General features: G+C 53.5%; 1 protein-coding gene across 1 annotated transcript; it reads right to left on the bottom strand.

The window, feature by feature from the left end:
- Positions 1-20,449: 20,449 nt before the first annotated feature.
- Positions 20,450-41,355, bottom strand: LOC142004943 (uncharacterized). Its single transcript, XM_074982621.1, has 4 exons — positions 41,307-41,355; positions 38,011-38,105; positions 29,125-30,057; positions 20,450-21,382 (listed from the first exon to the last, which is right to left on the bottom strand). Exons 1-4 carry the CDS (start codon positions 41,353-41,355, stop codon positions 20,450-20,452), a joined length of 2,010 nt encoding a protein of 669 aa, XP_074838722.1.
- Between the last annotated feature and the right edge of the window lie 29,407 nt (positions 41,356-70,762).

The following is a 70,762-nucleotide window of genomic DNA, read 5'->3' on the forward strand; positions in this document are numbered from 1 at the left end:
AGTCGTCCTACCTCCTGAAACAGAGAAAATAAATTTAGGGTGATATAAGTCAGCAAAAATAAATCTGAGGTATCCATTATCTGGGGGACTCAAAAGGCAGAACTCTGACAATCACAGACTGCTGGGACCTCCAAGGTGTGAAATCTAGGTGAGAAACCCATGTAGGCAAACACTAACTTGCTGAAATTAAATGTTTACTATTTCAAAGCATATTCTTACTTTTTATTCCTTGTATGTGGCATCACTTATATCTAAGAATTTTGTTGAATAAACTTGTTTTACATTTAGTAAAAACAATTCCGTGCTGTGATTGAAATAAAAGTGCTTCTCTAGCCCCAGTTGAGTTGATGAGCTGTAGTATATAGTTTCCTAAAAGGAAACACAAATAATAATTTCAGTGAATGACCCAGGAGAGGGCTGCATAATGCAAGGACACATGAGAATTCAGATGTTGGGGTTCATGGCTACCTCCTAGACAAGAATCACAGAGATAGCCATGTTCGTCTGTATCTTCGAGAACAACAAGAAGTCCTTTGGCACCTTATAGAGGAACAGATATTTTGGAGCATAAGCTTGAAGCAGGTCTTTGCCCACAAAAGCTCATGCTCCAAAATATCTGTGAGTATATAAGGTGCCACAGGACTTCTTGAGAGTTTGTCTGGCAGATTCCTGAAGTGTTTGCCTTCAAGAAAGACAAGCTAATGTGCTGGGGTCTTCCACACAGTTCAGCAGGAGCTAATCTCTTCCTTGCAGTGGCTGAAAGAGACATCACAGTAACTCACAACTCTGGGATACCCAGCAAATTTTTGCCTTGGCCAACAGTGTGGGGAAATTCTTAACTGGGAAGATGTCTCTCTGTCACTGGGTTAGGATGTTCACTGTCTTCTCCTGTCCATCTGAAGGTGAGTTTCCTGGAGTTCTTCATTTTCATCTGACGGAAGAGCCGCTTGTCTCTGTGTCTCCGTTTCCAGTCCATGTTGTCTGTTCGTTGCATTTCCAACAGCTCTCGATTGGGCCGTTCTGTGTGAATGGGATGGAGCTGGACCTGACGGTGGTCTTTTTTCTATAGGCATTTTGTTAAAAAGTCCCTCAGTGAATGTGGCGCTGTGTAAGTTGTGTCACTTCCAGTGGGAAAGTGCATTTCCTGCTCTGCGTCTCTGCTGTCTCGCTGGTCTGAAAGGCATGGTGAGAAGGAATGGTGTGGTAGGTTTAGCCCATGGTTGCGGTTCAGCCTGGCACAGCCCAGGGAAGAAGGTAATGGCTGTTTGTTTGAGGTACTCTTGTATGGGCACCCCTGGCCCTTGGGGGGCTCCCCATGGGCTGTGTAAGATATGCTAGTGGGGGTGGAGGCAGGTGGCTGAAGGCTGGGGGCGAGGGAGTGTTGGGGCTTGGGACAGTGGAGGGGTAGGGGTGGGTGGTGGAGGAGGTGGAGCAGAAGATGGAAGGGTTGGGGGACCAGGGCAGGGGGCAGAGGGTGCTGCAGTGAGGACAGGGGCCTGTGGGGGAGGCCTTATTGCATGTGGTGGTTAAGGGCAGGGTTTGGGGGTGCAGAAGACAGGGAGTTGGGGGGACCAGGGCAGGGGGTGGGAAGTGCCGGGTGGTTGTACACCAGGGAGATGATTATCGACAGGGAAGGGAGGGGTCAGGGCAGAGGGTTTGGGAGGTGGAAGGGTCAGGGGTGAGGGCAGAAGCTGAAGGTGCAGATGTCACACCAGGGTTTGGTGTTGGGGGTCTCAGGGCAAAGGTGGAGGAGGATGGAGTGAGGGGAGGGGGCTCAGGACAGAGGGTTGGGGGGGGGTGTTAGGGCAGGTGTTTGGGTGGGAGGGGTCCTTGCCGGGATGTGATGGAGTATGTGCAGGGTCCAGGAGGGTTGTAGCAGCTGAGGGCAGGGGGTGGAGGGTGCCAGACGGAGGGTGCGGTGTGGGGGTCAGTGCAGAGTCTGGGGGTGAAAGTGTCACCGCAGCCGAGTTCCCAAATACGACTTCTCAAACAAGGGCACATTCTCCTCTCACTCGTATGTTAATGATACGAATAATCACACCAGTGCCCGGATTCCCCTGCAGTGACACCTCACACCAGCAAACGGACACTGCGGAGCCTAAACACGCTGGAAACAATGTTAAGACGGAGAAGATATTTAAAACACCCAGAGGATTTAGACTCTTAATCTCCATGAAAATTTTGAAACTCTTGAGCGAAATCTTTCAGCACAATCTTCCCATTATTAACGACATATTGCTTTGGATTCAGTCTTTGGAAAAAATACCTGAATTCAAGGGGTTTTTTATTTTTATTTTTTTTTGGGAACTCTCCAGACACTCCCAGGCATTTTCTCCTGGTTTTAAGTTTGCTCATTGGAAATATAAGAGGGGTGAGGAAAGAAAGGGGAGAAAAATGAAGGAGAAGTTGAGAAAATAATTTTAATTTTTAAGTTTAATTTTATTTCACTTTTTGACTACTTGCAAATGTAAAGATTGAAAATTTTGACCCAAGATTCCATGACAGAAATATTTTGCTTTTAAAATTTCAGATCACTTTTTTAAAAAAATGACCAAAGACAGATCTTGTCATCCACAATTTGTTCACAGAATTATGTACTTGCATAGTCAACTGTTTCTGTAGAAAAATGTTAACTCCAGAGGAGAGGGTGAAGTTGCTGTGAAAAACTCAGGAGAATGGTTTTGTGGGAAAGCCACTGACCTTGGGCTGCAGAGACCAAGATACAGTTTTTGTCCCACCAGAGACAACTTGGCTACGTCAACACTAGAATCCTCTGTTGACAGCAGTTACTGCTGGAAGAGGTGTCCTGACAAAACTTCTACCCACAGATTGTGTCTGCACATAAAAGCAGGTCGATCGTTCAATCCGATCTGTCAACAAACCACCCCCCTCCCCCACCGCCCAGAGCATCTACAAGGCTTTTTAACACATTTTGTACGTAGACACTTCACAGGGTTTGTCAACGACACCCAACAAAACCCCAGTTTTGTCTACACAACTGTAGTGTAGATGGAGCCTTTTGTGCCCATAAAGAATTCACACCCCCTCCTGGTGTGCGCTCTTCCAAGGAGAATAATGGAGGTAGATGACCGATTCCCCTTGATCCTCTCACTCCTGACCTCTCCAGGGCCCTTTAACAACCACGGACTGCGACTCACTTTCCCTTTGTGAAACAGGGCGATGCTGCAGCTCCCTGCCTTGCTAGGAAGGCTCTGAGGGCCAGTCCCCTGACGACTGTGGAGCACTCAGGTACAAGGGCGAGGAGGTGGATCTCCTTGGCACAAAGGCAGTGAAAGCGGACAGGACATTGCTCACCACTTTCCTGTCAAACTCAGAGGCTGCCGAACTCACTGCAGCTTCTAAGGAGTGGAGGCTGAAGCCACGCCCAAGGAATCAGCTCCAGACAGCTGGATGTAAAAGCCTGAGCACCTCTGGGCTGAGCTAAGCATCCACAGCTGTTGGGTCAGCTGCTGGAGGAGACCCCTAAAGCTCCATCCAGGTGCCAGCCTATGAGCAGGAGAGAGACACTCACAGGGATAGTACAGGATGCTCCCCAGTCCTTGTCGGACAGGTGGCTTTTGGACACTGGGGGCTGGCAGGTCCCAGCAGACAAAGGGTGTTCAGTGTCCAGCTCCCACTGAAATTCTGGGGCTTTGCAATTCCAGAGTAAAGCTACGAGACAGCTACAGACGGGTAAACTTCTCGACAAGCAAGCAGCCGCCCTGGCAATCTCACTCTGGTTTTATCTGCAGCCCCAGATACCTCCCTTGGCTCTTTCTCGGTTTCATTCACACCACCACCTTGCCCCGGCATCTCTTAGCTGAGTCCTGCAGACCTGGTGTGGGACACCCAGAGGCACAAAGACCTTGGACCATCCTGGGAGCAAAGCATCTGTGGTTTGTCCTTCCCCTATCTGCTGAGACTGCTCTGGGAAGTCCAGGTAACATCTGGAGATCCCTTTGGAGGAGCACTCGCTCCGTGAGTGCCAGATGCTACCTCCCCGGCTAAGGCTGTTCTTTCCTGAGCAGTGCAGCCCTGAGCAGCTCTCATCTTAATGCTAATAACCAGTCCCCACCGTCGCACCGCACACTGTGTGAAGGAAAAGTCCGTACCTGCTGCGACTGGCCGTGGCTGTGACCTCAGAGCCGGCTGCCTCCCAAACATCGAGGGCGTCCTGGGGCGTCCGAGCTGATCATTGCCGTCCTGGCCAGCAGACGAAGACAACCCAGTTCCAAAGAGGTGAGAGCCTCTTAAATCTCCCCGTTAAGTGTTCACTAAGCCTGGTGCTGGGCGTGACGAGACGCTGAAATCCCCTGGAGCTTTTCGAGGAACGATCACAAAAGTTGTTGTTCTGGAGCTCTGGGGATTTGCCCACAAGAGGCGTCGTTAGTAACTTTAGGAACTTTCCGCAGGCTGACTTTGTGCCATGTGAAGAAACACTTCTTTGGGTTGTTGTAAATCTGCTCCGTGCTGATGTCATTTGGTCACCAGCTAGTTCTTGTGCCATGGGAAGAAGTAAATAACTCTTCTCTATTCTGTTTCTCCATTGAGTAGAGGATTGTGATTTGCTTCGCCGACAGCAATTTCTCCTTTAGTCTTCCAGGTGGAGAAAGTTAAAATGTTCCAGCCTTGGAAGTGTTTATTCTGAGCAATTGGCTGGAGCAGAAAACGTTCAGTCTCCCCAGGGAAAACTTGCTTTGCAACCAGAACAAACCCAGGGTGGGACAGGAAGTGTTTAGAAGGAACAAAACCATTGATCTGAATTTCATTCTGGTTGTACAGAGCAGGACTGTGGCTGCTCCCTTCACTCTGGGGACTGAACTGCCCTGACAGCAGGTCCTGCCATAGGAACGGGAAGCAGGTGAGTCCCCAGGCCCGCAGGCGGAGCGACCCCACTGCACAGCACCAGCAGCGGGTGTATTGTGGGAATCCCACTGAGAGGGGCAGTAATATGGCCGTTCCTGATCAAGGGCAGGACGTCCAGCCCTGGACTGAGACTCAGCAGGTCTGGGCCCACCAGTTTCCAGCTTGGTGACTTTAGGCAAGGCCCCGCCCCTGTCTGTGCCTCAGTTTCTCCACCTGTAGAATGAGGATAATGGACCTTCTCTCCTGTGGAAAGTAGGTTGTGTGCTGCTGAAGAGATGACCTCAGAGTCAGTCCTAACTGTGTGACAGAGCCTTGAGCAGGCCGTGGTTCCAGCTGAGGACGTACAATACACTCTAGCAAGAGAAGGGGACTTAATAGCAGCGCCCTTGTGTCCATGCCAGGGCTCAGACCAGTGTCTGGTTAACACCTCCCCGGTTACACTGGCCTGTCTGCCAAGGACTGATGAGTTGGGTGGGGCCAAGGGAGCAGCCCCTGGGACGTTACTGCCCAGCCCGCTCTGCCCCAGACCCAGCTGCCATTCAGTGGGGCTCCAGGGGATCCCCTCCAACCTCCAGAGGGGCCGGCCAGGGCCAGGACACCAGCCTTGCGGGGGAGGGGTGGGGGTAGCAGTGACATCACAAAGGCCTGTGGCAGGACCTCAGCCTATTGGAGGACAGGGATGACCTCACAGAGAGACCCTGACAACAGCCAATCAGGACAGAGGCGCGAGGCGGGGACGAGCTCAGAGATTCCCGCGGCTTGGCAGCAGCCGGCGCCTCCCCAGGGTCTCTGCGGGGGCCGGAGGGAGAACTGGGACCGACGGGCGGGGCAGGAGGAGCCTCGTGGGCGTTTTCTCCTTCCCTGCGGCCGGTGGGGCTGGGCCCGGGGAGAAGGTGGGAGCCTCCGAGGGGTTTGGAGCCTGCTCGGTCTGGTTCCCCTTCGCCCCTTTCCCTCCCTCTGGCTGCCCCCTCCTGCCTCCGCCCCCTTTCCCGGCCCCCCGCCAAGCAGGGTGGGTGGGGGCTGGGGTGGGGCGGGAGGCCTCCCACGGAGCTGGGGCTGGCAGAGCGCTGGGAGCCGGCGGTGACCTGGGCCGGCCTTTTGCATGTTTTCAGGAGTGTCTTGAGGAGGAGGGAAAAACGTTGCTCTCCTGGGCCTCTGAGGGCAGGACAAGGAGCAATGGGCTGAACCTGCCCCCAGGGAGGTTGAGGTCGGACGTGAGGAAAACTCCCCACCTGGCCGGGTGGTCGAACACTGGAATAAATCGCCCAGGGGCTGTGGAATCTCCATCCCTGGAGACGTCTCAGGGCAGGTTGGACACACACCTGTCAGGGAGGCTCCAGCCGGTGCTGGGTCCTGGCGCGAGCGCAGGGGACTGGACTCGACGTTCTCTCGAGGTCCCTTCCAGGTCTCCTGTTGTGGGATTCACAGCCCAGACCGACCAGTCCCAGGCCAGCAGGGGCTGGGGGGTCGAGCTGCTTCTCTGCAGTTCCTGCCTTGGCGCAGTCCCCGAGTCTCTCTGGGGCTGTGTCTGCACTGCTGCCCTCCTGGGGAAGAGGAAATGCAAATGAAGTGCTCATTAGCATATGTCACTGTGATGGGGTTCTGGGGTCCCCCAAGCTCTGCACCCCGGCAGTAGGCAGGAGAGTCTCTCACTTAGCAGGAGAACAGCGGGTTTATTAGCCGACAGGACACAGCATCGTACAGAGGAGTCAGTGCAGCTGGCAGAGACAGCCAGTCCAATCCATGTTGGGGAGAGGAGGCCCCGAGGGGCCCCCAGAGCTGGGGCCTTGCCCCCTCCTTTGTCTTTCTCTCCCTCAGCCCACACTAACTGCTTCCCAACTCCCAGTTCCAATTCAAACCCCTCAGGCTCCACCTCCTCCTTTGTCTGCAGTACAAAGGTGTTACCTGGTCATCAAGGTTACCCTCAGCAGGAGCCCCACACCCTCTGTGAGCCACTCACACACACACAGGTATCCCCCACTCCATCACATCTCTCCCCCCTTCCAGACCGAACTGAGCAGGGTCACTCAACTGGTGACCTGGGGAAGTTCGGGGCTCTCCCCTCGTGACAGGGCATCGGCTGTACCCTCAGTGCTCCCCTTGATGTGCACCACCTCCACATTATAGTCCTGCTGGGGGAGGCTCCAACTCAGGAGCTTGGTATTGGCCCTTTTCATGTGATGCAGCCGGGCAAGTCCCTTTAGTTCCCTTGGGTTGGTTGGTCTCGCTGCTTCGGCCCTGGTCCGTCAGCCACGTTCTCAAGTCGGGCAGGCAGAGCCCATACAGATGCTGCAGCACCAACAGATCAAACAGGTCTTTTGTGGTCTGGGTCCTGCCCCATCTGACCACCAGTCCATACAGCTGCTCCAGCCAATGTCTGGAATTCAGTTACAGTCCAGTAACGGAAGGTACAAATGCTTCCATCCTTGGCATTTTGCCAGACCACCACAATGGCTGTGTGCCTCAGTTTCCCCTTCCATGCCACACAATAGGTTTGGAATGTTCCTTCTCATGTCAGAGGTTGCAAGACTAGTTACAGGGAACAATGGTGACATTTCAGAGTTACAGACTCCTTCAACATACAATTCATGCTTCTACATCAATGTCCTCATGTCACATGGCTCTTTTCAAACATTCAGTGCATGGTACAATTCTACAGCTTTTGGTAGCAGCACCCCTTGGTTACAGCAGTCAGTGTGAGTAACAGAACAAACCCATTGCAACTGTACATTTACGTTGCTCTTTGGTAGACCACAACTTTTGTGTAACCCCCTTGAGAATCTGGTATTTTGGGGATAAATGGCTGAGGCCTTTCTTAGCACCATCAAGTTCTAATCTTCTCCCTTGCCCCCTGGGGTGGAAATCTGATCTCTCTGGGTGTGCCCTCCCTTCTAACAAGAGCTGGGCCATTGATGATCTCAGGGAGACGGCCCCCTTCCTGCCAGTCTGGAAATTTGCAAACCAAACTGCTTTCTGAGAGTTGTTTTGTGAGTCCCAGATGCAGAATCCACATGGAGGAATCCCTGTTTATCCCTTACTGGCCCACCAGGCCCACAGCTCCTTCATCCTTCCACCTCCAACTACTGCCTCCCCATGGAATCAGAAGTCGAATCCAGTATGAGAATATAAGTGTTTCCACCATCTGGAGATGGGGAATTGCTGGCGCTCTCCTGCATCCTACAGAGATTGGCTGTGCAGCTGTTTTACTTGGTTCTCACAGGGCTGCTCACGTTCCCTGATAGTTTTTACTTTACTTGCACCAGCTTCCAATTCCTGAGAAACTTTTACACTGCCTGCTTTGGACCCTTCCAGAGCACAGCCAGTGGTTTCACACTCAGGCAGGTCCTGGCCATCAGGAGCGGAAACAAACTTCTCCCCAGGCAAAGGGTTGCTCTGGCTCTTACAGACATGCACCTTTCCTGTTCACTCTCCTTCACCTCACTCCCATTTTCTGCAGTCCCCACAGACGGGTCAGGAAAAGTTTCAGGGAAATTCTCTTCCTCAAGAGCTCCGCCAAACAATAACTCACCCCTGTCTGGCTCCACAGGGGCACTGCTCCCTTGAGCCACAACCAGCTCCTGGGTTTCACCTACACCCAGGATCACTTCTGGCCCATTAGGCAGATTCCCACGTAATCCCCCTCCAGGCAGACAGCCAGTACCACCGGACAGAAGGTTAGGATCCCTTTCCTCCCTTCTGCTACCAGCTCCTTTATCTTCATCAGTCAGCGTAACTCCATTGCCCGTCTGTTCTTGTGTCCTGGCGAGAGGATGACTCTGGTAGGACAGAGTCCTCTCACCCCCTCCCAGTAACACCTCAGCATCAGGCAAAGAACAAGTACCAGAATCGTCTGGTCTCTGGGGTTCCCTGATGATACTAACTGGATCAGACCGAGTTAAAGCATCATCCCCCCTGAGAGACACAGAGGTAGGCCCACTTCCCATCTGGGCTTCAGCTGCCCTCAGATCCAGCTCTGGGATCTTGGCTCCATCTCGAGCCCCCACAGGCTCAGGCAAAGGATTCACTTCCCCAGAAGCAGAAGCACTTTTCTTGCACCAAGGACCAGTGTCATTAGCAGGGACACCACTGCCCATCCCAGAGCCATTCCCTCTGCTCCAGTCCCCATGGCTGGATTCAGAGACACACCTGGAATGCCCTTTCCTGGTGGTTCCTTCTCCAGCCACCCTAGGCTGGTGAATCTTCCTCAGACAATGGGCTAGTTTCCTCATTGGCACCTTTTCCAAACGCAGGCTCTGCTCTCTCCCCAGGCTGCTGCTGCTGTTCAACACAGACAGACAATGGGAGACACTCTCTCCTTTGTCCCAGCCCCCCGGCTGGTCTCCACACACACACAGAAGGTGGAGCAGCTTCTCTCACAGACAACTTGCCATTCCCAGTGGACAAGCTGCTTTCCTGCACAGACACACAGGCACCTTCCTCGGCCCAGGCCTGGAAAACTCTCCGCAGGTCTGTCTTGGCCACTAGTAGATGATGGGTTGGAATCTCTCCTTCCCTCCTTGAGCTGTGGCAGGCCACTCGGTTCAGAGCTCCATGCAGTCCAGGGTTCCCTGCCCCGATCCGGGCTCACCTCTGCAGGATTTTCCTTAACCCTCAGCTCTGCCACTGCACATCCACGCTGCCTTGTCCAGCTTCTTTAATCTCGATTTCAGTTTCCAGGTGCTGCCACTTCACAGCGGAGTTGCTCAGCGTGGTTGCAGGCTCTCAGGCTGATGCCCTCTGCACCCCACGATTCCTGGAAGAATCCCTTCAGTGTGCCAGGCTTCTTGCGGGTCACAAGCTGCCCGGGGTTAGGCCGTAGGCCCCTCTGCCCTCTGGGACCGACTCCAACAGACTCCCAGCGGAACCCCTTCTTCAGTGTGACACCCGCTGTCAGGGACCATGAGCACCCTGTCTTGGGAAGGACTCATTCAGCGTCAGCCTCCTCAGGGGTCACTTGTTCCTGGGGGTTGGGCTCTCGGCCCCTCCACCTTCTGGGACCGACTCCAACAGATTCCCAGGAGTAACCCCTCCTCGGGTGTGACACCCCCTCTCGAGAACCACGACCACAGTTGCTTGGGTTCGGCCGCAGGCCCCTCCGGCTTGGGGAACTGCACCTCACTGCCCTTCAGCACACCTGGGTCTCGCAGGCCCCACTTCTTCCGGGGCCCGGTCACTTACTGCTGGATGCTCCATCCTCGGGGTGCAGAACATCCCACTTCTGACACCAGTGTGATGGGGTTCTGGGGTCCCCCAAGCTCTGCACCCCGGCCGTAGGCAGGAGAGTCTCTCACTTAGCAGGAGAACAGCGGGTTTATTAGCCGACAGGACACAGCATCGTACAGAGGAGTCAGTGCAGCTGGCAGAGACAGCCAGTCCAATCCATGTTGGGGAGAGGAGGCCCCGAGGGGCCCCCAGAGCTGGGGCCTTGCCCCCTCCTTTGTCTTTCTCTCCCTCAGCCCACACTAACTGCTTCCCAACTCCCAGTTCCAATTCAAACCCCTCAGGCTCCACCTCCTCCTTTGTCTGCAGTACAAAGGTGTTACCTGGTCATCAAGGTTACCCTCAGCAGGAGCCCCACACCCTCTGTGAGCCACTCACACACACACAGGTATCCCCCACTCCATCACAGTCACACGCTCATTTGCATGTCCCCTTCAAACACTTTTTGCAAAAGAGGCTTTTTTGCCAAAAAAACCGCACTGGACACGCGGCCATTTTGTGCAAAAATCATGTAAACCTGGGACCCCCCATCCCCACCTCCCCTGCAGGCTCTGCAGGGCCTGGTCTGGCCTCGGGCCGGCCCTGCGGGGGACCTGCGGCAGAGCCCCAGAGGGCAGCAGGACAGCTGGGAGGGGAGCGTGGGGGTGGGGGTGGGGGTGCAGTTTCCCTGGGGGAGCGGCAGAGCCCGGCTGTAACTCACCCCCCACCCGCACTGCCCGCGAGTGACCTCTGAGCCGGCTCCCGGACCCCGGCGTGGGCAGGCGGCTCCCACAGGCCGCAGGGCGGCAGCTGCAGGGCTGCACCTGGGAGTGACCCTGGGGCAGAGTCAGAGCCGGGCCTGAGCCAGACGTGGGCCCAGCTCATCTGCTCCTGGCTCAGGGAGCCCCTGGCACTTTAAGGGCCCATGTTCCAGCCCCGGCTCTGGCCAGGTTCCTGCCCGGCCCTGGGTCCCTCCTCGCCCCCTGAAGCCGCTGGGGGGAGTCCGCACGGAGGGCCCTGCCCAGCGCCCTTTGCCCAGGAGCTGGGGGTCTCGTCCGGCCCCTCTCCCCAGTGGCTCAGCAGAGGGACGTGGGGAGGGAGCTCCTGCGGGGGGGCTGGGGGCTGGGGGCAGGACGCTGATGGGCCCCGTCTCCTCCCTTCCAGCACAGCTCAGCACAGTCCCCAAGTAGGGAGCTGGGGGCCCAGCCGGGACCGTCCCTCAGGGCCCAGCCGAGGACACCGGGCGGCCGGCCAGGGAGGTGCCGGACCCCTCTCCCCACTGCTGCTGCGCCAGAGGTAAGGGACCCGCTGGGCACCGGCCCCTGGAGCAGTGACACCGCCAGGCGCCAGGCCGGGGCCCTGCGGAAATGCCCCCCAGCCTGTCCCCCCACCGGGAAATGGGAGCCCGGTCGCAACGCGCCAGAGCCCCTGGGACCGGCCCGCGGGAGGGGGCGTCTGTCTGCCCCCCACCCCCACCCCCGCTCCACGTGGGCCCAGCCCCTCCCCAGCACCAAGGCGCCGGCTCTTCTGTGGGGCCAGGGCTGCAGCCCCCTGGGAACCCAGCCCCAGCCAGGCCCTGGGGCAGCCGCACGCTGCAGGGAACAGAACAGCTGGGGGGCGGGACGGGGGCGGGGGCAGCAGCTCCTGCGCCCATAGGTGGGAGGGGTCTGGCCCTGGGGGCACTAGAGAGGTGCTGTGTCCATCCCAGGGCCCGGCTCCCCCTGAGCCCTGGTTCCCGGGGCCCCGCGTCCGACAGGCCCTTGCTCTCTTGGGACAGGAGCAGCCGGGCCACGGGGACGCGCCAGCTCCCCCGGCTCAGCCTGGCGCCAGGTGCCCGCGGCTCGGCAGGGGCTGGGCCAGGGCAGGCGCCGGCTGCTGGGGAGGGAGGGAGCCGCCGGCGGGAGTCAGCACCTCGGTCGCAGCTTTTCCCGCTCACGCCGGGCCGGGAGCCACAGCACCACCTGCAGCCTGGACCGGGCTCCCGTGGAGAGGGAGGGGCTGCCCCCCGCGGGGGATGGAACCGCCCCCGTCTCCTGTCCCGCACAGGGACCTGCCCAGCGTTGTGCGCCACGGCCAGGTTATGGTCTGTAGCCATTGGGCCGCACTGCCCTGAGAAAAGGGGCAAGGGACCGACTCTGGCCATTGGGCCGCACTGCCCTGAGAAAAGGGGCAAGGGACCGACTCTGGCCATTGGGCCGCACTGCCCTGAGAAAAGGGGCAAGGGACCGGCTCTGGCCATTGGGCCGCACTGCCCTGAGAAAAGGGGCAAGGGACCGACTCTGGCCATTGGGCCGCATTGCCCTGAGAAAAGAGACGGGTTATGGACTCCGCTCACTAGGCTGCGCTGCCCCAAGGCAGTTCTGCCAGAGGGGAGCTCGGATCCCACAGGCTTTGTGGCGGGAGAAGCTGCCGTCCCCTCAGAGCCAGGCGCGGGCTGGACCCAGGGGCCCGACTGTGAGAATTCCAGCCCAGGGACGGGGCTGGTCGCTGCGCAGATTGGAGGCTGAACAGCCGGCCCAGCGGCCAGGGCCCTGCGAGGTCACACACGGGACAAGGGCAGCGGAGGAGAAACCTGCCAGCCAGGGCAGAGAAGCAGACGGGGGCTGCACCACGGGGACCTGCTGAAGAGTTCAACACACCAAGGGGCCTCCCCGTCGCACCGCGTCCCCCAGACCCCGAGCTCGGGCTGCGGCGCCCGTCAGCCACGGCGCTGGGCGGAGAAGCCACAGAAATACGGCGCGTCGCAGCCCTGCCCTGGGCGCTCATGGCCTGGCCAGACCCTTCCCAGGGAGACTCCCATCCAGTGCACAGCGCTGTGGCAGCGGTGGGGAACCTCAGGGGCGGGGGGCCGGATGCAGCCCCTGGCTTGTGGGGATGCAGCTGCTGAAGCTCAGTGCTCCCCCCCTGCACTGGGGAGCCCACGCTGGGAGGGGTGGGGGTTCCCTCTCAGTTGTGTGCAGCCCCCAAGTGATTTATCTGTGGGTCAGTGGCCCTGACCCAACACAGGTTCCCCACCCCTGCTCTTGGGGGGAGGAAGGTCCCTGAGAACCTGACTAGGGCCCCACCCATTTCACAGCCAGGAGATGTGTGACGGGGGTGGAATCTGATCTCCCCACACGGCGCGGAGCCTGGGGGGCCCAGCTGCTAGCCTGGCCAGGCTGGGATGGGGCAGGAGTTGTCCTTCCCCGACACGGCCACGCCTGGTGGGGAGATCAGCGCCACCCTGACAGGCAGGAGAAATGAGGGTGGAACTGCTCTGGCCGTGCCCCGCAGGCTGCTTGGGAGTGAAAGTGTCATTCTTGATACGTCCCCCACCCCCACCACACACACCCTATTTCGGTCCAGGACACGCACAGTCAGAGCGCTGTGAAATTCCCCACGAGAACAGCCGAGAGGGGGAACCGGAGCAGCGTGGGAACTCCCTGGCTGTGAAATGGGCGAGGGGGCAGGAGAACGCGATGGGGCCCTAGTTACGGCGTGTTCCATGGAAGTGGTGGGAAAGGGTCTGCCAGAAACTCTTGGCCCTGTTGGATCTCAGGGTCATTGGGGAATCCCCTAGTGCAGCGTTTCTCCAGCTGGGGCTCCCAACCCACAAGGGGGTCACAGGGCAGGGTAGGGGGCTCATGAGCAGGGTCACTGGCCATCCGCGTGTTCCCAGCCATGACCTCCTCTTTGGTCCTCAACTCTTCCCCTGGGCGGATGTTTGGAAATATTAAAAATGACGGATTTCTCCCGGCTTTCCCAGCTGAGTAGCTGGAGAGCAGCGGCTACTGTCTGGGCGCCCGGTTCGGACGGCAGCGCCACTGCCAGCAGCAGCACAGGGGGAAGGGAGGCCTGGTGCGGTATCACCACCCCTCCTGCTGCACCGCTGCTGGCGTGGGGCTGCCTTTCGATCTGCGCCGCATCAGAGCAGTAGCTGCTGGCAGGTCACCCATCTCTGAAGTCAGCGCCTCCCCCAGCCGCAGCACAGAGGGAAGGGGGCCGGATATGTTCCTGCCACCTTCCCTTCTGCACTGCGGCTGAGTGCGAGCTGCCTTCTGAGCTGGGTGGTGGCAGAGCAGTGGCTGCTGGCCAGGGGCCCAGCTCAGACGACAGAGTCCCTGCCAGCAGCAGCGCAGAAGGAGGGGTGGCATCGTGTGGTATTGTCACTCCTACGTCTGTGCCACTGCTGGCGGTGGCCCTGCCTTCCGAGCTGGGCAACTTACCAGCAGCCACGACTCTCTGGCCGCCCCGCTGGGCAGTCAGTGCTGCTGCTAACAGCGGTGCAGCAGGATGTGAAGGGGGGTTGGGGTGGGATTGCAGCACTTCCTTCTGCCCCACGGCTGGGGGCAGCCCTGACTCCCAAACGGGGGGACCAGAGAGCGGGTGCCACTGGCCAGGGGCTACTACAGAGGGCAGCCGGCGCCAGCAGCAGCACAAACTGGGGGTGTCAACGTGTGTCTTTGACGACAAGATTAAACAATACGCCTGGGCCGCTTGGTTAATCCTGTCGGCTGCACACCCCTCCCCCGGCGGCCGCAGTATCAGGGGCAGGAAGGGGAGGGGAGGTGGGAGCTGGTGCCTGTGGGGAGCCGGTTTTCAAGCAGCCGCCCCATGAGCCCCAGATCCCACAGAGCTGCCTGGTCTCCTGCCCCCGCACTGCTGCCTGGGACAGAGATGCAGCGATGGGGAGGGTCGGGGAGCAGGCGGGAGCCGGTGCACATGGAAAGTGGGTTCCCACCCAGCTCTCCCGCCCCCAGGAGCTGTGGAATAACTGTGGAGTTGCTGCGGTTTGAGGCGGTGACACCGTTATTCAATGACTTCCTGTCTGACGTCCCTAGCGCAGAAGGGAGGGCGGCCCTGCATGGTGCTGCCCTTCTTCCTTCTCTGTCATCGCCGCCGGCGGCACCACTGTTCCCGCCAGGCAGCCGGACAGTCAGTGCTGTCGGCGGGAGCCGTGCGGAAGGCAGGTGGCCTGGGGCAGCTTTGCCTCCCTCCCTTCTCTGCCGCCGCCACCGTCGCTGCTGCTGCTGCAGACTAAGGACGTCACAGAGATTCGTTTCCTAGTGGATTCCCCTCCCCCGGCAAAGTGGTGAAAATCAAGTGGCCCGCGATGGAGCTGTGTGGAAATTGCTCCACCCAGCATTACAATGCAGCCACCTCTGGGGTGGAACACGACGGCTGCCTGACAGCGCACTGCAGTGCTGGCCCTGAGTCACTTCCCCAGTGCTGAACTGCAGCCACTTCTGGGGTGGGGCAGAGGCGCTATATAACAGCACCCAGCAACGCCGCCGTGCGCTGCAGCATGGGGGTGAGAAAGACTCCATGGCTGGTGAATGGCAGGGTGGGGCCATTGCCTGAGGACAAGGGCTGAACCTCACCCCTGCTTTCCTCTCTCCGGATGGCATCTCCCAGCCGTAACCTCCCGGGGAGACAGATGGGGAAACAGGCCCAGACCTGGGGCAGAACCTCAGCCAAGGTCGCCCAGCGAGTCACGGCAGGGCAGGGCTGGGCTGGAAGCCGCTGTCCTGTCACTCAGCCGCAGCCCTTACCCACAGTACGATCCATCGCACACAGGTCTGTGCTGGGCCGAGTTCCCAGGGCAGCCGGCAGGGTCTGGCCCCTCTGCGTTCCCCACACCGGCAGCACGTAGCTCTCCCCCGCCCAGAGTCCCCGGCCGGCTCCGCTTTCTTGGGGCGAAGGGGCCGAGGGAGGGGAGGACGATCCGGGCGCAGGAGAGCAGCAGCCCCTGGGAGCAGCCCGAGGGACAGAGGTGTTAGCCACGGTCTCCTGGCCTCCGCTGGCTGAGGTCGCAGCTGAGCCTGCCCCTCTGACAGCACCCCCCAGCTGTGCTCCCCCAGCTATGTTCTCCTAGCCCCCCAGCTGTGCTCCCCCAGCCCTGCACCCCTCGTCCCCAGCCCTGGCCCCCCTGTCTTGGCCCCCCAGCTGTCTGTCTGCACCCACCGGTCTCTCCTGGCTGGTTTGGTTCCCGACGAGTCGCCCCACACGCGCGCTGAGCAGACCCCGGTCCCAGCCTGAGCCGACAAGGCGGCTGTTCCCAGGGAGGGACGCAGGGGCCAGGCAAGGACGGTCCCAGGCTGGGGCAGGGCCTGGCAGTGCAGTTCCTCTCGGCTGGGGAGGATGGGGACCGCAGACGGGGCGCAGGAAAGTGGGAGCAGGCCCGTGAGCCCGGCCCCACCGGAGGAATCAGGCTGCCTCCCCTCGCGCCTGTGCTCGCACCGCTGCTGTGCCCTGCGCGGTGTCTGACAAGCAATAACCCTTCTCCTCCCCCGGCCGGCTGGGCGCCACATCTGGCTGCGGAGGGGGGAGCCGGGCCGGGGGCTCCCTGATGCCGTCACACCCTCCAGATCCCTGGGGCGCAGGGTGAGGTGTGTGCAGGGGGCAGGTGGGCTCGCCCTGCCCCTGGGATCGTCCCACCCGCTGGGAGGACACTGGGGCCGACCCTTCGGGGGCAGGGCGGGGGGCAGCCTGTGGGTGGGGGGCACCCTGGGGTGTTGTGCTGATCCCACTGCAGCAGCAGCAGCTGAGACAGGCCCATGGGCACTGCCAGGAGCTGGTACTGACGGAGGGTGAGAAGGGGCTGCAGGCCAACGAGGGGTCACGCTGCCACCCAGCTGCCCCCACCGAGGGAAGGAGAGGCCCAGGGACAGGATCCCCCTGTGGCACCGTTACAGGGACACCTTCTCCTCCCTGTGTGTGGGGAGCCAGCCGGGCAGGCGCGGAGGGGGTGGGGGCAGGGAGGGCACATGGGGCGGCGTCCCCTCTGCGTCTGGCCTGATGTTGGCGCATGGCCGTACCCTGTGCTGTGAGGGCCCAATCCAGGCCTGGCGCAGGCCAAGGCAGCTCCACCCGTTCCAGAGGTGCAGGGGGACCCACTTCCCCAGGGCTGAACTGGACCCTGGGAGGGGCTGGGGCAGTGGGGGAGCCTGGCTGGGGTGAGGGGGAGCGAATGGTCCTTTCTCCTTCCCACAGGCACTGGCGGCTCAGAGTCACCCGACCCCGGTGAGCCGCTGTGGGAAACTGCCCTCGGTGGCTGGTTTCCCCAGCACGGCCCAGTCCAGTCACATGGCAGCTGGGATGGACGTCTGGGCGTCCGATTTCAACCCCATTGCTCAGCCCAGGCCACCTGACCCCTTGGGCTGGTGTGGACGACAAGTCCCACTTCCCTGAGATGTGTATTCGATGTCTGAGCCTGGTGTCTAGCCCAGCAGCCTGGTTCTTTGTGTGTGTGTGTGTGTGTGTGTGTGTGTGTGTGTGTGTGTCACACCCCCTCGTGTGACTCTCACCACTCAGACATTTCTAACACAGCTACAGAGCCAATGTGTGTAACTTCTCACACGACCACGGCACCGACACACAAGTCACACACAGCTTCAGGGCATCTCCAGCTTTCATCAGACCCCTCACTTGGCCCCCCAGCCCCAGGGTCGGTGCCGCTCTACACACCGGTGACAGAAATGGTTTCCACAGCAAGGGCACAGCTCCAGTCCTGGCACAGAGGTGCCCCTGCCCGGCTGGGCTGGCGTGGCCCTTCTCCCCACGGCGGGCGGGGACTGCTCGGGCACCGACCTCAGGGCCCCGGCGGCAGAACGCCCCGGCTGCGATGTCGGCCCTGGGGCACAGAGACTCTGTGGGGACGGGAACCTGCTCCAGGGCCGGGTGAGTTCCACCAGCCCTGCCCCACAGATCCCTCTGCCCCCTAAACCGAGCTCCTCTCTGCCCCTGACCCGAGTTCCTCTCTCAGCTCTGCCTTCCCATCCCCATCCTGCCCCATGTCCCAGCCCTGCTGCCTGAGGGGGCGGGGGAGGGGTGCAGGCGGCCCCCAGAGGGGCACACGAGGACCCCCCCCGTTTAGCAATTGAAGTGCTGGCAGGAGCCCAAGGGGCAGTGCCCGTCCCGAGTGCTGCTGAGCACCACCTCTGGCTCTGCCCCTCCCCCAGCCCCTCTCTGCCCTCCCCCAGGTCCTGCCCCCCCAATCCCTCGGGCTCCCGAGTCCCCCCAGGACGTCCCTGAGTGGCCCCCAGCCAGGAGCTGCACCCACCAGTGCTGCCCTGGCAGACGTGGCACTTGGGAGTCTGGTCCCTGCTCCCACTGGGTGGGGGTGGGGCACTGGCTGCCTGCCCCAGAGACCGAGGGGCTGCGCAATGGGCACCCACAGCCCCACAGAGCCCAGGAGCCTCTGGCAGCCCTGGGAGTGAAAGCTGCACCCAGCCCCACCAGAGATGCTCAGCCCCCGCCTCAGCCCCAGGGCAGGATCAGGTCCCGTCTTTGTCATCAGGACACCCAGAGCCTGCGGGACTCCCTGCTACAGGAGGGGCTGGGTGGGGAGAGGGGGGCAGTGGGGAGTGGGAGGGGCTGGGGGCTGGCTGGGGGGCACCACAATTATCCCTCTTCCTTGCAGCTCTCTGCTTGAGACCCGCTCCCCTGGCCCCTGGGAGCTTTCTCTTTTCTGAGCGAAAGGAGCCCAGGTCTGTCCGGCTCCCCCACAGCTCATGTTCTCTGCACCTTCCACCAGCCTTGGGCTCTTCTCCGCACCTGCTCCCCCTTCTCCACAGCCTTCTGCAAATGTGGGGCCAGCCCTGGGCACGAGCCCCACGGAGGCTGCTCAGCGCAGAGCGGGGGGAAGGAATTGCTGCTCCTGGCTGGCTCCCAACACCCGGCAGTGCCGCCCACAAGCAGGTTGGCGCTTGTGGCAACAGTCTCACCCTGTTGACTCCTCTGGAGCTTGTGCTCCGCTCTGAGCCCAGATCCCTTTCTGCAGGACCCCTCCCTCGACAGCCACTTCCCCGGCTGGGTGTGACACGGATTGGGCCTTCCTCAGGGGAGCACTTTGCACTTGTCCTCACTCAGCTTCACCCTATTGACCTCAGGCCGTTTCTCCAGTGTGCCCAGATTATTCTGAATTACGACCCTGTTCTCCCTCCCAGCTTGGTATCACCTACAGACGTAAGCAGCGCCCTCTCCACGCCCAGATCCACATCGCCGAACATACTGAACAGAGCCTGTCCCCAAACAGACCCCTGCAGAGCCCCCCTTGTTCTGCCCTTCCACCAGGGCTGTGACCCATAAATAACGACTCTCTGAGAACGGCTGTACAGCCAGTTATGCACCCACCTTACAGCAGCCCCATCTCAGTTGTATTTACCGAGTATATTGATTAGAAGATCATGCGAGACCATGTCAAATGCCTTCCTAAAACACAGGTACACCACATCCTCCCCTTCTCCCTTGTCCACAAGTCTTGTTATCCTGTCACAGAAAGAGAACCGATTGGTTGGACATGACTTGTACTTTACAGATCTGTGCTGGCTGTTACCCAGCCCCTGATTGTCTTCCAGATGTTTTCAGGTAAATTCCTTACTTACTTAAAAGACCCAATTCCTCAGCTGCTGGTGCTGCACGATGTGGGTCTTTGCACATGAAATCTCATACGCATACATTTCTGTTAGTCTATAAGGTGACACAGGACCCCTCGTTGCTTTTGCAGATCCAGATTAACACGACTTCCAGGACTTTTCAAAGACGATATCGAAGGGCTCAGATATCTCCTCTTTCAGCTCCGCCAGTATTCTAGGAGGCATTTCATCAGGTCCTTGTGACTTGCAGACATCGAAAATTTCCAGGTCATTTTTAACTTGTTCTTTCTTTATTTTATCTTCCATACCTACCCCCTCCCCGCTGGGACTCCCCATGTTCCCCATTTCTCCAGCAGACTCCTTGGTAACGACTGAAACAAAGAGGTCATTAAGCAGCTCTGCCACTTTCAATTTTTGTTGGTAGTATTCCTCCCTCCTCACTGTGCAAGGAGCCTGCCCTGTCCTTGGCCTTGCTCTTGCTTCTAATACACTGCTGGTGGGTCTGGAGGTACAACCAACCCCTTCGCACCTCCTTCTGCAGTATCAGGACGGCCCCCAACCCTCTCCCTGTCAGCATCCCACATGGTATCGTCAGGAGCAAGGGGTAGTAAAGAAAAGAGCTTCACATAGTCTGAGCTGGGAAGGACGTGGCTGGCGGAGGTGGAACTGGAATGAAACATCTCTCCTTGGAGCTCTGTTTTCCTTTGACATTTCCAGTTTTGAAAATTGAAAATCAGGACTGTACTTTGACTAAACCTTTTCCTTTGAGGGGAGCGGGTGGGGGTAGGGGTCCCAATGAATTGTAAATCTGAGGAAACCGTTCTGCCTTTCGAATTTCAAAAAAGAGAGACATTTTAAATAGTGGGGTAAATTGGCCACAAAAGTTTCTCTTCCATTTTCCAGACAGCATAAAGTCTTTCAAAAGAACAAAGAAGTTGAGAGTTGTGAGAAATTCAGTAAAATATTTACTAATTTCCCTTCACCAGGACCCCCACCACCCAATTTTGACTCACTCGACTTCTCAGTCTCTAGTTTCTCCAGTGGTGAGAAAAGCTGCTTTTCTGTACACTTTTTCTCAAGGCTCCTTTCACCTCTTTGTTCCTCAGAGTGTAAATTATGGGGTTCAACGCAGGTGAGATGATTGTGTTCAATAGGGAAATCAATAGGTCACTCTCTGTAGTGGAGCCAGAGCTGGGCACCAGGTAGGTCATAAAGGCCGTTCCATAGAACACAGTCACCACGGTGAGGTGGGAGGAGCAGGTGGAGAAGGCTTTACGCCTTCCCTCTGCTGATGGCAGCTTGAAGATGGTGGAGATAATGCGGACGTAGGACAGGAGTATCAACAGGAAAGGGCACACGGTGAACAGAACTATCACCATACGGCCTACAGCCTTAATCATTGATGTGTCAGTGCATGCCATTTTCAACACTGGTGGAGCATCGCAGAAGAAGTGAAGGATGCGGTTGGAGCCACACAAGGGCAGGCTGAAAAGCCACGTGTTCAGAGGAACTCCCACTGAGGTGCCAGCAGCCCATGAAGCCCCCGTGAGCAGAGCACACACCTGGCCGCTCATGATGGTTGTGTAGCGCAGGGGGTGACATATGGCCACGTAGCGGTCGTAGGCCATGGCTGCGAGGAGGCAGCAGTCCGTGAGGCCCATGATGGCTAAAACGTACATCCCCGCTGCACAAGCTCCAGTGGAGATGGTCTTTTCCTCCACCAGCAGGTGAGCCAGCAGCTGAGGGACCACACTGCTGGTGAGGCAGATTTCCGATGCAGACAGGTTCACCAGGAAGAAATACATGGGGGTGTGGAGGGAGGGGTTCAGCTTTATCAGCAGGATAACCAGCAGGTTCCCCATCAGGGTGAGCAGGTAGATGACCAGAAGCACCACAAACAGAAGGATTTGCAGTTCGTTAATGTACGAGAACCCCACCAGGACAAACACATTGAAGATGGTCTGGTTCCCTCCAGGGTCACTCTTGGAAGAGGTCATCTGTAGGTGGAAAAAGAGACCAGGTCTGAGGCCATCAGAAATGTGACTGCAAATTAAAACATTTGTCCTGGTTTTCTTCCTGTTGGGACCCTTCTGACTAACACCTGCTGAAATTTCTCTGTAAATAACAGCGACAGACCCGGCCTTGCTCAGGCTTTAAGCAGAGTCAGGGACATTTGGTTTGTGCATTTTGTTTGGGCTCCTCACTGTCACTAGGTTGAGATGTTCACTGTCTTCTCCTGTCCATATGAAGGTGAGTTTCCCGGAGTTCTTCATTTTCATCTGATGGAACAGCCGCTTGTCTCTGTCTCTGTGTTTTCAGTCCATGTTGTCTGTTTTTTAAGACGGAGAAGATATTTAAAACACCCAGAGGATGCAGACACTTAATCTCCATGAAAATTGTGAAACTGTTGAGCAAAATCTGTCACCTGGATTCAGTCTTTGGAAAAAAGACCTGAATTCAAGGGGTTTTTTATTTTTATTTTTTTAGATACTCTCCAGACACTCCCAGGCATTTTCTCCTGGTTTTAAGTTTGCTCATTCGAAAAATAAGAGGGGTGAGGAAAGAAAGGGGAGAAAAATGAATAAGAAGTTGAGAAAATAATTTTAATTTTTAAGTTTAATGTTATTTCACTTTTTGACTACTTGAAAATGTAAAGATTGAAAATTTTGACCCAGGATTCCATGACAGAAATATTTTGCTTTTAAAATTTCAGATCACTTTTTTAAAAAAATGACTAAGGATAGATCTTGTCATCCACAATTTGTTGACAGAATTATGTACTTGCAGAGTCAATTGTTTCTGTAGAAAAATGTCAACTCCAGAGGAGAGGGTGAAGTTGCTGTGAGAAACTCAGGAGAATGGTTTTGTGGGAAAGCCACTGACCTTGGGCTGCAGAGACCAAGATACAGTTTTTGTCCCACCAGACACAACTTGGCTACGTTGACACTAGAATCCTCTGTTGACAGCAGTTACTGCTGGAAGAGGTGTCCTTCCAAAACTTCTACCCACAGATTGTGTCTGCACATGAAAGCAGCTCGATCTTTCAATCCGATCTGTCAACAAACTGCCCCCCCTCTCCCGCCGCCCAGAGCATCTACAAGGCTTTTTAACACATTTTGTACGTAGCTGCTTCACAGGGTTTGTCAACGACACCCAACAAAACCCCAGTTTTGTCTACACAACTGTAGGGTAGCTGGAGCCCTTTTGTGCCCATAAACAATTCATGCCCCCTCCTGGTGTGCGCTCTTCCAAGGAGAATAATGGAGGTAGATGAGCAATTCCCCTCGATCCTCTCACTCCTGACCTCTCCAGGGCCCTTTAAAAACCACGGACTGCGACTCACTTTCCCTTTGTGAAACAGGGCGATGCTGCAGCTCCCTGCCTTGCTAGGAAGGCTCTGAGGGCCATTCCCCTGACGACCGTGAAGCACTCAGGCACAAGGGCGAGGAGGTGGATCTCCTGGGGACAAAGGCAGTGAAAGTGGACGGGACATTGCTCACCACTTTCCTGTCAGCCTCAGAGGCTGCCGAACTCACTGCAGCTGCTCAGGAGTGGAGGCTGAAGACACGCCCAAGGACTCAGCTCCAGACAGCTGGATGTAAAAGCCTGAGCACCTCTGGGCTGAGCTAAGCACCCACAGCTGTTGGGTCAGCTGCTGGAGGAGACCCCTAAAGCTCCATCCAGGTGCCAGCCTATGAGCAGGAGAGAGACGCTCACAGGGATAGTACGGGATGCTCCTCAGCCCTTGTTGGACAGGTGGCTTTTGGACGCTGGAGGCTGGCAGGTCCCAGGAGACGAAGGGCGGTCGGTGTCCGGCTCCCACTGAAATTCTGGGGCTTTGGAATTTCAGAGTAAAGCTACGAGACAGCTACAGAGGGGTAAACTTCTCTACAAGCAAGCAGCCGCCCTGGCAATCTCACTCTGGTTTCATCTGCAGCCCCAGATACCTCCCTTGGCTCCTTCTCGGTTTCATTCACACCACCACCTTGCCCCGGCATCTCTTAGCTGAGTCCTGCAGACCTGGTGTGGGAGAGCCAGAGGCACAAAAACCTCAGACCATCCTGGGAGCAAAGCAGCTGTGGTTTGTCCTTCCCCTATCTGCTGAGACTGCTCTGGGAACTCCAGGTAACATCTGGAGATCCCTTTGGAGGAGCACTCGCTCTGTGAGTGCCAGATGCTATCTCCCCGGCTAAGGCTGTTCTTTCCTGAGCAGTGCAGCCCTGAGCAGCTCTCATCTTAATGCTAATAACCCGCCCCACCGTCGCACCGCACACTGTGTGAAGGAAAAGTCCGTACCTGCTGCGACTGGCCGTGGCTGTGACCTCAGAGCCGGCTGCCTCCCAAACATCGAGGGCGTCCTGGGGCGTCCAAGCTGATCATTGCCGTCCTGGCCAGCAGACGAAGACAACCCAGTTCCAAAGAGGTGAGAGCCTCATAAATCTCCCCGTTAAGTGTTCACTAAGCCTGGTGCTGGGCGTGACGAGATGCTGAAATCCCCTGGAGCTTTACTAGGAACGATCATGAAAGTTGTTGCTCTGGAGCTCTGGGGATTCGCCCACAAGAGGCGTCGTTAGTAACTTTAGGAACTTTCTGCAGGCTGACTTTGTGCCATGTGAAGAAACACTTCTTTGGGTTGTTGTAAATCTGCTTCGTGCTGATGTCATTTGGTCACCGGCTAGTTCTTGTGCCACGGGAAGAAGTAAATAACTCTTCTGTATTCTGTTGCTCCATTGAGTAGAGGATTGTGATTTGCTTCGCTGACAGCAATTTCTCCTTTAGTCTTCCAGGTGGAGAAAGTTAAAATGTTCCAGCCTTGGAAGTGTTTATTCTGAGCAATTGGCTGGAGCAGAAAACGTTCCGTTTCCCCAGGGAAAACTTGCTTTGCAACCAGAACAAACCCAGTGTGGGACAGGAAGTGTTGAGAAGGAACAAAACCATTGATCTGAATTTCATTCTGGTTGTACAGAGCAGGACTGTGGCTGCTCCCTTCACTCTGGGGACTGAACTGCCCTGACAGCAGGTCCTGCCATAGGAACGGGAAGCAGGTGAGTCCCCAGGCCCGCAGGCGGAGCGACCCCACTGCACAGCACCAGCAGCGGGTGTATTGTGGGAATCCCACTGAGAGGGGCAGTAATATGGCCGTTCCTGATCAAGGGGAGGACGTCCAGCCCTGGACTGAGACTCAGCAGGTCTGGGCCCACCAGTTTCCAGCTTGGTGACTTTAGGCAAGGCCCCGCCCCTGTCTGTGCCTCAGTTTCTCCATCTGTAGAATGGGGATAATGGACCTTCTCTCCTCTGGAAAGTAGGTTGTGTGCTGCTGCAGAGATGACCTCAGAGTCAGTCCTAACTGTGTGACAGAGCCTCCAGCAGGCCGTGGTTCCAGCTGAGGACGTACAATACACTCTAGCAAGAGAAGGGGACTTAATAGCAGCGCCCTTGTGTCCACGCCAGGGCTCAGACCAGTGTCTGGTTAACACATCCCCGGTTACACTGGCCTGTCTGCCAAGGACTGAGAATCTGGGTGGGGCCGAGGGAGCAGCCCCTGGGACGTTACTGCCCAGCCCGCTCCGCCCCAGACCCAGCTGCCATTCAGTGGGTCTCCAAGGGAACCCCTCCAACCTCCAGAGGGGCTGGCCAGGGACCAGATCGTGATGCCAGCCCCCCCCCCTTCCCCTGCAGGCTCTGCACAGCCTGGTCTGGCCTCGGGCCGGCCCTGCGGGGGACCTGCGGGCAGAGCCCCAGAGGGCACCAGGACAGCTGGGAGGGGAGCGTGGGGGTGGGGGTGGGGGGGCAGTTTCCCTGGGGGAGCAGCAGAGCCCGGCTGTAACTCACCCCCCACCCGCACTGCCCGCGAGTGACCTCTGAGCCGGCTCCCGGACCCCGGCGTGGGCAGGCGGCTCCCACAGGCCGCAGGGCGGCAGCTGCAGGGCTGCACCTGGGAGTGACCCTGGGGCAGCGTCAGAGCCGGGCTGAGCCAGACGTGGGCCCAGCTCATCTGCTCCTGGCTCAGGGAGCCCCTGGCACTTTAAGGGCCCATGTTCCAGCCCCGGCTCCAGCCAGGCTCCTGCCCGGCCCTGGGTCCCCCCTCGCCCCCTGGAGCCGCTGGGGGGAGTCCCCATGGAGGGCCCTGCCCAGCGCCCTTTGCCCCAGGAGCTGGGGGTCTCGTCCAGCCCCTCTCCCCAGTGGCTCCAGCAGACGGACGTGGGGAGGGGGCTCCTGGGGGGGGCTGGGGGCTGGCAGCAGGACGCTGATGGGCCCCGTCTCCTCCCTTCCAGCACAGCTCAGCACAGTCCCCAAGTAGGGAGCTGGGGGCCCAGCCGGGACCGTCCCTCGGGGCCCAGCCGAGGACACCGGGCGGCCGGCCAGGGAGGTGCCGGACCCCTCTCCCCACTGCTGCTGCGCCAGAGGTAAGGGACCCGCTGGGCACCGGCCCCTGGAGCAGTGACACCGCCAGGCGCCAGGCCGGGGCCCTGCGGAAATGCCCCCCAGCCTGTCCCGCCCCCGGGAAATGGGAGCCCGGTCGCAATGCACCAGAGCCCCTGGGACCGGCCCGCGGGAGGGGGCGTCTGTCTGCCCCCCACCCCCACCCCCGCTCCATGAGGGACCAGCCCCTCCCCAGCACCAAGGCGCCGGCTCTTCTGTGGGGCCAGGGCTGCAGCCCCCTGGGAACCCAGCCCCAGCCAGGCCCTGGGGCAGCCGCACGCTGCAGGGAACAGAACAGCTGGGGGGCGGGACGGGGGCGGGAGCAGCAGCTCCTGCGCCCATAGGTGGGAGGGGTCTGGCCCTGGGGGCACTAGAGAGGTGCTGTGTCCATCCCAGGGCCCGGCTCCCCCTGAGCCCTGGTTCCCGGGGCCCCGCGTCCGACAGGCCGTTGCTCTCTTGGGACAGGAGCAGCCCGGCCACGGGGACGCGCCAGCTCCCCCGGCTCAGCCTGGCGCCAGGTGCCCGCGGCTCGGCAGGGGCTGGGCCAGGGCAGGCGCCGGCTGCTGGGGAGGGAGGGAGCCGCCGGCGGGAGTCAGCGCCTCGGTCGCAGCTTTTCCCGCTCACGCCGGGCCGGGAGCCACAGCACCACCTGCAGCCTGGACCGGGCTCCCGTGGAGAGGGAGCGGCTGCCCCCCGCGGGGGATGGAACCGCCCCCGTCTCCTGTCCCGCACAGGGACCTGCCCGGCCCTGTGCGCCACGGCCAGGTTATGGTCTGTAGCCATTGGGCCGCACTGCCCTGTGAAAAGGGGCAAGGGACCGACTCTGGCCATTGGACCGCACTGCCCTGAGAAAAGGGGCACGGGACTGACTCTGGCCATTGGGCCGCACTGCCCTGAGAAAAGGGGCACGGGACCGACTCTGGCCATTGGGCCGCACTGCCCTGAGAAAAGGGGCAAGGGACCGGCTCTGGCCATTGGGCTGCACTGCCCTGAGAAAAGAGGCGGGTTATGGACTCTGCTCACTAGGCTGCCCTGCCCCAAGGCAGTTCTGCCAGAGGGGAGCTCGGATCCCACAGGCTTTGTGGCGGGAGAAGCTGCCGTCCCCTCAGAGCCAGGCGCGGGCTGGACCCAGAGCCCCGGCTGTGAGAATTCCAGCCCAGGGACGGGGCTGGTCGCTGCGCAGGTTGGAGGCTGAACAGCCGGCCCAGTGGCCTGGGCCCTGCGAGGTCACACACGGGACAAGGGCAGCGGAGGAGAAACCTGCCGGCCAGGGCAGAGAAGCAGACGGGGGCTGCACCACAGGGACCTGCTGAAGAGTTCAACACACCAAGGGGCCTCCCCGTCGCACCTCGTCCCCCAGGCCCCGAGCTCGGGCTGCGGCGCCCGTCAGCCACGGCGCTGGGCGGAGAAGCCACAGAAATACGGCGCATCGCAGCCCTGTCCTGAGCGCTCGTGGCCTGGCCAGGCCCTTCCCTTCCCGTCAGCCAGACCCCGGACCCTGACAAGTCCCACATCCCTGAGACGTGTATTTGACATCTGAGCCTGGTGTCCAGCCCAGCAACCTGGTTCTCTCTCTCTCTCTCTCTCTCTCTCTCTCTCTCTGTGTCACACCTCCTAGTGTGACTCGCAGCACTCAGACATTTCTAACACAGCTACAGAGCCAATGTGTGTAACTTCTCACACGACCACGGCACCGACACACAAGTCACACACGGCTTCAGGGCATCTCCAGCTTTCATCAGACCCCTCACTTGGCCCCCCAGCCCCAGGGTCGGTGCCGCTCTACACACCGGTGACAGAAATGGCTTCCACAGCCAGGGCACAGCTCCAGTCCCGGCACAGAGGTGCCCCTGCCCGGCTGGGCTGGCGTGGCCCTTCTCCCCACGGCGGGCGCAGACTGCTCAAGCACAGAGCCTCTCTGTGGACAGGAACCATTCATAACGACTCTCTGAGAACGGCTGTACAGCCAGTTATGCACCCACCTTACAGCAGCCCCATCTAAGTCGTATTTGCCGAGTATATTGATAAGAAGACATTCCAGACCATATCAAATGCCTTCCTGAACCACAGGTGCACCACATCCTCCCCTTCTCCCTTGTCCACAAGTCTTATTATCCTATCACAGAAAGTGATCCGATTGGTTGGCCATGATTTCTTCTCTCTAAATCCATGCTGGCTGTTACCCAGACCCTTATTTTCTTCCAGGTGTTTCCAGATGAATTCCTTAATGACTTGCTCCATTACCTTTCCTGGCACAGAAATTAAACTAACTGGTTTCTCACTTCCTGGGTTTTCCTTATTTCCCTTTTTTGAGACAGGCACTTTTTTTGCCTCTTCCAGTCTTCTGGAATCTCTCTCGACTTCCAGGACTTTTCAAAGACGATAGCTAAAGGCTCCGATATCTGTCCTTTAAGCTCCACCAGTATTCTTGGAGGCATTTCATCAGGTCCTGGTGACTTCCAAACAGAGAACATTTCTTGGTCATTTTTACCTTTTTTTTTTTTTATTTTCTCTTCTAAACCTGCCCCCTCCCAACGAGCTTTCACCACATCAGGAATTTCTCCATCAGACTTGTTGGTGAAGACCAGAACAAAGAGGTCATTAAGCAGCTCTGCCATTTCCAGTTTTCCTGATGTTGTTCCTCGCTCCTCACTGCACAACAGGCCTACCCTGTGCTTGGCCTTTCTCTTGCTTCTAATCTATTGCTGGAAGGCCTGGCAGTGCAACCACCCCCTTTTCATCTCCTTCTGCCGCACACGACCTCAGTATCAGGACGCCCTCACACCTCTCCCTTTCAGCATCCCACATGGTAGCGTCAGGAGCAAGGAGTAGTAAGGAAAACTGCTTCTCATAGTCTGACCTGGGAAGGACACAGTTGGCAGGGGTGAACCTTGAATGAAACATCTCTCTGTGGACGCTCTGTTTTCCTTTCACATTCAAGTTTGAAAATCAGGACAGGACTTTGGCCAAACTAAACCAAGTCCTTTGTTTGTTTGGTTTTTTCCAATGAATTATAAATCAGGGGAAACTGTTCCGCCTTTCATACTTCAAAAAAACAGAGCAATTTAAAATTTTGGGGTCATTTGGCAACAAGAGTTTAACTTCCCATTTTCCAGACAGGACAAAACCTTTCAAAGGAACAAAAAAATTCAGAGTCGTTGTGAGAAATTCAATGAAATGTTTATGAATTTCCCTTCACTAGTGCCTCCCCCCCGCAATTTTGACTAATTTGACTGCTCAGTCTCTAGTTTCTCCAGTGGTGAGAAAAGCTGCTCTTCTGTACAGTTTTTCTCAAGGCTCCTTTCACCTCTTTGTTCTTCAGAGTGTAAATTATGGGGTTCAACACTGGAGAGACAATTGTGTTCAATAGGGAAATCAATAGGTCACTCTCTGTAGTGGAGCCAGGCTTGGGCACCAGGTAGGTGATGAGGGACGTTCCATAGAACACAGTCACCACTGTGAGGTGGGAGGAGCAGGTGGAGAAGGCTTTTCGTCTTCCCTCTGCCGATGGCAGCTTGAGGATGGTGGAGATAATGCGGACGTAGGACAGGAGGATCAACAGGAAAGGGCACAGGGTGAACACACCTGTCACCATGGAACCTACAGCCTCAATCTGCGACGTGTCGGCACATGCCATATTCACTACTGGTGGGAAGTCACAGAAGAAGTGGGGGATGCGGTTGGAGCCACAGAAGGGCAGGCTGAAGATCCACATGGCCAGAGGAACTTCCACGGAGATGCCAACAGCCCATGAAGCCCCCGCGAGCAGAGCACAACTCCGGCCACTCATGATAGTTGTGTAGTGCAGGGGGTGACATATGGCCACGTAGCGGTCGTAGGCCATGGCTGTGAGGAGGCAGCATTGTGTGAGGCCCATGATGGCATTGACGTACACTCCCGCTGCACAAGCTGCAATGGAGATGGTCTTTTCCTCCACCAGGAGGTGAGCCAGCAGCTGAGGGACCACACTGCTCGTGAAGCAGATTTCCGAGGCAGACAGGTTCACCAGGAAGAAATACATGGGGGTGTGGAGGGAGGGGCTCAGCTTTATCAGCAGGATAACGAGCAGGTTCCCCATCAGGGTGAGCAGGTAGATGACCAGAACAACCACAAACAGAAGGATTTGCAGCTCATTAAGGTACGAGAACCCCACCAGAACGAACACATCGAAGATGGTCTGGTTCCCTCCAGGGTCACCCTCGGAAGAGGTCATCTGTAGGGGACAAAGAGACTGGGTCTGAGGCACATCAGAAATGTGACTGCAGATAAAACATTGGTCCTGGTTTCCTTCCTGTTGGGACCCTTCTGACTAACACCTGCTGAAATTTCTCTATAAATAACACTGACAGACCCCGCCTTGCTTAGGGCTTGAAACAGAGTCAGGGACATTTGGTTCGTGTGCTCAAGGGGTTGACTGTCTTCTTCTGTCTCTTTGAAGTCAGGTTTCTCTGGGCTCCTCATTGTCATTGGAACTAGCTCTTCATTATTCACTTCTGTCTGATGGAAGAGCCGCTTGTCTCTGTCTCTCTGTTTCCAGTCCATGTTGTCTGTTTGTTGCATTTCCAACAGCTCTCGATTGGGCCGTTCTGTGTGAATGGGATGGAGCTGGACCTGACGGGGGTCTAATTCCCTCAGTGAATGTGGCGCTGTGTAAGTTGTGTCACTTCCAGTGGGAAAGTGCATTTCCTGCTCTGCGTCTCTGCTGTCTCGCTGGTCTGAAAGGCGTGGTGAGAAGGAATGGTGTGGTAGGTTTACCTCATTGTTGTAGATCAGCCTGGTGAAGCCCAGGGGTGAAGGTTTGTGTTTGAGGTACTCTTGTATGGCCACCCCCGGCCCTTGGGGGGCTCCCCATGGGCTGTGTAAGATATGCCAGTGTGGGTGGAGGCGGGTGTCTGAAGGCTGGCAGGGAGGGAACGTTGGGGCACAGGAGGCGGGAGGGGAAGAGGTGGGTGGTGGAGGCGGGGGGACATGAAGCTGGGAGGGTTCGGGACCAGGGCAGGGGGCAGAGGGTGCTGCAGTGAGGGCAAGGGGCCATGGGGGAGGTCTTGTTGTGTGGGGTGGTTAAGGGCAGGGGATGGAGTACAGAAGTCAGAGGAGTTGGGGGCACTCAGGGCAGGGGATGGGAAGTGCTGGGTAGTTGTACACCAGGGAGATGATTATCGACAGGGAAGGGCGTGTGAGGACAGGGATGGGTCAGGCAGAGGGTTTGGGGCGTGGGAGGGTCGGGGTTGAGGGCAAGAGCTGGAGGTGCAGATGTCACAGCAGAGTTTGGTGTGGGGGGTCTCAGGCCAAAGGTGGAGGGGGATGGAGTGAGGGGAGGGGGCTCAGGACAGAGGACTGGGGGGCATTAGGGCAGGTGTTTGGGTGGCGGGGGTCCTTGCCAGGGTGTGATGGAGTATGTGCAGGGTCTGGGAGGGTTGGGGCAGCTCAGGACAGGGGGTGGAGGGAGCCAGATGGAGGGTGCGGTGTGGAGGTCAGTGCAGAGTTTGGGGGTGAAAGGGTCACCTCAGCTGAGTTCCCGAATACGATTTCTCAATCGAGGGCACATTCTCCTCTCACTCGTATGTTAATGATACGAATAATCACACTGGTGCCCGGATTCCCCTGCAGTGACACCTCACACCAGCAAACGGACACTGTGGAGCCTAAACACGCTGGAACCATTTTCCGATGGAGAAGCCCCTTGGAATCTGAAAGCAGTGGGGGACTTTGGCCTTTTTGCTCTCCACAGCGTTATTCTTCCTTCAGTGTTAGTGAACGACCCAAATCATTCCTGCCTCACTCACAGCCAGTTCTGCGATACATTGGTTTGTGTCCACATAAGAGACGAGACCCAGGGCCAGCTCCTTACGTGGTTTAAATTGTAACAACGCCAGGGGTGTAAAAGGAGCTGTACTGAGGACAAGGAGCAATGGGCTTAAACTGCAGCAAGGGAGGTTTAGGTTGGACATTCGGAAAAATTTCCCAGCAGTCAAGGTGGTTAAACGCTGGAATAAATTACCTGGAGGGACTGTGGAATCTCCATCCCTGGGGATGTTTAAGAGCAGGTTAGACAGACATCTATCAGGGACGGTCTGTGCAGTGCAGGGGACTGGATGGAACAACCTCTCGAGGTCCCTCCCAGTTCTAATGTTCTATAATCCTATGAGTCTTCAATTTACACCACTTGTGAAGCTTTCTCCCATGATGGTAACACAAGGAATTGTACAAGAAAGATCCTACGATGTCGGAGACATTTCCTACACGTTTTACTTCAGGCTCATTTGTTGAAAAGGAACTTCATAATCGCAGGTGTGACCGTGAAGTGACAGAGTGGAATTAAAAACGAGACACAACAAGTGGATTTTGCCTGCCCTTAACTTCCTCACGATGGGGCTCTCACAGGACTTCAGCAAATAATAGTGAGCTAGTAGGCGGGAACCAGAGTGACAGAAGAGACACACTGAGTGGGAACGCTCAGAACTGGAGACTGTGTTCTTCTGATTTTCAGTGACACATGCTCTCCAAGAGAACAAAGAGAGAACATGAAATCACAGGAGCAAAGGAAAGGGTGGGGCTGAGCTACGCCCAGTGCACATCACAGAACCTTTTCAAACAGCTGTGAGTGATATTTTCTAAACATACAGAAGCGGTGAGAATTCTTGTGTCTCTCTTAAGTCCTGGCTGGGATGATTTAGTTGGGGTGATACTACTTTAGGCCGGGGGCTGGACTCAATGACTTTGTGGGTTCTCTTCCAGCCCTGGCATTCTACGATTTACTCACCACTGAGAATAAGGTCCGGGGAGATTCCTGTCATTAAAAGCTCAGTGGTAATTTCAGCGCTCTTCAGGTCACCCAGACAGTCCCTTTAGAAACAGGAGACCAAGCAATAAATTAACAAAGCCCCATTGTGTAACGAAAGGGCTCAGATAAATTCAGCTATGAGAGACCACCTCTAAATTAGTGGCCTTCACCTGTGGAGCATGTGCCGTGGGCATGTTCAGGAGTGGATATTCTGATGAGCAGAGATCAGATGGAGCCCACCCAGCTGACTGTGCTCAAATTCATAAACAGCACACAGCTTACGAAACAACAGCTACACTCAGAGTTAGTGGATAATGAGGAGAATGAGGAGGAGGAGGAGGAGGAAGGCTGGGGAGCAGAGTGGAGAAAAGACGAGACCTGTGAGAAGAAAAAACACCAACATCACCACCACAAAAAGAATCAGGCGTGGGGGGGGGGAGGAGGAGGTGTGGGGCTCATCTGTCACTCTGTTGGGCACTGTGGAATGAGGGGACCAGAACTTCACCTCGTGCCTATGACCCCCACGCTCTGAAATCCAGCACTTGCCCTCATCCAAGATAGTGACATTCGGTAAATTCTGAATGACAGATTCACACGGACAGTCACTAAGGTTGTCCACAGACAGGATTGCAGTGGGAGGATGGCTGGGGGCTGAAGGCTCCTTTTACCTACCTTGTTCAGGATGGGCAGTTCCATCTCCCAGCTGCTGCTGGTGCTGGACGTGCTGAAGGAAACAGGTGTGTTTATTACATTCACTGGCTTCTGGGACCAAGTCCCTCAGGCCAAATTTCTTGCCCTATTCCCCAGAGGAAAACAACACTGCCTCAGGCTGCAACAAACAAAAGTCACTGAGAGAATCGGTTTGTAGGAAGTTGTATCATCGTCACCCTCATCTTCACCTGTATTTTCTAAATTAAAATCATTCTGAGATTCGCTCTCCTGGTAAATTATTTGACCTGTTTTGCCTACAAGGAGGACTGATTTGTCCCAGGAAGACACCCCAGATTTGGGGCAGGGACAACCCCCAGGGCTCATGGCTGCAGGTTCCTGATACTCTTGTCTCAGAGCCATGATGAGAGCCCAGGAGCTCTGACTCTCACTCCCGCCTGCTCTAACCATTACACCGCACTCCTCTGCCAGAGATGAGACCAGAACCCAGGAGTCCTCACTCCCAGACCCACTGCCCAGACCACAGGGCCAGATTCCCACTGACCCTGGGGGCTACCATGGCCACCCCTGCTAGGGCCCTGGCTTTGGATGCGGTAGAGCAATGAAGGCCCACGTCCCCCCTGCCAGCACACACCGAAGAGGGAAGGAACCGGTGGCTTTAAGCCCCACAGTGCTCCCCTGAGTCTGGGGAGAGTGACTGAGGCAGAGATTGTCCAAGTGACCTAGGTGGTTTGGGCACCTGTTATTAACAGGAAATGGAAGCGGGTGCTCAAATCCCCTGGGCAGCTCTGAGCTGGCACCTGAGATGTGTGCGGAGCTGCTGCCGCTCTCGGGGCCGGGCGGGGATCTGGGCTCAGATTCTCCTGACTCCTGTGGCTCCATTCACACCCCAAACCGCCTCCTGTCTCCTGCCTTCCACCGGAACTTATGCCTCAATCCGCCCCATCCCCCACCGGAACTCACACCCCAAACCTCCCCCCAACCCCCCACCAGAACTCACGCCCCAAACCACCCCCTGTCCCTCCTCTGGAACTCACACCCCAAACCTCCCCCCAACCCCCCACCAGAACTCACGCCCCAAACCCCCCCACCTTTGCAAAGGGCCCCCACTTATGTAACCCTTCTATTGATGCCAGGTGCCTGCCAGAAGGGCCGGGTTCAGCTCCCAGGGGTTTCCTGTTAAGGCTACAACCAACCAGCTTGAGCCCCCACCCAATGGCCTCGGACAATCTCACCCCACTTGCTGGGTGCCTGTAGGGCAGTTCTCCCCCTGCCTCCTCGCAAGCAGAGAGTCTAAGATAGAAACAGCTCATTTGATAACAATAACCTGCCCCGAGTTCACAGGGACAGATGCCGAATATCTAAGCAAAGAAGAGACAAAGCCCTTTAACAAGGTACCAGCCCCATACACTGTAACACCTCGTCTCTTGCTGGGGTTCTTGGCCTTTCCCCACACACAGTTACAGGGGGCACCTCTCACAGTGCAGTCCCGAACCCAGAGCCCAGGGCAGTACTTGCTGTCCACTTGTCCGCAGCATCCCATCAACTGATACCTGCTGTTCACTTCTCCTACCAGCCACGCACCATTGACCACTGGGGGAATCACCCGAACACAGAACCCTGTGATTTCAGCTCTTCACGTTGGGACTGTAAAAACTTATGAAAACGCTGGGGTCCAACTCTGTCTTTCAACAGATGGGGATGGCCAATCAAACCGGGCTTTGAACTGCACTACCAAGATATAGGAAAGACCACCAAACTCAAAAACCTGCTTCAACTAACAGCAACGAAGGGTCCTGTGGCACCTTATAGACTAACAGAAAAGTTTTGAGCATGAGCTTTCATGAGCAAAGACTCACTTCATCAGATGCTGGTCTTGGAAATCTGCAGGGCCAGGTATAAATAAGCCAGAGCAAGGCTGGGGATAACAAGGTTAGGTCACTCAGGGAGGGTGAGGCTTACTACCAGCAGTTGATCTGGAGGTGTGAAAACCAAGGGAGGGGAAGCTGCTTTTGTATTTAGCCAGCCATTCACAGTCTTTGTTTAAGCCTGAGCTGAGGGTGTCAAATTTGCAGATGAATTGTAGCTCAGCAATTTCTCTTTGGAGTCTGGTCTTGAAATTTCTTTGCTGTAGGATAGCTACTTTTAAGTCTGCTACTGTGTGGCCTGGGAGATTGAAGTGCTCTCCTATGGGTTTTTGTATATTGCCATTTCTGATATCTGATTTGTGTGCGTTCATTCTTTTACAAAGAGATTGTCCAGTTTGTCCAATGTATATAGCAGAGGGGCATTGCTGGCACATGATGGCATAAATTGTATTGGTAGATGTGCAACTGAACGAACCCACAATGATGTGGCTGATCTGGTTAGGTCCTGTAATGGTGTTGCTGGTGTAGATATGTGGGCAGAGCTGGCAACGAGGTTTGTTGCATGGATGGGTCCCTGAGTTAGAGTGACTGCGGTGCAGTGTATAGTTGCTGGTGAGGATTTGCTTCAGGTTGGGAGGTTGTCTGTGGGCGAGGACTGGTCTGCCTCCCAAGGCCTGTGAAAGTGGGGGATCATTGTCCAGGATGGGTTGTAAATCCCTGATGATGCGCTGTAGAGGTTTTAGCTGAGGACTGTCGGTGATGGCTAGTAGTGTTCTGTTGGGTTCTCTCTTGGGCTTGTCCTGTAGCAAAAGGTTTCATAGCTCACATCTGGCTTCCCTGGCCAGGGAAGAAGGGCCACTTTTGGCCTCCTGACCCCTTTGCTGAGGGCGAGGGCCGGCGGCACTTTTTAAAGTCCCTAAGCATCCTACTTCCCCTGGGCAGAGCAGCCTCCCTGGGACCCCGGGGTCGTTTGCTCCAGGAGTCGGTGAAACCTGGGAAGGGCCGTTTCTCGCTGGGATCTGAAACGGTTCCCCCCATTACACAGAAGGGCTGATGCCGGCGGGGCCCCGCGCTCTGGCTCTGTGCTCCAGCAGGGTCCCGGCCCCACGCTCATCAGAAGTCACTGCCCTGTTCTCACCCGTGGTACCCAACGGTTCCCTCTCCTGAGGGCTGAGGAAAGCCATTCAGCTCAGTGTGGGGCACCTGGGTGGATGGTCCTTGGGTGCGAACAGGTCAGCCCAGGTCAGAAATTCCCAGACCCACCACTATTATCTGGGGGCCCAAGGACACCCCGGGTCCCACAGGAGGGCCGAGGTCGGCAGGGGATCCAGCCTGGCCAGACCTGTGCACAGGTGGCCGTGGCGACCAGGACCAGGGTCTCTCCCCATCTCTCCCCCACTGCTGCAGCCGCCACCAGCTGGCAGTTCCCACCTCTGCCAGGGGAGCCAGCATGGACTCTGCAAACTGGGAGATAAAGGCTGATCCTGAGAGTGCTGCCATGTGCTCCAGCCCCACCCCCCAGCCCGGGGGACCCAGGTCCAGCCCTGCACCCCAGCCAGGGGGACCCAGGTCCAGCCCCGCACCCCAGCCCGGGGGACCCAGGTCCAGCCCCGCACCCCAGCCCGGTGGACCCAGGTCCAGCCCCACACTCCAGCCCGGGGGGACCCAGGTCCAGCCCCACCCCCCAGCCCGGGGGGAACCAGGTCCAGCCCCACCCCCCAGCCCGGGGGGACCCAGGTCCAGCCCCACCCCCCAGCCTGGGGGACCCAGGTCCAGCCCCACCCCCCAGCCCGGGGGGAACCAGGCCCAGCCCCACACCCCAGTGTCACACCGCATCACCCCGCCTTCGGGCCGTACCCCTCCCCCACTCCTGGCTCCCCGCCCATCCCCCTCCTCGGGGGGAGCCTCGGGGCGCGTCCCGTGGGTGGGGCAGCCGGCGGGGCCCCGGAGCACGTGGTCAGGCCGCTGCAGGGGGGGGCTGCCCCTGCCCCCCCAGAGGCGCGCGGGGCTGGCGGGGGCGGGGTGGCCCTGGGCATCCCCGCGCTGCGCGTGGGACGAGCTCCCGGCGCGGCTCGCTCGGTGCTGGGCAGGGAGGGGTCCCGCGTGGCCGGCCGCGCCAGAGACCCCGCGACCGGCCCGAGCCGACGGCGCCGCCTCCCCCCGGGGCGGGAGTTCGCAGCCCCGCGGGAGGAACCTGCAGCGCCGGGCGCGAGTCCCTCCGCTCCGCGCCGGCTGCGCACGTGCGGGGGCAGCTCCCGCGCAGGGCCCCGGGGGACGGGGCTGCACATCCCAACCCCGCCGCCCCCTCCTCGCCTGCGGCGCGGCCCTGCACAGACCCCCCCGGTGCTGCGTCCCGCCTCCCTCCCGCCGGCGTCACGCAGCCGCGTGCGATGCCCTGGGGGCTCCCGCCCCGCCCCCGCCCCCGCCCCGCTCCGCGCCGCCCTCCGCAGGGCTGAGTCCGGCCCTGCCCCAAGCCCGCGCTCGGAAACGGCCCGGCACCTGCGCAGCTCAGCGCAGAGCAACACACCGGCCGCAGCCCGGATTTGTTCCCCCCGCACTGCGGGCCAGTGTCCCGCGGAGCACAGAGCCACGGCCGCCCGGGGCTGGCGGGGAGCCGCGTGACGGCCAGCAGCGCAACTGCAGCTGCGGGGAAGCCATCAGAGACGCACAACCGCGCAACACAAAGCCGAGCGGGAAGGGGGGTGTCCCGAGCCAGGGACTGGCCAGCAGCCTGGGCAGGAAGGCGGAGGTGCGGAGCTGTGAGCGGAGCTGGCGGCGAGGTTCGTTGCAGGGATCGGTTCCAGGGTTGGAGTTCTCGTGTTGTGCTGGGGGAGGTGTAACGAACCTCCAGGAAGGAGGACATGGGGGTGTGAAGGTGCTGAGCAGACACGACCAGCGCAATGATGAGGCTGTTCCCAGCCACTGTTGCAATGTAGATGTCTACAAAGAGCAGGAAGAGAAGGGGCTGCAGCTCAGGGCCATTCCCATATCCCAAGAGGATGAATTCCAGGATGACTGTTTGATTTCTTCCTTCTGCTCTCTCCATGGTGCGTAGCTGCAAAAAGAAAACCATGAAGGACTGATGGAGCGCGCACGGTCAGGCTGTGCTGTCAGCTGCACTGGCAGAAACCTCACCTCACAGCTTCTCTCCACTGCAACAACGAAGTTGTCGAGAGTCAAAGGAAGACTCACGTCATTTAGAGCTTCCAATATAGTTGGACCAAGAGCATGGAACCACCTCAGTTTAAACAGCGGGCGCAGGGATAGCTCAGTGCTTTGGGCATTGGCCTGCTAAACCCACTGGCTGTGAGCTCAATCTTTGAGGGGATCTGGGGCAAGTACATTTGAGAAGGAGAAAGAAGAAAAAAAAAGAAAGGAGGAAGGCTGGTCCAGCCAAGAGGGCAAGGGACTGGACTCAACAGCCTCCTGAGGTCCCTTCCAGTTCTATGAAATGTGAACCTCCGTACGTGTGTGTTTATTTTAACTCTCCCGTCTCGCTCCCTCAGCTGCTCCTGCACTTGAAGGACAGGGGTGTGGCTGGGATTCTGACCCATCTTTATCCTGTCTGTGCCACAGTGAGAATTGCAGCAGACAAAACTAAAAAATCGTTGAGTTGGAAAGGAGAGAGATTTAGAGTTCAGACATGGTTATGCAAAGAGGGAATTAGAAAGAGCTTCATCTTATTGCTGTCATATCTCCGAATCTGGCAGTATCAATCAATGGGCAGTGAAAGCTATTTTGAGTTTACTGCCAGCCCTGCAGCCTGGAGGTTAATTTCCCAGCCTGGGCAGATGTACACGCACAAACTCTGATAAACCTAGGGGCGGGAAGAAGGTAGCGCAAGCAGCCAGCAGCCACCTGTGTACATATGTAGGAGCTCATAAAGGGTTGGGCTTGGGTGTATTCCCTGGGCTGCCAAGGACACGCCGCTATTTTTAGCCCAGTGCTCAGTCTATTGTTGGTTCTTCTGGAGCAGGAATTTCATGACCAACATGGAGCACAGGTCAAACCTCTGTAATCCCGAACTGTCCTGTTTGGCAAAATCCATAATCCAGCACGATTTTATTGAGTTGGACGACCTCTGGTCAGGGCTGTGGCCAGGTTTCCTGTAGTCCCATAAGTTTGTTTCCAGCCCCCAGGCCTGGCTGTCAGTTCTCTGTGCTGTTATTTACCTGTAATTTACCCCTACTTGTCTTCTAAGAGCCCAGCAAGCAGAGGAAGTGTTGACAGTGTTGTATTTCTTTTTAGTGACAGGTCCCAGAGGTGCGATACCGCGAGGGATGAAAGACAAAGACGAACATAGACAGCAGGGGGCCAACAGTTCTATAGTCTGAAGGCCCTGAGTTTATTATTCTCACAGCTTTTATAACCAAGTGAGAGCACATTATTATGAGAAAAGCAGTCAGCTGCAATTAGCTACAATAACTGGCTCAGCACTTCTATCTCTAAAAAAGCCACATCAATCCTCCCAGTCCTTGAACATGGACTCTCAAAAACACCTAATCAAAACAACACAGCTCCGGCGGCTTGCCTACACGAAAGCAGGTGTTCCGTCTAGATGCCAAGAGCCCAGCCAGGCCTGGGAAACATGTAGGAGGGAGAAGGCAAAACTCCTTCATCTCCCCCTTTTTGTTTTTCTAGCTACTCTATGCAACATCAGAGAAAAAACAGCAGCTTGCTGCCTACAATTGGAGGATAGGTTTCTGTTTCTCCTCCAAATAACACAAAGCAAGAGCAAAATAATCAAAATCAGGCCTAACAATACTAGCGCTGAGCCCCCTAACAGCTTAATATATTTGAGTGGATTCAGAGAACTCAGGCCATCCACTAGGCCATCCAACAATTTCGATCCAGAGAGTAGTTCTAATTTTTTATCGAAAGTGGTAAAGATTAGGTTCTGCAGATGTTGTATTTCAATTGACAAATTTCCTTGACCCAACAGGTGTTTTTTCACATTTGCCCACGGAAAGTGGGTATCATTATAAGGTAAAGGGGTAACACAATAAGAAGATACATTCCAATCACATTGCATTCTTAGTTGTTTCTGCATGCTAACTATTTGATCGCCAAGCATTATGACAGCCTGTTGGAGGTCAGCCATCTGAGAGGCTAGCTGGCTATCAACTTGGCGTTGAGAAGTCCAAAGTCTATCTGCATTAGCATGCCATTCTTGTACGAACTCGGTGGTTTGAATCGTTTGATGTAGGGCTGCTCCAGCTACTGCTGCTGTGGCGGTGACGGCAATAAGTCCCATAATCACGGCAATCAGCAGACCAACAAATCGTTTGGCTCTTTTAAGAATTCTGCTCAGGGCTTGGTCGATAAGATACATCTCAGGAGATCGCTGCCAAGACCGAGGCATTCGAACGGGGATCCATATTCCGGTCCGTGCTTTTAACAAATACATCCTATCTTTTAAATGATTAAAGGGAACAGAACGGTTAATACATGTATAAAAAGAACAGTTATGACAACTAACAGAAAAATCGCTCTCATTCCATATGGCAGGGCCAATCATTATCAAATATGGCATGCGAACGCAAGCCTGGATATAATGGGTAGAATTGAGATGAAATGTGACGTTTGAAAAGGTATTGTTTTTTCCTTGGGTATACATCCCTCTCCATGCTCGCATAGGTTGTAGGGCTGTGGCTAATTTCCATAATGAGTCATGGATGGGGCCAAAAGGTAAGTGAGGGGCTGGAGGAGACATACCACCTCCATGCCAAACAATACTTCCTGGGGCACTTGTATACACGCTATTATTTGCTTTACGCCATTTGAGATCCACCACGGTGTTCTTTCGCCGAGCCGAGCCAACAGGGCTCCAATCAATGACTCTTCCATAGGAAGTATTAACTAGAACTCGGCCTGTATTCCCACGACAGGGCTCCCAATGAACCCAATCTGATACATACGCTGTTATCCATTGGACGCAGGGAGGCAGATCAGGAGGTGCTTGATTAGTCAGCTCCAAGCTATTAAATGTATGAGCTACAAGAAGATATAAATGGTAATTATCACTTGTGTTTCGGATCATAGCCAACCAGGCTTGGGCGTGGGTTTTTAAACAATGTCCCTCATTTCCAATGCAAATTGGATGCCCTTCAACTCCTACTATATAAGTAGGAATTTGCATACCTTCCTCCGAAGGGGCTAACGGACCTCGGTTATCATAAGGCCCTGGCATCCATCGGGAATCATTGACATAAATAGGCATAGGAGGATCCAACCAATGAATAGCACGGTTAAGGGGAGGGTTAGGCACATATGCCCAATATGTGAAATTTTGTGTTGATGCACTTACGGTTGTGGTCAATACTACCAGCACGGCCAAAAACAGTGAGGGGGAGACGATATCAACCGGGGGCACCATCCTCATTCGCCGGGGGGTTGTCATATCTTGGCTTGATGTATCGAGCCGGAACCCAGCGCGTTTCTCCAAGATCTGTAAAGATACAAGCAAACCCTCTGCCCCAAATCTTAACCGTTCCTGGAACCCACTGTCCTTCATCATTTTTCCAATATATGGGTTGATTCAGGTTTCTTCTTTTGCTAATAGACCAATGTTTTTCTGCAGCGGACACATCATTTATTGTGGAACTGTTTAAGAAATTAAGAGTAAAGAGAGCCATATGTAATTGCTGTCTGGGTGTTATTTTTCCTAAATGTGATGTCCATACTCCCCCTTTTTGTTTTTCTAGCATGTTTTTAAGTGTTCTGTGGGCCCTTTCAATAATTGCTTGACCCTGAGGGTTATAAGGAATACCTGTGGTATGCTGAATGGCCCATTGTGTTAAAAATGCAGCAAACCGTTGTGAGGTGTAAGCCGGTCCATTATCTGTTTTAATGTGTTTGGGGACGCCCAAAATATTGAACGTCTCTAATAAATGCTGAATTACATGATTTGTGGTCTCCCCTGTTAGCGGGGTGGCCCATAAAAATCCAGAATACGTGTCAATGGATGCATGTACAAAGCTTAATTTCCCAAAAGAGGGGATGTGTGTAACATCCATCTGCCACAAGTCATTTGCATTGAGTCCTCGGGGATTTACTCCCGGGGGAAAGGTAGGGGCAGTAATGGGCCCACATGTGGGGCACTGGGCCACTATTTGCTGTGCTTGACTTTTGGTAATTTGAAACTTGCGAGTCAAGCCAGATGTGTTAATGTGAGTTAAGGAATGGTAATCCTTTGCTTGCTGGGTGGTGCCTACCAACAGCCGATCAATACTCTGGTTTCCTGCAGCTATTGGTCCCGGTAGGCCAGAATGAGCACGAACATGTGTAATAAAAATAGGGTGTATACGAGATCTAACAAAAGATTGCAATTGCAAAAACATTTCATGCAATTCAGAACAAGGTAAAATAGTAGCTGTTTCTATCTGTTGGACAGTAAATTCAACATATTGGGAATCAGTGACTATATTAACAGGGTGTAAATAATCAATAAGCAGCTGCATAACAGCAGCAAGTTCAGCCTTTTGTACGGAATTATAAGGGGTCTGCCACACCTTGGTAATTGGGCCGGTATAACCGGCCTTGCCAGGCCCACTAGCATCAGTAAAAAATGTTGCAGCATTAACAAGGGGTTGGTGCCTGACTATGGTAGATAAAATAAACGGGGTCCTTTTAAGAAAGGCAAACAGCTTGGCGTGAGGATAATGATTACCAATTTCTCCCACATAATTAGATAGGCTAATTTGCCATTGCATATTGTTCTCAAAGCTTTGGTTAACCTGATTTGAGGTGAGAGGGACTGTAATTGAATGGGGGTCCCATCCTGTGAGCTGTTTACAACGGGAGCGGCCTCGATAAATTACATCAGCAATCTTATCCAAATAGGTGGATAAGGTTTTTGCCACCTTGTTTGGCAAAAAGATCCATTCTAATATAGCATGTTGCTGGGCCAAAACTCCTGACGGACTGTGAGGAGTGGGAAAAACTAACAGTGTAACCGGCTGCGTTGGCTGCACGCGTTGTAACTGCGCTGAGTGGATTTGTTGTTCCACCCATTTAAGTTCAGCCTCTGCTTCAATAGATAACTTACGTGGACTGTTAAGATCAGGATCTCCCTGGAGTGTGATAAACAGATTTTCCAGGGCATAAGTGGGAATCCCGAGAGAAGGGCGAAGCCAATTAATATCTCCCAGTAATTTCTGAAAATCATTCAGAGAGTTTAAAGAATCCCTACGAATTTGCACCTTCTGTGGAGTCACAATATTTCTCTGTATTATGGTACCAAGATAAGCAAATGGAAAATCCCTTTGTACCTTTTCCTCAGCTATTTGTAATCCAAAATTATCCAAATCCTGCCTTGCTTGTTCAAATACCCTGTCCAGCTCCATTTTACATGGAGAGGAGAGCAGAATGTCATCCATGTAATGAATGATCAGTGCTCGGGGAAACTGTTGTCTGAGTAGCTGTAATGGCTGATTAACATAATATTGACAAAGGGTAGGGCTGTTAAGCATGCCCTGGGGCAAAACCTTCCATTGATATCGGGGAGTAGGCTTATGATGATTGATGACAGGAATGGTAAATGCAAATTTTTCCCTGTCCTGTGGTTGTAGCTGAATGGTAAAAAAGCAGTCTTTCAAATCAATAACAATAATGTGCCAATTGGCAGGTATCATTGCCGGTGAAGGCATCCCGGGCTGTAAAGATCCCATGGGGGCAATAACAGTATTAACTCTACGCAAGTCAGTAAGCATTCTCCACTTCCCTGACTTCTTTTTAATAAGGAAGACAGGAGAATTCCAGGGACTGGTTGATTCTTCAATATGCCCCATTTTCAGTTGTTCCTCGACTAAGATTTGTAAAGCTTCTAGCTTCTCTTGGGACAGAGGCCACTGCTCCACCCAGATTGGGCTGTCAGTCAGCCACTTCAGTGGCAGGGCGAAGCTAGCTCGAGCAGCGGCCGTTACTCTAAATCTGGGAACCCCAACCCATCATGATCAAATTGCTTTAAGGTGTTTGCAGAATTGCATACCATGGCATCTGCCAGTGGCTGAGTTTTTACAGGAGTAGAGGGAATGGTAACATAGGCTCCCCACTGATTTAACAAATCTCTCCCCCAGAGGTTAATAGCTATCTCAGCCACAAAGGGCTGCAAGGTTGCTGCCTGCCCATCGGGCCCTAGGCACTGCAAAATATTGGTGCTCTGGCAGACATCTGTCATGACCCCAACCCCGGTAAAGACAGTTGGGACTTTCTGCAAGGGCCACGCCGAGGGCCAGAACTCTTTTGATATGATGGAGACATCAGCCCCTGTATCCACTAAACCTCTGAATTCTTTACCGCCTAAACTAATGGTAATTTCAGGCCGACGGTCCCCAATGTAGGTTTGCCAATACACACTCCTCCCTGTGCTTCCGAAGCCCCCCTGTCTTTTTATGGGGTGCTTCGACCCTGAAAGGTAGGGCAGCAATAGTAACTGGGCAATTTTATCTCCAGCCTCCAGCTGATATGGAACATCTGCACTCATCATAACTAGAATCTCTCCCTCATAATCACTATCAATAACACCAGTATGTACTGTTACTCCTTTAGACGTTAAGCTACTCCTTCCCAAAAGAAGGCCGACCGACCCAGCCGGGACCGGTCCAAAAACATTAGTTTTTATCTTTTGCACACCCCTAGCCGGCTGCAGCAGGATATTGTCTGGAATGGCTATGTCTAAAGCTGCGCTGCCGTGGGTGGCATGCCTGAGGTCGGAAACTGAAAGCCGGTTTGCATCGGGCCGCTGCTGACCGGAAAAAAGCTGCGGCTGCTGCCCGTATTGTTTACTTGCGGGCCCCGGGTCGGGCCCGCTTGAAAGTTTCCCGACTGAAAAAGAGGGGTGCCATTTCTGTGATATCTAGAGTGGCACTGAGTAGCCCAATGCCGTCCCTTTTGACATCTGGGACAGATCCCCGGGGGATTGTTAGCAGGATCGTTCCCAGTAACTCTCTGATTTCTTCTTAATCGGTCCTGCCCCTGTCGGCAGTTCCTTTTCAGGTGCCCAGGTTTTCCACATTCAAAACACTTCATGTTCTGATTAGACTGATAGGGGCCATCCCCTTTTAACGCAGCAGCTAAAAGACCCATTTTATAGGCATCTGACCCTATATCATTACAAGCCTTAATATACTCATCCAGGGAGGCCCCCCGACATTTCAGCGGTCTTAAAGTCCGCTGACATTCTCCGTTTGCATTATCAAAAGAAAGCATCTGTAACAAGAGCTCTTTAAGCTCGGGCTGGGATACTGTTTTATCTAAAACCCCTTTCAAACGGGCTATGAAATCCACATAAGGCTCTTGTGCACTCTGTTTTACCTTTACAAAAGAGGGGGTACTCTCCCCTGGCTTAGCAATTTTTTCCCAGGCCTTAAGACAACAAAGGCGGACCTGGACAATTGCAACATCATTATACTGTAACTGTGCCTGGATGCCAAACCAGGCACCGGTACCAGTGAGCTGTTCCAAAGTAATAGCTACAGGGGGATTCTGACTAGCATTTCGCCTGGCCGTGAGAGCAGCCTCATCATGCCACCAGGTCTTAAATTGTAAAAATTCCGCCCCATTCAGCACGGTGCGTCCCAGTACTTCCCAATCCCACGGGATCAATCTCTCGGCCTGGCTTAATCCCTGCACCAAGCCAAAGGTGTAGGGAGAGTTAACACCATACTGGACACACGCTTGTTTTAAATCTTTGAGCAATTTAAAGGTTAATGGCTCATGGTGATAATTAATTGCTCCCTGGGGGAATTGCTGATTAGGAGGGACCTGTTGTATTGTAACTGGAAAAGCCGAAAGGGTTAGAGGGGATAAATCAAAGCCTTCATGGGCTCCGACCGCCAGAACCGTCCTCATCAAATTAGTCACAGGCTCTGTAACGGTCTGTCGCGGGGGTTCTGCAAAAAGCTCATCCTTTCCATAACAAGAAAAGGGGGGTGCAGAGGGGCCTTCCTCCTTAGTAGGTGGTGGGAGCGGGGAAGGCGTGGAGGGAGGGAAATCGGGCTCTGGCTGAGCCACACAAACATTAGCAGGGAAAAAGCCCGATGATGTTTCACGGGCAGTATAATTTTTCTGTTGTTCAGAGTTCCCTGTCTTTTCATCTCCTGTAATAGGCTGACCCTCTTGGCCCTCCTCACTGGAATCTCCTGATTCCTCCGATAAGGCCTCATCTCCCTTGGGAACCCTGCGTCTGGCTCCTCTTTCTGCTAAAGAGTCCGGGGGGAGGGAGCAACCCTCTTCAGAGCCAGACTGTAACAGCTCTAAGGCACGGACTACAAGATTACAAAGAGACCAAACGGGGAGTGGGATAATTTCCCCCTTTTGGTGCGCTCGACGCAGGGCTCTCATAATCAATCTCCACTGTTTTAAATCTAGAGCATTTTTCCCACTTGGGGTAAACCAATAACAATGCTTACAAATAAGATCAAATAGTTTCTGAAATGTACTTTGTTTTACTTTTACTCCTGAGCTTTTCAGTAACGTCTGAAGCAATTCAATATAAGAGGAGTAAGAAGATGGGGAATTCCCCATCTTAACCCTGCCCGAATCCCGAAGGTCTGACTTACCCAGTCTAGAAATTCTCTTCGGTCCCTCCGGTATTGATACACCTTCCTCGCCGCATGGACGCTTCTCACCTCCGTGTCCCTGTTCGGGCGCCAGATGTTGTATTTCTTTTTAGTGACAGGTCCCAGAGGTGCGATACCGCGAGGGATGAAAGACAAAGACGAACATAGACAGCAGGGGGCCAACAGTTCTATAGTCTGAAGGCCCTGAGTTTATTATTCTCACAGCTTTTATAACCAAGTGAGAGCACATTATTATGAGAAAAGCAGTCAGCTGCAATTAGCTACAATAACTGGCTCAGCACTTCTATCTCTAAAAAAGCCACATCAATCCTCCCAGTCCTTGAACATGGACTCTCAAAAACACCTAATCAAAACAACACAGCTCCGGCGGCTTGCCTACACGAAAGCAGGTGTTCCGTCTAGATGCCAAGAGCCCAGCCAGGCCTGGGAAACATGTAGGAGGGAGAAGGCAAAACTCCTTCAGACAGTGTGGTGGACAATACTGACTTCTCATGGTCTGGCAAATTCTCTCCTTCAGCGCTGGTCACTCCCCGAGTTGCAAGGTTCAACCTTGCATAGACATCCCCCATACAACATCCACAGAAAGACTCAAGTGCCTGTGGTCTGTATCAGCAACGAAGGGTCCTGTGGCACCTTAGAGACTAACAGAAAAGTTTTGAGCATGAGCTTTCGTGAGCACAGACTCACTTCATCATTCTGTGGTCTGTATGAAAGTCTGACCACCTGTCCTCTCACAGGTGCCAGGAATTTGAGAGATTTTGCCTGTCTCTGAGGGTGTTTGTCTGTCTGTTTGTCTGTGCAGGGGTGCGGCAGTCTTGGTCCCTGCTGTGACGCACTGGCTAGGAAGTCAATCTCATTTGCTTTTCTCTGCCCAGTGACCACTCCTTGCGATTCATGAAGGGAGTGACAAGGAACTGGGCCAGACAGCATGTTCCCAGCAACGATCGACCACAACACAATAACTCTAACCCTGGAACCAATCCCTGCAACAAACCTCGCTGCCAGCTCTGCTCACAGATCTACCCCAGTGACACCATCACAGCACCTGACATCAACCACACCACCAGGGACTCCCTCACCTGCACAGCTACTCATAGAATATCTGCCATCATGTGCCAGCAATGCCCCACTGCCATTTACACTGGCCACACTGGACAGTCTCTCCGTAAAAGAATAGATGGACACAGCTCAGACAGCAGGAAGGGTAATGGACAGAAGCCGGTGGGAGACACTTCCATCTCCCTGGACACTCAGTGACAGATTTAAAAGTAGCAGTCCTAAAACAAAGTCATTTCACAAATCAAATGGAGAGAGAAATCTCTGAGCAAATTTATTTGCAAATTTGACTCCATCAACCAAGGATGAAACAGAGACTGGGAGTGGCCGGCCCCTTCCAAAAGCAGCTTCTGTGCCCTGGGTGTTAATATCTCCCCATTAGACTCTGACAATGGGCCACTTGCCCCTGTCTGATCTGACCTGGTTTTTCCTCTTTTGATACACGCTACTGACAATGGGCCATTTCCACCCTGACTGAATCGAACTTGTCAGCTCCGGCCCTCCCTTTTCCTGGGACCCCACTCTTTAAATCCCCCCCCGGAACCCCCCACCCCACCCCCACTCATGCATCTGAGCATTTGATCCAAAATATCTGTCAGTCTAGAAGGTGCCTGTGGGGGTAGGAACGTCCAACTCCTTGTTTCGATATCAGTGTCACCGTTTATACCAAATAGAGCCACGGTAACAGGTGAGAGAGAGAAGAGCGTCCCATAGGCCAGTGATCTTCTTTCCATACAGGAGAGGGAAGACTTCTCCTCCCCAGGCAGGGGATAACGATGTTGGGTGATCCCCACTCCCCCAACCACACCAGGGTTCGAACCGGCAGGTGACAGGTTAGAAAGGGGGCTGGGTTCTGCCAAGCCCGTCAGCCTTGCAAAATGGGGATTGAACTTTGTTGAAAATATTTCATGATTTGAGTTAAATTCACGAACCACAAATCAACTCTTCTTCCAAAGGAAGCTGCTACCGGACCCCTCAACTAAGAGAAGCAAAGCACAGCCTGGATTGTCAGGGTGGAGGTGAGGGACTGAGCAGGGGAATCTGGAGCATACAGAGGATGGAGAGTACGTTGTTTAGGGTATCATGTTTGGGTTGGACATGCATCCATCAGATTCCCATGGATATCTGGGACGAGCATGAGGTGAGTGGAGCAGGGAGAAAAGGCCTTTGCTTCCCTGCGGCTGATGAGGCTCTAAAGGGAGGGCCTATTCCAACACCCAATGGAACAGGGAACAGAAAAGGTGGATGGGTTAAAAAAGAGGCAAAGTGTTTGGTTTTTACTGAAGGCAAAGGGCAAATAAGCTCGGCTGGTTTAATGAATGAAAGGGATAAACTTCAGTGGCATTGGCCAGCCCCGTTCTCCTCTTGTTTACCAGGCTGTTACCACAGAACATTAGCGTGCAGTGAGTGGTTTGCTTCATGATAATCCTTCTTCAGCACAGAATTGAATCCGAATCGCTGTGCCTGGGACGACCAGAGGCGCCAGAGAACATCAACATGGAACTGAAAACAGCAAAAGTCAGACATGATATTTTTTTGAACACTCTGGCTCAGGCAAAGCCCTGGTGTCACCACATTGACAAGAGGGGGTTACACCAGGGAACAGCTTGGCCCATGGCTCTGAAAACTCCTTGCAATTTTCTGGCAGTATTTCAGGAGTTATGACACAATTAATATTGCTGTTAATTAATACCCAGAGGGCCTAACTGCAAACCGTCCTTCCCCTGGGAAATGAGAAACTTTACAGTCCACTGAAATATTCTTGTGTGATTTTAAATCCCCAGTCCCACAGTTGTTGCAAACAGGTTAGCTAAAGGGGCTGAGAATATGAAGTTGGGCTTTTACTCGTATGAATCCGGGTCCCTTTGCTACTGTCCAAATACTGACAAAACGTGAATGGCAATTTGGTGGCTTTGGCATATTTCCCAATGTACACGATAAGAAAGGCCGTGCATATGGTTCAAGGCCCAGGACCTGTGTGAGGTCAATAGGTGGAGAACTGGTGACTCCCAATGGAGTCCGACCTGTTCCTCATCATTCCTTCGTTTAACACTCAGTCATTTTCGCCTGGGAAGGTATGAATGTATTTCGAGTATTTATGGATATTTAGGTGCAGTGACTCATCAGCTAATTAAAATCACCAAAAAGTAGCACTAATTAAACATTCCAGCACATTCATTAATATCTATACCACATCTCCCATCTTCTTTGAGAAGTTTTCCATAATTCTTTACCCCTGAGATTTTCAGATAAACCAAAGGAAATGACAAGGACAATGGTTTGTATTGTCCTGAGTGAACTTCTCCTAGATTCAAACATTCTCAGGAGAGTAAGAGATTAAAAAGTAATCCCACCTGTAAAATCTCATCTGATTCCTGAATGTAACCCAGCAAGTGGAACAGAAAATGAGGATAATTTTCAGAGAACTAACACATCTCTCATTAGAGAAAATTCACAGATCCCAACGCCAAAAAGGCCCAGTTCAATCATCTGGCTGGATCACCTGTAGAGCGTTGGCCAGTGAACTTCCCCCAAAATAATTCCTTTTGAGTTAGAGCAGAACTTGAAGCAAATCCAATCTTGTTTTGAAACTTGCCAGTGATGGAGAATCCACCATGAGCCACCGGAAACTCTTTCGGTGATTAACTAATCTGTGTGTTTAAATTGTCTTCATGTCTCGACCGCTAATAAGTTGTTGCCTACCCTTTACTTCAATAAGCTAAATACATGTGGCACCTTCCATTTCTGCCATAAGCCACTTATCTAGAGCATGGACAGATCTTCTAGCCTTTTCTGAGACCATTTCAGTGACTCACCCTGGCTTTCAGTGTAAGGTCCCAAGCAAAAAAGGAAAGAAGGACAATCCAGGGAACTATAGACTGGTCAGCCTGACCTCAGTACTGGGGAAAATCATGGAGGGGATCCTCAAGGAATCCATTTTGGGGCACCTGAATGAGGGACAAGCGATCGAAAGTTGTCAACACGGCTTCACCAATGGCAAGTTCTGTCTGACCAATCTGACGATCGTCTATGGCTCTGTGGACATGAGGAAGTCAGATGTACCTTGACTTCAGCAAAGCTTCTGATACCGTCTCCCACACCATTCTTGCTCATAAGTTGAACAGGTATGAATTGGATCCATGGACTATAAGAATGGTAGAAAACGGGCCTGACAGTCAGGCCCAACGGGTAGTAGTCAATGGCTTAATATCTGGATGGTGGTTGGTTTCAAAAGGAGTGTTCCAAGGCCCAGTTCTGGGGCTGGTGTTGTTCATCACCTTTATTAATGACCTGGATGAGGGACGGGATTACACCCTCCGAAAGTCTGTGGATGACACCAAGCTGGGGAGAGAGGTAGGTAAGTAGGAGAGTAGAGACAGGATCCAGAGTGACCTGGATAAAGTGAAGGACTGGGCCAAAAGAAATCTGATGAGGTTCAACAAGGAGAAGTGCAGAGTCCTGCACCTGGGACAGAAGAATCCCAAGCATTGTTACAGGCTGGGGACCAAGTGGCTCAGCAACAGTACAGCAGAACGGGACAGAGGGATTATAATGGATGAAAGGCTGGAAATGAGTAAACAGTGGGCTCTGGTAGCCAAGAAAGCTGATAGAATACTGGGGTGCATAGGAGGAGCATTTCAAGCACATCTAGAGAGGTTGTTGTTCCCCTCTATTCAGAACGGGTGAGGACACATCTGGAGTATTGCATCCAGTGATGGGCCCCCCAGTATACAAAGGATGTGGATGTACTGGAGGGGGTTCAGTGGAGGGCAACTCAAATGATGAAAGGGCTGGAGCACATGATCTAGGAGGGTAGGCTGAGGGATTTGGGTTTATTTAGTTTCCAGAAGAGAAGACTGAGGAGTGATTTAACAGCAGCCTTTAACTTCCTGAAGGGGAGCTCTAAAAGGGATGGAGAGAAATTGTTCTCAGGCGCAACAGTCAGCAGAACAAAGGGTGATGGTCTGAAGTTACAGAAGGAGAGGAGTAAGTTGGATATTAGGAGAAATGATTTCAACAGGAGGGTGTTGAGTCACTGGAATGTGTGACAGAGGGAGCTGTGTTAGTCTGTAGCTTCGAGAACCGCAAGGAGTCTTGTGGCACCGTCTAGCCGAACAGAAAATATAATAAGTAACTAACTAAAAGAACTAACAAAATCTCTGTTCGGCTAGACGGTGTCACAAGACTTCTTGCTGCACTGGAATGTGTGACCTAGAGAGGTGGTGGAATCTCCAGCCCTAGAGAGTGTTTAAGTCCCAGCTTGACAAGTCCTGGCTGGGATGATTTAGTTGGGGGTGATCCTGCGCTGGGCAGAGGGATGGACTCAATGACCTCCTGAGGTCCCTTCCAGCTCTGTGGTTCTATGTGTCTTTGGGTAGAAGGGCTGAGGCCAGCTCCAGTCCCAGACACAACCCCAGGCCTGGTCCGTGTCATAGCCCAGCCAGCTGGAGGACTGATCCCCAGCTTCCCAGTGCTCTGCGGGGGACGGTGGGGGGATAGTTGGGAGCAGTTCCATATCCCGGGGAGTAGGGAGAGCTGTGGGAGTAACGGATGCCATGGGGGACACCCCAACTCACCTCTCAGCTGGGTTCGTGCCCCCCACACGTTGGCTGTTGCCAGGGTTTGCCCCCATTGAACCTCCTCTCCCCCACTAGAGCTGGAGCCAGGGCTAGTCAGCATCCTACCCCCTAACTTCACCACCACCCCAGGGCCAGACCCAGAGAGGTGCCCAGCCCAAGAGCCCACAGCACTTCTCCCACTCAGACCTGGGTTGAGCCCCAGTGGCTCCCTGCCTGAAGCTGTGGCCAGGCTTCCTGGAGCCAGAGCCCAGCCTGCCGCTCAGCAAAGGGCTGGGCCCAGCTCTATGGCCCAGCAATGGTCCCATGTCCCCCACACCCATGGCAGAGCTGGGGCTGGGTCCAGCACCCCTGAAACCGGGTCTCAGGTCATCCCAACCTCTGCAGCCTAGTGCAGGAGACGTCGCAGTTTGGGCTGAAAGCCAGCTGGTTCTCAGCTCAGGCTGCACAGGAGACTCCTTCTTTCTCTGTGTCACTGCTCTAAATGCAGCCCGGCGTGGGACAATGCACCACATCCCCCGTTGTGTGGCTCCATCAGCATCCTGGAGAGGAGGGAGGAGCTGTAGCTGGTCTCCAAGAAGTAAAAGGTCGCGAGTTAGAAGCACATGTGAGTGTGACAGAGCAGATCAGCCACAAGCAGAACTGCACCGAGGCCAGTCCTGCCTGGGGTGACAATGTAGATCTCGGGAAACCAAAGAAGGGGAACAGCAGGTGGCTCTGGGAGTTGTGGCTGCCTGGGGTTTACCAAAAAAACATAAAGCAAACTGGGTGAAGTGTTGAAGACTGAGCCCATATTTCACTGTAACAGCTTTCCTCTCACATGGGATTTCTTAAGGGTGCGGAGTCAGTTACGCACACGTGGAAAGAATAAGGTTATTGACACAAGTCATCCACAGTTGAGATTTTTAAAAATGGCAGAGGATTGAAGAGTTCAAACCCCAAGGAAGATCAGTGAGGTTTGAACATCATATGGCCTGACTGTTAGGGACAAATCCAGCCACTAATTAAAAAAACACAAAAAGGAGTAAGTCACTGACCTGCACAGTATTGCCAGTCTCACATGTCCTAAAATAATGATTTGGGCCTGTAAGTATTCAGGAGATTGTTTAAATAACATTAGTTAAAACATAGGGTGATCGTCTCCTTAAAATTCTCAGTTTGTTTCCAAAACGAAAGGGCTCGTGCCATAAGGTGTCAATAAACTGGAACTGCAGCTGGCAAGGGATGTGAAGGGTAAGAAGAAGGGCTTCTACCAGCATGTTAAAATAAGAGGGTTATCAGGGAAGGTGTGGGGCTGTTAATGGGTGAAAGAGGTAACGTAGTGACAGATGATGTAAGAAAAGCTGAAGTACTCAAAGATTTTTTTTTGCCTCATTCTTCATGGATAAGGACCGCTCCGACCATACAGTGCTCGACAATGCAGAATGGGAAGGTGGAGGGCAGCCATCGGTGGGGAAGGAATGAGTTAAGAGCTACCTGGAAAAATGAAAAGTACAGAAAAACCCCGGGTCTGGATTAAATGCACCCAAGGGTACTGAGAGACTTGGCAGATGTCATTGCCGAGCTACTGGCCATTATCTTTGAAGACTTGGAGATTGGGAGAGAGGCCAGATGAGCGGAAAAAGCAAATGTAATGCCCATCTTTAAAAAAAGGAAAGAAGGACAATCCAGGGAACTTTAGACCGGTCAGCTTGATCTCAATCCCTGGGAAAATAATGGAGGGGATCATCAAGGAATCCATTTTGGAGCACTTGGAAGAGAAGAAGTGATGAAGAGTAGTCAACACAGATTCACCAAGGGCAAGTCATGCCTGACCAACCTGATTAACTTCTACGAGGAGGTAACAGGCTCCGTGGACATGGGAAAGTCAATGAACGTGATATACCTGGACTTCAGTAAAGCTTTTGCGACAGTCTCCCACAACATTCTTGCCCATAAGTTAAGGAAGTATGGATTGGATCCATGGGCAATAAGATGGATAGAAAACTGGCTTGATGGTCTGGCCCAGCGGTTAGTGGTCAGTGGTTCAATATCTGGATGGCAGTCGGTTTCAAGAGGAGTGCCCCAAGGCTTGGTTCTGGGACCGGTGTTGTTCAAGATCTTTATTAATGATCTGGATGAAGGACTGGATTGCACCCTTAGCAAGTCTGCAGACAACACGAAGCTAGGGGAAGAGGTAGATAAGTTGGAGGGGAGAGACCGGATCCAGAGTGACCTGGATAAATTGTAGGATTGGGACAAAAGAAATCTGATGTGATTCAACAAGGAGAAGTGTAGAGTCCTGCACTTGGAATGGAAGAATCCAAAGCATTGTTCTGGGCTAGGGACTGACTGGCTGAGCAGCTGTACAGCGGAGAGGGACCTGGGGGCTATGGTGGATGAAAGGCTGGAGATGAGGAAACAGTGTGCCCTTGTTGCCAAGGAGGCTAACGGCATGTTTGGGTGCGTTAGGAGAAGTATTGCAAGCAGATCTAGATAATTGGTTGTTCCCCTCTTTTTGGCACTGGTGACGCCCAATTTGTGTTGGGTCAACTGGTACAAAAAGGATGTGGAGGGGCTGGAGCAGGTTCAGAGGAGGGCAATAAAAATGATGAATGGGCTGGAGCACAGGACCAATGGGGAAAGGCTGAGGGATTGAGGCTTATTCAGTTTGTACAAGAGAAAACTGCGGGGTGATTTAATAGCAGCCTTAAACTTCCTGAAGGGAAGGTCTAAAGAGGATGGAGAGAAACTGTTCTCAGTAATGACAGATGGCAGAAAAAGGAGCAATGGTCTGAAGTTACAGAAGGAGAGGAGTAGGCTGGATATTAAGAAAAACTACTTCATCAGGAGGGTGGCGAAGTACTGGAATGTGTTACCTAGAGAGGTTGGGAATTCGCCATCTCTAGAGTTTTTTAAGTCCTGGCTTGACAAGGTCCTGGCTGGATGACTTAGTTGGGGTTGATCCTGCTTGAAGCAGGAGACGGGACGAGGTTACCTCCTGAGGTCCCTTCCAGCCTTAGGATTCTGTGATTCCCATTCATTTGAGTTTATTCACTGCTGCTTAAAGGCCCTCCAGGGTGATAGATCCCCTGAACCTGGGAGGTACCTGCCACCCCACATGTGAGAAAAAGCCCATTTTAAAACCCAGGAAGGCAAACCTGGGATGTCTCCCGCTGGGATAACACCAAGCTCTTAACCCCCAATTAAAAGAGAGCATAAAAGAAATCAGCAGCAATCTCATAGGTGACTTTTCAGTGTTTGCCATAATTATATGCAGACTCTTCTTGAGGACACAGGGATCAAATCATTGCCTTAAAAATGATAATTTATTCACAAAACAAAAGACGAAATATACAAACAAAGTGATCACACACACCTGCTAGTTGTTATAAAGCAACTTTAAAAAGGGGGGAGATAAACACAGAGAAAATCACTTCCATGGGATTCTGTTAAAAAGTTACAACGGATGGGGGTGGGGGCACCAACCCACCTGAGAAGTCCCACACCAAGGCCAAAATGAATGACAACCTGACCAAATATTTTCTTTCACCTTTCATATCTGTATCCCCAGATCTCGCTCTGGCCTGGATATTTACTGGGTTCATTAATGCCTGCTCAGGCTTAAACATCTCTATCTTCCTCTCCTGGCCACATGCAAAAACGGAGCCCCCACTGCAGATAACTAATTCAAGTCAAAAGACCCCTCTCTTTTCCCATTGGCTCAGCTGGCAGCTGGCCAACAGACGATTCCCCACTCTGGTTTTGCCCCATTACAGACATTCATTCATGACAATTGGTTTCTGAAAACAACCACTTTACGAATCCCTTTCCGCAGGGACTGTTGGACCTCCTTGTTCCTGAGGCAGTAGATGACAGGGTTGATCAAGGGAGTCAGGACGATGTAGAAGACAGAGAACGTTTTCTGTAGGGCCTTGGGCGTGTTGGCTGTTGGAACCACATAGACACTGATCACGCACACATAGAAAACGGTCAGCACAATGAGGTGAGAGGAGCAGGTGGAAAAGGCCTTTTGCCTCCCGGTGGTGGACGGGATTCTCACGATGGCGGCAATGGTACAACTGTAGAACGCCAGAGTCAGCAGCAAGGGGACAAGTGACCCTATGGCAGCAAAAAAAGATGTCAGCAGTTCCACAGTGCGGGTGTCCTCACAGGACAGCTTTATGATGGGTGCATAATCACAAAAGAAATGGTCAATTTCTTTGGAACCACAGAATGGCATTTCCCACAAGAAAGTGTTTCCTATTGTGGAGAACCCAAAGCCGATTATCCAGGACCCTGCCACTAGCTGGCCACACACCCGGCCGTTCATCATAGCAGGGTAACGCAGGGGATGGCATATCGCTAAATACCGGTCGTAAGACATGACCGCCAGCAGCACAATTTCTACATTGGACAAGCAGCCAAAGAAACACAATTGCACAATACAAGCCTTAACAGGAATGGGTGTGTCCCTAGTCAGGAGACTGGCCAGCAGCCTGGGCAAGAAGGTGGAGGTGTAAACGATCTCCAGGAAGGACAAGTTCCCTATGAAATAGTACATGGGGGTGTGAAGGTGCCGATCACACACGACCAGCGCAATGATGAGGCCATTCCCAGCCACAGTTGCAATGTAGGTCACTAGAAACAGCAGGAAGAGAAGGGGCTGCAGCTCAGGGCCATTCCCGAATCCCAAGAGGATGAATTCCACAATGACTGTTTGATTTCTTCCTTCTGCTTTCTCCATAGTGTGTATCTGCAAAAAGAAAACCATGAAGTACTGATGGAGCGCGCACGGTCAGGCTGTGCTGTCAGCTGTACTGGCAGAAACCTCACCTCACAACTTCTCTCCACTGCAACAACGAAGTTGTCAAGAGTTGAAGGAAGACACATGCTGAGCTTCCAATATGGTCAGAACAAGAGCACAGGAACCCAGTGAATTACACCCGTCTCCCTTCTCTCTCCCTCAACCTCTGCTGCACTTGAAATCCCCCGGTGGGTCTGGGATTCCGACACATCTTTCTGGTATCTGTGCCGCAGTGAGACTTGGAGAGGTCAAAACTCAGAAATCGTTGGCTGGCAAACGAGAGCTATTCCGAGTTCAAACACGGGCATTGGAAATAGGTTCGTCGTGGTCCTGTCATCTCTCCAAACGGAGAAGACGTATGAAAATCCCCCACTGGGCAGTGGAAGCTATTTTGAGTTACCCACTAGCCCTGCAGCCGGGAGGTTAAGTTCCCAGCTTGGGCAGATGAGCGAATGAGGGGTTGACAATAGCAGTGGTGAGAACAGGGCAGCACAAGCGGCAGTGTGGGACGGGCACTGTGTCCCTATCTGAGCTCTCAGATCGGCTTGGGCTTGGGCACGTCGCCTGTGCTGCCAAGGCTACGCTGCTATTTTTAGCCCAGGTGCTCAGTCTGCCTTTGGGTCTACTGGAGGTGGGAATTTCATGGCCCAGGTGAAGTACAAGTCGAACCTCTATCATCCCAAACTCTCTCTGTCGGCAAAATCCATAACCCGGCGTGATTTTATGAAGCTGGACGACCCCTTGTCATGGTTGTAGCCAGGTTTCCTGTGGTCCCATCCATTTCCTTCCAGCCACCAGTCCTGGCTCTCGGTGCTCTGTGCTGTCATTTAGCTGCAGTTTAACCCTACGTGTCTTCTAAGAGCCCCGTAAGCAGAGGAAGTGTTGGTAACGTGCTAGACAACATTGACCTGCCGTGGTCTGGCAAATTCTTTCATTCTGCACCAGACAGTTCCCAAAGGTGCCGGACGAGAAAGATTCAACCTGTATAGACATCCCCCCCTATTACATACACCAAAAGACTCAACAGCCTGTGGTTTGCATGAAAGTCTATCCAGCTGTCCTCCGTCATGTATATACGTTTGTGTTAGTTTGTCTGTCTGTGAGGGTGTCTGTCTGCCTATTTGTCTGTGCGTCTGTGTCAGCTTCTTGCTCCTCTCACTTACAGCAGGATAAGTTGCACGAGCCTCCTCTCATGTACGTGAGCACAAGTGATGTTGACATCTAACCACATACAAAGAAATAAAGTGTGATAAAAATGAAAATTCCTCAAGAGAGAAATAAAATGAAAATAGACCCAGAGAAAACAGGAGGGAGCAATAAAAGGAGATAAAATAGAGAGACAGAGAGTGAGCGAGTGCGTTTGTGTGAGAGAGAGGCTGTTATGTCTCCAAATGCTATGAACAAGAAAATAGATATATGTTTAAAGAGACGTTGCCGAGCCGTGATGTTAATTCAAAGGTATCAGAGCCTGTAAATCTACAGTCTCCTGCTGGTTTTTCCCCTGTATCACTTGTTGATAAGTCCTTATCGCCTGCTATAGTCACTGACTTACAATGCACCTGATCCAGTTATGGCTTCCCCATGAACGGAACAGGATCACTGAGAGAAGTGCAAATAGAAATCTAGAAAACACACGCACACGCACACACACACATACAGAGAAGTAAAACCATGGTGTTGGTGGAACAATTCTACAAGCAATCAAACACGTGGTGAATAATGGAGTGCACACACAGATCGCAAATAAATTGGATTGATTCATGGAGAATGGCTGGGATGGAAATCATTCTTGCCCGGAGCTGGGAATGGGTGAGAGGAAATGGATCACTTGGGTTGTGTCTACATGACAAAAATAACTTCAAAGTTGCTTTCTTTGTAACTTTGTAAGCTACTTTGAAGTAGACCGTCTACACACACCCTACTTTGAAGCTGGAATGGAGTAAAGACTAGAAAGTTGGGCTCCCTACTTCAAAGTTAACTTCGTGTTAACTTTGTGTTACCATTTACACAATGATACCTTAATACAACAACATCTAGTTACAGACCTCTAATTCTTTATCTGTGTACACCAAAAAGGAGACCTTAATGTGGGTGTATCTTACCCTACTTGCATCTCTCAATACCTGCGTAGCCAAGCCAGGATCGGTCACTCAATTCCACAGAAAGACGAATACGAGGTTGGGCGTCCCCAGTTGCGGACCTCGGGAGACAATCACCTGACCCGACCAGCAGGTAACTTTGAAGTCACGGAAAATGTGTGTAGACGCTCTGCTGGCTAGTTCAATGTAATCCCCAACTTCAAAGTTTACTTTGAAGTTAGTTCCTAGTGTAGATGAACCCTTGAAGATCACCTGTTCTATTCATTCCTTCTGGGGCACCGACCATTGGCCACTGTCAGAAGAAAGGACACTGGAGTATATGGAACTTGGGTCTGATCCTCTGTGTTCTAAACTGGAGATCCGTGTGTTCCTCCTTATTCTGCATGGTTTGCTACGAACTACTGAATTTTTCTCTTTCCCCTGGGGCTGGACAAGCAGTGATGTTCTTTCAGACTTGGCACATGCTGGAGCAGGTCTTCATCTTTTCCAAATCTGATTACTTCATTGTCACTGTGCTGTGTTACCTTTTCCATCCATCATCTAGTGCCAGCTGCACCCTCGTCCTCACGCTTCCTTCAGATATTCTGAGCTAAGATTATAACCTTTGCCATCTATTTTCCAGTTATTCCTCCCATTGCTAGTCCTCACTGACCACAGGAAATGGAGCCCTGCGCTCCTACTGCCTGGCTGGGCTTTATTGCTCATCTTGGGTGATGTTGTTGTCGTTCCCTTGCATGGAAAAGAACTGCTTCCACACTAAAAATAACAGAGTCCAAAGAATTCCTGATCCCTAAGACGAAGCAATAGAAGAAAGGGAAAGTCTCATCTGAATGGAAATTAATGCAGAGGGACCTTTTGATCTCAAAGGAAATCGCTGTTCATGGGATAAGTATTGCAGAGGGAGCCGTGTTAGTCTGTAGCTTTGAGAAGAACAACAAGTCAGAGATTTTGGAGCAGAAGCTTTCGTGGGCAAAGACCCATTTCATTACATGCCACAGAACAGGTCTTAGCCCAGGAAAGCTCATGCTCCAAAATCTGTGTTAGTCTATAAGGTGCCACAAGACATCTTGTTGCTGATGGAATGTATGAGCTGAGCAGAGCTCCTGGAACAACAGAAAACAAGGACCACTGGCAGGTCTATTTTACAAAAAGAGGAAAACTGAAATACTCACAAGGCGAAACCAATTGGGAGATAAATCTCCCAGTTCAGTCTGAATTCTTTGGTGCCAAACGGAGGCTAAGAAGACCCCTGAGCTGCCACAGGACCAAAATTCCAGTCCTCTTTTGTGTTCGCTCAGGCAGGGACACGCCCAGCTGCAGTTACACACAGAGTCTCTGAGCAGCTCTGGTGGTAACCAAGAAAGGAAAAGCTCCAGCTCCCTGCCTAGGAACTGCGACTGCCCTGCCCGGCCCTGCTCAAAGCACCGACCCAGAGGAGCTTGTAACCGGCTTTGCCTCTCCCTCTGCGTGCAGAGGATTAGCCCCAGGTGTGTGACCAGCCTGGGCTTCTGCCCTCGATATTCCATGTAGAGACACACGGCTTAGGTTAAACTACACCCACATTCATTTGCTACTGATGGTTGATTGTCTGGCCTAGCAAAGAGATTGAAGCAGGTTAACGGGCAAACCCACCAAGAGGCACAGTGAGCGTAAGGCCCCAATTAGATGGATTATGGATTAGCAGGTTCTCACCCTGGCTGCTGATACCAGGAAACTGGCAGAATGGCCAGGCACGAGCTGCAGCTGACTTGCGGTTTGGGTTTCTCAGGTGCCCACAGACAGGCTGAGATCCCTTTAGTCGGGTTCAGCCCTTCCCCCCAGTTAAGCCTTTTTTCTTAGCTCGTTCTAGGAGTTCTCTTGTGTGGGCCACGAAGAGGAAGTGAGGAGCTGAGTCCCTCCCTTTTATAGCTTCAGTGCAGGGCAGGAACGCTTTGTTTCCAGTCTTGGGTCTCAGACCAGCGGGTGGAAAAACACCGATTTCCTAACATGGCGCCCAGAGTTCTGGGATCTCATCACCTGCCCCTGTAGACTCCCAGCTGCTGTTATTTACAGGCTCTGTGGGGAGTTGCCGGGAAGGCTCACCCGGGGGGTAGGAGCTTCTCCTAATGCCCATCGTGTTCCCTAAAGCTGTGGGGGCTGCCCCAGCATCTGAGTGTGGGTCTGTGGGGTCCAGGGCTGATCTGTACCACTGGGCCCAACATCACTGTGTCCTGAAGACCTCAGGGGCCGGGTCAAGTCCCCATCTGGTCCCAGTCCCAATCCCAGAACCGGCTGTTAGGGGTAGAGGCTGGTGCTGGGCCGGCTCCCCACCACAGCCCCAGATACTGAGGGGGGCTTTGCCCCAGGAGCGATGCACTCAGGGACGGTGGGACTGGGCTCTGGGGAGGGGTGGATGGGTTGAGGCTGGTCCCCTACCGGTTCTGGGGCCATGGTACAATGGCCTGAGCCCCTGCTGTGGGGGGCTCTAGCTGCAGCCTGGCCTGTGGGTGTGGGAGGGGAACAGGATCCCTGTGCCTGTCCCAGGCACATGTGTCAAAGCTACCAAATTAGTCTTCACTTTTTAGCAGGATTTAGATAGGGGGCAAAGACCCACTTTATCAGATGTACTTTGTGGAGATTCCAGAGGTCTAATTATACAGGTTCCTGGAAAAGAGGGAGTCTGGAGCTGATGAGGTGAATTCAGTTATAGGGAGGGTGCGGACCATGTCCAGAAGCTAATGTGGAGGTGTGAACATCAAGAGAGGAGAAGCTGTTTTTGTGGTTGACCAGCCACTCCCCATCTCTCTTCAATTCTTTGTTCACGGTGTCAAATTTGCAGATGAATTGGAGCTCGGCAGTTGCTCTTTGGAGTCTGTTTTGAAGTTTTTTTGTTGTTGGACTGTGACTTCTAAATCTGTGACTGAGTGTTCAGGGAGACTGAATTGTGCTCCGGCAGGTTTGTGTATGTTACTAGTCCTGATGTCTGATCTGTGTCCATTTATTCTTTTATGTCGACACTGGCCAGTTTGGCCAATGGATATGGCAGAGGGGCATTGCTGGCACATAATGGCCTATACTACATGAGTAGATGCACAGATGAATGAGCACCTGACGGTGTGGTTGATGTGTTGGGTCCTGTGATGGTGTCGGGGTTGGAGATATGGAGGCAGAGGTGGCAGCGAGGTTTGTTGCAGGGACTGGTTCCAGATTTAGAGTTCCTGTGGTGTGGTCGATAGTTGCCGGTGAGGATTTGTTCCAGGTTGGCAGGCTGTCGGTAGGCAAGGACTGGCCTGCCACCCAAGCTCTGTGAGAGACAAGGATCATCACTGGTGATGCGCTGGAAAGGTTTTAGCTGGAGTCTGTATGTGATGGCCAGTGATATTCTGTTATTTTCCTCTGCAAAAAAATAAAATAAAATAACAAACCACAGGCAGCATCCTGAGTATGTGTGTGCTGAATTTTCTGTGCTGTCCCAGCCTTACCGTCTGGTCACTCAGTGGGTGGGCTTCCCATGGTCTTTTTGGGCAGGCAGTACCTTCCCTTGCCTATATTACCTAGTGCCCACTTCCACCCTGGTCCCTGTCACTCACTTATCTGTTGCACGAGTGATCCCTGTGTCTTGCCTCGGCCTAACATTTCTCAAAAGCAGTGCTCTGCTCTGTTCAGCCCTCGTGTAGACCATTCAGAAGCACAGCATGGGACATTTGTTCCTGTAAAGAGACAGAAAGCCCAGGCTATAACTTTGACTGACATGGACCAACTCTTCCACTCTGAAAGGGCCGTGAGTTGGGTTGAGAAGAACAGTAGAATAATATCAGAGAGGTCGCCGTGTTAGTCTGTAGCCTTGAGAACAACAGGAAGTCTTGTGGCACTGTATACACTAACCCCATATTTTGGAGCGTAAGCTTTCGTGAGCAAAGACCCGCTTCGTCAGATGCGGTAGAATATTCAGTAGAATAATACAGTCATAGATTCCTAGAGCTGCACGAGAAATCAGGATGTCATCAAGTCCAGCCCCATCCTCCAAGCAGGGCCAAACCTGACTGACAAAATTCTTGCGTGTAAGTTAAGGAAGTATGGATTGGATACAGGGACTGTGAGGCAGATAGAAAGTTGGCCAGGTAGTTGGGCCCAAAAGGTAGCGATCAATGGCTCAATGTCTGGTTGGTGGTCGGTTTCTAGTGGATGGCCCCATGGATCAGTTCAGGGGCTGATAGTTTTCAACATTTTTACTAATTATCTGGAAGAGGGGATGGATTGCACCCTCAGGAAATTTGCAGGTGACACTTAGCTCGGGGAAGAGGGCAGGGTGAGTCCACATCTGGAGTATTGCATCCAGTTCTGGGCCCCACAGTACAGAAAGGATGTGGATACATTGGATCAGGTCCCGCAGAGAGCAACCAAAATGATGAGGGGACTGGAAGACGTGACCTGTGAGGAGAGGCTGAGGAATCTGGGTTTATTTAAGTTGCAGAAGAGAAGAGTGAGGGGGGATTTGGCAGTAGCCTCCAACTTCCTGAAGGGGGCTTGAAAGAAGATGGAGAGAGGCTGTTATCAGTAGTGAGATGGCAGAACAAGGGGCAAGAGTGGGAGATGCATGTTAGACATTAGGAAAACTATTTCACCAGGAGGTGGGGAACCACTGTGATGTATTGCCTAGAAAGGTGTTGAAATCTCCGTCACTGGAGGTTTTTAAGTCCCAGCTTGACAAAGTCCTGGCTGGGATGATTTAATTTGGGTTGGTCCGAACAGGACTGGACTCGATGACCTCCTGATGTCCCTTACAGCCCTAGGAGTCTATGATTCTATGACTAAATCATCCCACCCAGGGCTTTGTCAGCCAGAACTTAAAGACCTGTAGGGATGGAGATTCTACCACCTCTCTTGGTAACGCATTCCAGGGCTTCACCAGCCTCCTAGGGAAATAGGTTGGTTTTTTTAGCTAATATTCAACCTAGGCCTCCAACATTGCAATTTGAGACCATAGCTTCATGTTCTGTCATCTGTCTCCACTGAAAACAGCCTCTCTCCATCCTCTTTATACTCCAACTTCAAGTATTTGAAGTGTGCTACCAATTCTCCCCTCAGTCTTCTCTTCTGGAGATTAAATAAGTCTAAATCCCACAGCATTGCCGCATAAATCATGTGCTCCAGCCCCCTGATCATTTTGGTTGCCTTTTGCTGGACTCTCTGGAGTGTGTCCATATACGTTTTGTAAAGAGAGGGGACCCACAATTAGACACAATATACTAGATGTGGCCTCACCAGTGCCAAATAAAGGGGAATAATCTCTTCCCTAGCTCTGCTGGCATTGTCCCTAATAAAGAGCCCAGTATGACATTAGCCTTCTTGTTTCTTTGTTTCTAAGCTCTCTCTGAAAGGAAGGTTCAGAATGTAAGGAACCCCCACATGAAGCCATCCCAAGTGCGTCTTCCTGGGTTAAGGAATTTTTTTTTTCCACTTAGGTGGTGGCAGCTACGGCCCAGGGACAGGAAATCTGGGACCTTGGTGTTTTTTTTTTAAAAGACCATTGCAGGAAAGTTATTCTGTAAGGTTTTGTGGGACCCCAATTTCTGCAATCGGAGTGTCAGAGTGGGGAGGCAGGCCTGACACATATACCAAAAAACCTGCCCATGTCTAAGAAATGCATCCATTGGCTTGAAATGCTTTTGGAGCTAGCTGGCGCGCTATTCTGACATCCCTGAATACATTATTGCAGGAGGAGTACAGGGATGCCTTGACATAGGGCTTTATTTTGGCATGTGGCACCAGTCAGACAGAGCCACATGCCGATACAGCCTGTTTTCAGGTGAGGTTGTCATGTAGACACAGCCTGTGAGAATGAGCTTATCACCCATTTGGAAAAGAGCAGGAAGACAGGCAGAAGTGATGGACTCAGGCAGTATCAGGGTACTTTGCAGTACCATTTGAGAAATTTTTACACCCAAAGCCTTTGACTTTCAAATGCATTTGGGAGCTACATTCACTTCTGATCCTTAAAACTCACACCCAATCGATATAATGGAACTTGTCCACTCTGAAAGGGCCGTGAGTTGGGTTTAGATGGACAGTTTGGTTAGGGACTTTTACACCCTTTCATAGTTACCTTTCAATATTAAGATTAAATATGGTGGCTCAGATAATATTTTCTCAGATCACTGAGGAATACAGTACACCATCTGCTCAGGATGCTCCCTACACAAGCACAAGAACAGATTTATACCAACACACCTCTAGAGCCCCGTCTGCAGCTATTCTACCTACTACCCAATATCCACAAACCTGGAAATCCTGGATGCCCCATCATCTCAGGCATTGGCACTCTCACTGAAGGACTGTCTGGTTATGTGGACTCTCTCCTCAGACCCTATGCCGCCAGCGCTCCCAGCTATCTCCGAGACACCACTGACTTCCTGAGAAAATTGCAATACATTGATGACCTACCACAAAACACAATCCGAGCCACCATGGATGTAAAGGCTCTCTATACCAAAATCGCACACAAAGATGGAATAAATGCTGTCCGGAACAGTATCCCTGATGATGCTACAGCACATCTGATGGCTGAGCTCTGTCACTTTATCCTCACACACAACTATTTCAGATTTGGCGGCGATATATACCTTCAAATCAGCGGCACAGCTATGGGTACCCGCATGGCCCCTCAACATGCCAATATTTTCATGGCAGACCCGGAACAGCGCTTCCTTAGCTCTCGTCCACTAACACCCCGTCTCTACTTACGCTACGTTGATGACGTCTTTATCATCTGGACCCATGGGAAGGAGACTCTGGAGGAATTCGACCGGGACTTCAACAACTTTCACCGCAATATCAACCTGAGCCTGGAACAGTCTACACAGGAGATCCACTTCCTGGACACCACGGTGCTCATACACGATGGCCACATCAATACCACCCTGTACCGTAAACCCACTGACCGCTACACCTACCGTCATTCCTCCAGCTTCCATCCCAGACACACCACACGATCCATTGTCCACAGCCAAGCACTAAGATATAACCGCATTTGCTCCAACCCCTCCGACAGAGACAAACACCTGCAGGATCTCTACCAAGCATTCTTGACACTGCAATACCCACCTGAGGAAGTGAAAAAACAGATCAACAGAGCCAGATGTGTGCCACGAAGCCTCTTACTACAGGACAAGCCCAAGAGAGAAGCCCAAGAGCATTTCTAACACACCTACAGAACCAATGTGTGTAACTTCTCAGACAACCACGGCACTGACACACAAGTCACACACAGCTTCAGGGCATCTCCAGCTTTCATCAGACCCCTCACTTGGCCCCCCAGCCCCAGGTTGGTGCCGCTCTACACACCGGTGACAGAAATGGCTTCCACAGCCAGGGCACAGATCCAGGCCCGGCACAGAGGTGCCCCTGCCCGGGTCGGCTGACGTGGCCCTTCTCCCTCCAGCAGGCAGGATCAGCCCCTGCCTCAGACCCAGGGCGAGATCAGCCCCCGCCTGAGCACCAGGGCAGGATCAGGTCCCATCTCCGCCATCAGGACACCCCAGAGCCTGCGGGATTCCCTGCTACAGGACAGGCTGGGTGGGGAGGGGGGGCAGTGGGGAGTAGGAGGAGCTGGCTGGGGGGCACCTAATTTATCCCTCTTCCTTGCAGCTCTCTGCTTGAGACCCGCTCCCCTGGCCCCTGGGAGCTTTCTCTTTTCTGAGCGAAAGGAGCCCAGGTCTGGCCGGCTCCCCCACAGCTCATGTTCTCTACACCTTCCACCAGCCTTGTGCTCTTCTCCGCACCTGCTCCCCGTTCTCCACAGCCTTCTGCAAATGTGGGGCCAGCCCTGGGCAGAAGCCCCAGGAGGCTGCTCAGCGCAGAGCGGGGGGAAGGAATTGCTGCTCCTGGCTGGCTCCCAACACCCGGCAGTGCCGCCCACAAGCAGGTTGGCGCTTCTGGCAACAGTCTCACCCTGTTGACTCCTCTGGAGCTTGTGCTCCGCTCTGAGCCCAGATCCCTTTCTGCAGGACTCCTCCCTCGACAGCCACTTCCCCGGCTGGGTGTGACAGGGATTGGGCCTTCCTCAGGGGAGCACTTTGCACTTGGCCTTATTCAGCTTCACCCTATTGACCTCAGGCCGATTCTCCAGTGTGCCCAGATCATTCTGAGTTACGACCCTGTTCTCCCTCCCAGCTTGGTATCACCTACAGACGTAAGCAGCGCACTCTCCACGCCCAGATCCACATCGCCGAAGATACTGAACAGAGCCTGTCCCAAACAGACCCCTGCAGAGCCCCCCTTGTTCTGCCCTTCCAGCAGGACTGTGACCCATCAGTAACGACTCTCTGAGAACGGCTGTACAGCCAGTTATGCACCCACTTTACAGCAGCCCCATCTTCATTGCATTTGCCGAGTATATTAACAAGAAGACATTCGAGAACATATGCGAGACCATATCAAATGCCTTCCTAGAATCTAGGTACATCACATCCTCCCCTTCTCCATTGTCCACAGCCTTGTTATCCTGTCACAGAGAGCTAACCGATTGGTTGGACATGACTTGCACTTCTCTAATCCATGCTGGCTGTTCCCCAGCCCCTTATTTTCTTTCAGATGTTTTCAGGTAAATTCCTGAATTACTTGCTCTGTTTTCTTTCTTGGCACAGTGTCACTTCCAATGTTCTTGATGTTGTTCCTCCCTCCTCACTGAGCAATGGGCCTACCCTGTGCTTGGTCTTCCTCTTGCTTCTAATACATTGCCGGTGGATCTCCTCGGACAGTCAAGCCCTTTTTGCCTCCTTCTGCAGCACACGACCTCAGTATCGGGACGCCCTCACACCTCTCCCTGTCAGCATCCCACATGGTATCATCAGGAGCAAGGGGTAGGAAGGAAAAGATTTGCACAAAATCTGACCTGGGAAGGACGTGGCTGGCAGAGGTGTACCGGCTGTTCTGGTCTGGCTTTGGGCTGAAGAACTGGGTCTGTCCCATGAAACCTCACCTAGTAAATTATTTTGTAAGTCTTTAAAGTGCTGTTTGACGGCTTTTCTATTCCTTTGGGGATTTCGTCCCCCAGTGAATTATGAAACTGTTCTGCCTTTCATCTTTTATATATACACACACACACACACACACACACACACACACACGTATAAAAAACATGAAAAGTCCTGTGGCACCTCTTAGTCTATTAGGTGCCACAGGATGTTCTGTTTAGGAAGGTACAGACTAAGATACAAAAAACGTAGAAATTTGAAATTTTGGGCTAATATTGCAACAAAAGTTTCTTTCCCATTTTCCCTAGAGGAAAAGAACAAAAATATTGAGAGTCGCTGTGAGAAATTCAATAAAATGTTTATGAATTTCCCTTCACCAGGACCCCCACCACCCAATTTCGACTAACTCAGCTTTTCGTTCCCTAATTTCTCCAGTGGTGAGAAAAGCTGCTCTTCTGTACAGTTTTTCTCAAGGCTCCTTTCACCTCTTTGTTCCTCAGAGTGTAAATGATGGGGTTCAACACTGGAGAGATGATTGTGTTCAATAGGGAAATCAATAGGTTACTCTCTGTAGTGGAGCCAAAGTTGGGTACCAGGTAGGTGATGAGGGCTGTTCCATAGAACACAGTCACCACAGTGAGGTGGGAGGAGCAGGCAGAGAAGGCTTTACACCTTCCCTCCACCGATGGCAGCTTGAGGATGGTGGAGATAATGCGGACGTAGGACAGGAGTATCAACAGGAAAGGGCACAGGTTGAACACAACTGTCACCATGGGACCTACAGCCTTAATCTGCGATGTGTCGGCACATGCTATTTTCAACACTGGTAGGATGTCGCAGAAGAAGTGAGGGATGCGGTTGGAGCCACACAAGGGCAGGCTGAAGAGCCACGTGTTCAGAGGAACTTCCACCAAGATGCTAATAGCCCATGCAGCCCCCGCAAGCAGAGCACAGACCTGGCCGCTCATGATGGTTGTGTAGTGCAGGGGGTGACATATGGCCACATAGAGGTCGTAGGCCATGGCTGCGAGGAGGCAGCATTCCGTGACGCCCATGATGGCGAAAACGTACACCCCCGCTGCACAAGCTGCAATGGAGATGGTCTTTTCCTCCACCAGAAGGTGAGCCAGCAGCTGAGGGACCACACTGCTGGTGAAGCAGATTTCCGATGCAGACAGGTTCACCAGGAAGAAATACATGGGGGTGTGGAGGGAGGGGTTCAGCTTTATCAGCAGGATAACCAGCAGGTTCCCCATCAGGGTGAGCAGGTAGATGACCAGAAGAACCACAAACAGAAGGATTTGCAGCTCGTTAAGGTACGAGAACCCCACCAGGATGAACACATCAGAGATGGTCTGGTTCCCTGCAGGGTCGCCCTCAGAAGAGGTCATCTGCAGGGGGACAAAGAGACCGGGTCTGAGACATATCAGAAATGTAACTGAAAATTAAAACATTTGTCCTGGTTTCCTTCCTGTTGGGACCCTTCTGACTATCGCCTACTGAAATTTCTCTGTAAATAACAGCGACTGACCCGGCCTTGCTCAGGGCTTTAAGCAGAGTCAGGGACATTTGGTTCATGTGCTCAAGGGGTTGACTGTCTGGCTCTGGCTCTTTGAAGTCAGGTTTCTCTGGGCTCCTCACTGTCACTGGGTTGAGATGTTCACTGTCTTCTTCTGTCCATGTGAAGGTGAGTTTCCCAGAGTTCTTCATTTTCATCTGATGGAAGAGCCGCTTGTCTCTGTCTCTGGGTTTCCAGTCCACGTTGTCTGTTTGTTGCATTTCCAACAGCTCTCGATGGGGCCGTTCTGTGCGAATGGGATGGAGCTGGACCTGACGGGGGTCTAATTCCCTCAGTGAATGTGGCGCTGTGTAAGTTGTGTCACTTCCAGTGGGAAAGTGCATTTCCTGCTCTGCGACTCTGCTGTCTCGCTGGTCTGAAAGGCGTGGTGAGAAGGAACGGTGCGGTAGGTTGGGCCCATTGTTGTGGATCACCCTGGTGCAGCCCAGGGGTGAAGGTAACGGCTGTGTGTTCGAGGTACTCTTGCATAGCCACCACCAGCCCTTGGGGGGCTCCCCGTGGGCTGTGTGAGATATGTCAGTGTGGGGTGGAGGCGGGTGTCTGAAGGCAGTGGGGGAAGGAGTGTTGGGGCTTGAGACGCTGGAAGGGTTGGGGTGGGTGGTGGAGAACAGGGAGGAGGAGCTGGGAGGTTTTGGGACTATGGTAGGGGGCAGAGGGTGCTGCAGTGAGGGCAGGGGGCTGTGGGGGAGACCTCTAAAGAGGATGGAGAGAGGCTGTTCTCAGTAGTGATGGATGGGAGAACAAGGAGCAAGGGTCTTAAGTTACAGTGGGGGAAGTCTAGGTTGGATATAAGGAAAAATTATTTCACCAGGGGGTGGTGCAGCACTGGAACGTTTTACCGAGAGAGGTGGTGGAACCTCCATGCCTGGACATTTTTATGTCGCGGCTTGACAAAGTCCTGGCTGGGATGATTTAGTTGGGGTTGATCCTGCTTCAGGCAGGGGGCTGGACTCAATGACTTCCT

The sequence above is a fragment of the Carettochelys insculpta genome, chromosome 32 (assembly GCF_033958435.1).
Source record: "Carettochelys insculpta isolate YL-2023 chromosome 32, ASM3395843v1, whole genome shotgun sequence".
NCBI classification, from domain to species: domain Eukaryota; kingdom Metazoa; phylum Chordata; order Testudines; family Carettochelyidae; genus Carettochelys; species Carettochelys insculpta.

What these genes read in the sequence shown, in the direction of transcription:
- LOC142004943 (XM_074982621.1), bottom strand. Translation starts at nt 41,355, where the DNA reads ATGCCAGGGCCTTATGATAACCGAGGTCCGTTAGCCCCTTCGGAGGAA. An exon ending in GTTAGCCCCTTCGGAGGAAG is followed by an intron (nt 38,106 to 41,306) that starts GTATGCAAATTC and finishes TGCTCTTTGTAG; the next exon opens with ACATCTACATTGCAACAGTG. An exon ending in GAGCCTTGAGAAAAACTGTA is followed by an intron (nt 21,383 to 29,124) that starts CAGAAGAGCAGC and finishes GGAGGGAACCAG; the next exon opens with ACCATCTTCAATGTGTTTGT.